Source organism: Triticum aestivum, chromosome 2D (genome assembly GCF_018294505.1).
Source record: "Triticum aestivum cultivar Chinese Spring chromosome 2D, IWGSC CS RefSeq v2.1, whole genome shotgun sequence".
NCBI classification, from domain to species: domain Eukaryota; kingdom Viridiplantae; phylum Streptophyta; class Magnoliopsida; order Poales; family Poaceae; genus Triticum; species Triticum aestivum.
In genome coordinates this window covers 335964552-336036640 of record NC_057799.1, presented here as the reverse complement: position 1 = coordinate 336036640, position 72089 = coordinate 335964552, and the positions used below count along the sequence as shown (strand labels likewise).

At 50.4% G+C, this 72089-nt stretch overlaps 1 protein-coding gene across 1 annotated transcript; it reads left to right on the top strand.

The window, feature by feature from the left end:
• Positions 1-46481: 46481 nt before the first annotated feature.
• LOC123049298 (transcription factor BHLH6) lies at positions 46482-51388 on the top strand. Its single transcript, XM_044472237.1, has 5 exons — positions 46482-46702; positions 46820-47024; positions 47132-47401; positions 47513-47683; positions 51113-51388. The coding sequence occupies exons 1-5, from the start codon at positions 46611-46613 to the stop codon at positions 51179-51181; spliced, it is 807 nt and encodes a 268-aa protein (XP_044328172.1). The 5' UTR covers positions 46482-46610; the 3' UTR covers positions 51182-51388.
• The last annotated feature ends 20701 nt before the right edge of the window (positions 51389-72089 follow it).

Sequence of the window (72089 nt, the reverse complement as noted above, 5' to 3'; positions counted from 1 at the left end):
CGCAGGCGTCCCCGACAAAGGGTCTTGCCGGGGATCTTGTGAGCGTCCCCGACAAGGATCTTGTCGGGGTTTCCGTCTTCTGGTTCTCATCTAGTATTGTATGTCCTTGGTCTTCACAAAGATCTGCATGCCACCATGCAGGCGCCTCCCGAGCCTTGGTTCCAATGTTGTCGATGGTGTCGGAACTCTTAGGCTCGAGGGTGGCGGCTCTGCTGGTGTTGGTCAAGTTGCCCCGCCAAAGGCCCTTGCCGGGGCTACGTAAGCTGCCCCGGCAAGGCTCCTGTCGGGGAGAGCCCACCTTGTCCCTTCGCTCCTCGCGCCTCTGTCTTGGCGTTGCTCTGGTAGTCTTGTGTCTTTGCTTCCTCTTTTGCCCCGCCAAGCGCGGCAGTAAGCGTGTGGGTGCGACTGCCCGCGCACAAGTAAAGGGGTACAAAAAGGACCCCCTACTTTTGTACACCAACAGGAGCCCCCGGGCCTGGGCCACATATAAGCGCGGAGCGTTATTGGGCAGGCCCAGAACGGTGCACGGGTACGCGTGGCAGAGTTCCACCGCAGTAACTCCCTCGCCAGTTGCACTTCCCCACGACCCATGTTGAATGTGTGACGTGGGGGTCGTGCGTGGGGCGGTTGCAGCACGCTTGCGTCACATCGTGGTAAATGGTAAAGAGGCGGCCCGCGCCTTCCCCATAAAAAAGGAGAAACCGCAGGCGCGCTGCTCATTTACCCCCTGTGCCTTCCCCAATCTCGGAACCGTCGCTCCCTTCTTCTTCATCAAGCTCTTGCCTTTGCTCACCGCCGCCGCGCCCTCACCGCCCTTAATCCTCCATCCCCTCTCAGTCGCCATGGTGCCCAAGACAGGCAAAGGCAAAAGGGGTGGCCAAGGACGTCGGGGAGAAAGAGGCGCCGGAGAGCCAGTTGGCGGTGCTGCGGACGCAGCACACCTACTTCCCCTCGACGGTCGATGCGGTCCATCTCAGGAACTACTTCAGGCCCCTGTGGGGGAGGGAGATGACGGGGCACCCCGCCATGCGCATCGTCCCTGCCGATTTTGCCAAGGCCGGCCCAAATCGGTACCCCTTCTTCATTGACTACTTCTCTTGCGGGCTCTGCCCCCCTTTCTCTGATTTCTTCAACGATGTCATGCACACCTACGACTTCCATCTTTTGGATCTTACGCCGAATGCCGTGGCGTGCATGGCCCTCTTCGCCCATCTCCGCGAGGGCTTCACCGGAGTGCGCCCCAGCACGCTCTTCCGCCACTACTTCTACCCTCGCATCCAGTCAGGGGGCGCCATCTCCAGCTACATCACCTGGATCCCGAGGTCTCAGGAGAAGGGCACGTATCCGGAGGGTGCCCAGTAGGAGAGGTGGGACGAGTGGCGAAGCCGGTGGTGCTGGATCGAGGAGAAGGATCCACGGGAGTTCTGCCGGGTTCGCCGGTCCGCCGCAAGGACTGGAGCGACCTCGATGCCAATGACAAGAAGCTCTCGGTTGCCACCACCAGGATCAACCACCTCACCGTGGCCGGGCTCACCCTCGAAATGATCGGGGCTGATTTCATCCGCCGCCGGATTACCCCACTGCACAACAAGGGGAGGCCGGCCTGGGACTACAAGAACGCGGCCGACGTCATGAGGCTCCGCCCTGGCTTGAAGCACAACTTCACGGTGATGGGGCATGCTCACTTCTGCCAGAGGTTCTTCCAGCTCATGGTGAGTGATGACGGCAGGGCTGAGAGGACCGGCAGAGCCGAGAAGGCCGGCAAGGCCGTCAAGGCGTCTATGTTTGGGTTGCCGGCGGGCGTGGTCCTGTTGAGCAACAACTCTCACCAGACCGCCATCATTGCCATGATGCCGGACTTCAACGCACACGGCCTCGATCCGCTCTGGGTTGAGCCGAAAGCGGAAGAGGCGCAGGCGTTCTTCGACAACTTGTCGGAGAATTATGTCCGTTATGAGCCGCTGCTCATCCGCGACACCACCAAGGAGGAGCTGGACTACAACGCCACTAGGGCGGCGGATGCGGCGCTCGCCAAGGAGGCTGGCAGCGCCAGCATCGTGGAGGATGAGGCCGACGCGGCCGCGGAGGAGAAAGAGCTCGCCGGATGGGCGGAGTCTGCTGGGGAGGCCAGCAGCGCCGGCACCGGGCCCCCTCGTTGAAGACGTAGTCGAGGAGTTGACTGAAGAAGAGGCCAAGTCTGTCGACCCCTCGGCCATAGAGAAGAGGCGCGTCCTGCAGCGGGCCAGCTCCGGTGAGCCGGTCCGGCCCGGCAGGACCGTGCAGCGGCAACTGGCCCAGGAGCAGTCAGTGCGCCAGACGAGAGCCGCGGTGACGAAGGCCACGACAGCGAAGAAGGCGGTGAAAACCGCGGTAGCGAAGAAGAAGGTGACCGCTTCCTCCTCATCCAAGCTGCGCCGGACCCCATCCCCTTCTCCTTCTCCTTCGGATGGCACCTCGGAGGTTAATTTTGACCTCGGGTCCTTCAATCCGAAGAGGAAGAGGAGGCTAGTGGAAGAGGAGGCGGAGGACGAGTAAGGACTTCACCCTCCATCATCTCCCGGCCCCACCCCTGTGCTATCCTTCTTTATCTTGATGTTATCCTCACAGGGACACGAAGACGTTGGCCCATAGGGTGGCGAAGAGGGCCAGGGCCTCGACGGGCGACAAGCCCCCGGCGAGTACTCCGTGCACGCAGGAGTTGGTGGTGATCATCCCGGACGACAGCCCCCGACGCAGCCCCCGCTTCAGCCCCGATCGTGAGTTCACTACTCACTTCCCGTTGGTGTGTGTTGGGGCACGATCCCTTGGTGCTGATCTTGCCGGGTTCGCAGGAGGAGAGCGGCAGCAGGAGGAGCCACTGAGGGCCACCCCAACACGCTGCCCCCGTCAACCACGCTACCCAGAGGGGCGTCCCCGACAAGGGCACCAAGCACCGAGCCCACGTGCACGGCGGAGGAGGAGGCAAACTTGGGCAGCAGTGGCTCCATCCCGACAACGAACGTGGCGGGGAGGGAAACACTTCTTCCTAGCTTGGCGCGGGTACGTGGCCTGCCTCATGTCCCTGTCTTTTCTTCTTCTTCTTGAACCTTGATTTTGGCCCCGTCTCGTTCTCCTTCTCGGTATCCAAACCCTCCCTCGGCGGACCAGGAGGATATTGATACCGTCATAGAGGAGGTCGCCAAGGACGCCGAGGCCGAGGCCGACAAGATTGCTGCCGAGGAGGCCGCCAAGACCGCTGCTGAGGATGCTACCAAGGGGCCTGCCGGGGAGGGGGTGGCTGACGACCAACCTTCCTCCCCTACAGCTCCTGGCCCGGGCAAGTACTTGAAGGTGGGCGACGACCTGTTCGTCTATCTCCCAGGGACGGCGAGCACCAGGGCGCCAACCGAGGGGGAGGTGTTCGACGACGAGGCGCTCGCCACCGCCGGGCTTCAGGTTGTTAATGAACCGAGCGCCAGCGGTGGCGGTTCCCAAGAGGAGCAGCTTCTCCGGGCCATGAGTGTCAACTTCCAGAAGCTCTAGGCGCTCCACCGTGCCCGCCTAGACAAGGCGAAGTCCAGGATGGCGGCAACGGACAAGGCGGAGGTAGATCTTGAGGAGAGCGTCGCTCAGACGGAGGCCTGGTTCCGCGAGGCTCAGGAAGAACTGAAGGCTGCCCAGGGTGAGATGGCTGAGCACAAACGGGAGCTCATCCTGAAGCAGGCTGACGTCGAGAAGGCCCAGGAGGTGGCGAAGGAACAGGCCGCCAAGGACGAGGCCGCTCGGCAACAGCACCAGGCTCTACTGAACTCCCAGGAGGAGGAGCTTCCCGCCTGTGAGGAGGCGCTCGCCGCCACACTCCGTGGCAAGGATGAGGAGGTCGAGAAGCTCGTCGCGCAGTGGACCCAGGAGCTGGGGCAGAGGCACAAGGAGGCACTCGATGCTCAGGCCCTAGTCCATGCCGGCAAGGTGAAGGAGCTGGAGCTGGAGCGGGAGGAGCTGAAGAAGAGAGTCTCGGCGCCGACGGAGGAGAGGGACGCGGCCACCCGCACTCTGGCGGATGCGCAGGCCGCCATCTCCAACAAGGCCAAGCTGCTCTCCGAGGCCAACGACTCCATCAATGATCTGAAGTTGAAGCTGGATTTCGTAGGCCGGGGCTTGTGAGGAGACCCTGAACAAGGCCCTATAGGATGAGAAGCGGCTGCGGAGGGATGGTGCCGCCGAGTACGAGGAGTACGCGAAGGGCGTAAACCTCTGGATCAGCCGCCTCGTCAACGTCGCCGGCAAGATCACCACGGAGCTGGCTGCCATGGGGATACCGAACATCAGGTACTCTCAGGAGCCGAACGTGAGCCCCAACGCCAGGCTGACCCTGTTCTTCGAGGGCGTCCTCGACGCCCTGGAGCAGTTCCGTTCCAACCGAGCGACCTCTCTGGCCATTGAGGTCCGGAAGCTCTGCCGGGGCGCCCTGACCAAGGTCCTCATCAAGGTGGCGTACTGGAACCCCAACGTCTTGCCGATGCGCTGGAGAGCTTGCCGGAGGATGTGGACCTCGCGGTGCTCGAGGAGCATATCGAGCCCATCATCAGCCGTGTTGATGGAGTCAGGAGGGTGGAGGGCCAGCGCCGAGACTAGGCACCCCGTTCCTCATTTGTCGCTGCGAGTTCATGCCAAGACGATTTTATCTTAAGTTAGAACCATAGCAACCATTGATGTAATATAACTTTGTAGTACTTTAAGATGAAACATGCTATCTTCTTGTATTGATCTTTCTTTGTACGTATGCACCCTACGCCCAGTAGGAAACGTGACAATGCAATTAATGCGCTGCCGACGTGCCCTCTTACTTTATCGGGGATGGCAAGGAAACTCGTCTCGTCCGTCGCCGCCTCGCCTCGCTCCAACGCGTGTCCAGGCTGACTAGGCGTGCAGCGCCATGCTGGCTGGCTGGCTGCTGAGTTGGCGCGGTGGCAGAGTCTTCACGAAGATCTGCATGGCACCACGTAGGTGCTTGCTGAGTTGGCCTGGAAGCTGCACGTCGCCACGCGGGTGCCTGCCATGTTGGCGGGTTGACTGCTGTATTGAAACGGCGGTGGAGCCTTGGCAGGTGGGGGCCTGGCTGCGGCCCCGCAGATTTCTCCGACAAGGGTCTTGCCGCGGGCCCCGGCAAGGGCCTTGCCGGGGTCTCACAGGCATCCCCGGCAAGGGTCTTGCCGGGGGTCTTGTGAGCGTCCTTGCTGGGGTTTCCGTGTTCTGGTTCTCATCTAGTATTCTATGTCCTTGGTCTTCACAAAGATCTGCATGCCACCATGCAGGCGCCTCCCGAGCCTTGGTTCCAATGTTGTCGATGGTGTCGGAACTCTTAGGCTCGAGGGTGGCGGCTCTGCTGGTGTTGGGCAAGTTGCCCCGGCAAAGGCCCTTGCCGGGGCTACGTAAGCTGCCCCGGCAAGGCTCCTGTCGGGGAGAGCCCACCTTGTCCCTTCGCTCCTCGCGCCTCTGTCTTGGCGTTGCTCTGGTAGTCTTGTGTCTTTGCTTCCTCTTCTGCCCTGCCAAGCGCGGCCTTAAGCATGTGACTGCGACTGCCCGCGAACAAGTAAAGGGGTAAAAAAGGACCCCTACTTTTGTACACCGACACCCCGTCGCCATCCGCCCCAATCTCCAGCCCCCCCTCCCTGCCTGCCTCCTCCGGCGCGGCAGGCCCTGCCTCTGCGGCCATCGCCATGTCGGGCCACCTTGCGCTCCGTCCGGCTGGCGCAGTCTGCTACATGCCACGCATCGTGCGTCTTGAGGAGGCCGAGCGCGCCCTCGGCCTGGCCCTCGTCGCCATGGTCGCTGGAAACTGACAAGGCGTCTCTGACACTGACATTGCGGATGAGCTCTCCGCGCGCTTCCGTCTTGGCCCGGACGCGTTTTCGGTCCATCGCTGTCGTGATGGTGAGTTCCTCCCACGGTTCACGGACGTTGCTACCCATGTGCGTGTGGTCGCGGCCCCCTTCCACGCCTCCCGGTTTTGCCTCATCCTTCACCCATGGAGCCGGTGCTGAGCCCATCACCCTGCGCATCTCCGTCGACATTGAGATCACTGGAATCACAAAGCATGGCTGGGACATTTCCTCCGCCATCCCGTTGCGGTCGCCGTTTTGCCTCATCGAGCGGCTCGCGCCGGAAACCCTAGACGGCAGCGACATGTCCGTTTTTCGACTCTCTGCCTAGACTGCCGACCCCGACGCGATCCCGTGGCCCTCCAAGCTTGTGCTGACTGAGCCTTACGCCTTCGCAGACGCCGACCCCAACCTCGTCGACCGTTTCGCTGTCGAGCTGTTGCGTTTCCTGTCTCCATCCACGTCCGACAATTTGCAGATTTCCGCCTTCCCGGCCGTTAACCACCACCGGCCCCTCCCGCCTCCGGCGACGGCGGCGCTGCTGAGCTCGGCTCCCCCCTGCCCGGATGCGTGGTCGCGCCGGCACGACTTCCCGCCCTCTGGAGGTTCTCGACCGGCCCGAGGCCATGGCCACAGCTCCTCTGGCCATCATCACCGGCGGCGTGCTGCGCCATCGTTCCGTGGGTGGCACGGTGTCCTCCGGTCATACCCCCCCCCCCCCCCCCCCCCCCCGCCCGTTGGTGGCTTTTCCCGTGGGCCCTGGGTCCACGAGCGGCTTTCCCCTGGCATGACTGTGGCTTCCGCTACAGTCCAAGCAACAGCTGTCGACCCGGTCGTGGCCGTTCAAACTGGGACGCTGACCAGCCCATCCACCTCCGATTGTAGCGGCCAGCCATTGGTCGAGACGGCCTTGGATCCCCCAGATGCTCCCTGTCCCCGCTGCTATTGTTGATGCCTCCCCCAGACAAAAACGCAGCAGCTGATTCATCTCTGCACCCCTCCAGCCCATCGCTGCTTGGCAGCATCCCCGACCTGCCTGCCAAAGATTTTGATGCTTGCCCTTTTAGTGATCCTGAGCCTTCTGATCTGGTCGTGGAGGACCCCCCTGCGGGTCCCTAGGTGATCTCCCCCACGCCCCAGTAGCTGGTCATCTAGCCAATGTCTAGCCAAGCGCTTCCCTCCCCGCCAGCCACTACAGATGACCCGGTGGGGCAGGCTGCGGGGGCCTCCTCGATAGCGGCTGGCCCACCCCCGATCCCTCGGCCCAGCTAGGCGGGATGGACGCCACCCCATGCACGCTGCATGTCGCCACCAGTGTTGCCAACCCCCCTTTGGCCATGCAACTTCCCGCGCCCACGTCTAATGAGCAAGCCTCCTACCCTATGCCCCAGCACGTCCTGGACTACATTGGTGACCTCCGGACCACAGTGAACCCCATCTTGCCGACGCCACCCGCCCGCCGCAAGCGCGTTGAGCTACCTCCCAACTTCACACCGAGGCGCAGTGGACATATCGCCATGCATGACAAAGGCCTCGACTCTGAGACCAAAGCAAAACGGGTCCTTCTCTGCCGCCTGGGTCTTCTCGAGGACGACGCGCCTGTTTCCGCGGCTGTGCTGGAGAAGTACACGCGCCTCTTCGACCACCCTCTCGCTGCTGAGTTAGTTCAGGCCTTCGCAGACTTTTATGGATGGCACGTCCCGCCCGGACTGTTTGACGGCACGGCTTCGGCCCAGCAGAGGCTGGTCGAGATCTGATCTTCTCTCCGCCTTGTCCCACCGTGTATCCCCCTTTCCTATGGATGAAAATCTTAAGATAATATTCTGGAACGTCCGTGGGCTAAATCCGGACCATCATCACTGATGCCTCTCCTTCCATCGTGTGTCTCTCGGAGACCAAGCTAGATCTTGTCACGCCCGCGGTCACCCTCAAGACGCTCGGCTCTCTCTTCAGTGACTTCTACTGCTTACCGGCCACGGGGACGAGGGGAGGCATTCTTCTTGCGTGGCGGATCGACCACGTCAATCTCTCTAGCCCCTCCATAGGCTCCTACCATGTCTCCGCCGTGGTATCCACCCCATCAGGCAAGCATCCCTGGTGGATTACCGGCGTGTATGGTCCTCAGTCCGACGATGACAAGATGGCTTTCCTTAACGAGCTCCATGAGCTTCGCGCCACCATGGCCGGGCCCTAGCTGCTCGGGGGCGATTTCAACATGGTCACCACATCCGCGGACACGAGCAACGGCTGTATCAACCAGCGTACGACCAATCGTTTCTGGTGCTTCATCGCTGACCACGCCTTGCGCGACATATACATGCATGGGCGACGCTACACATGGTCTAATGAGCAGCAGAACCCTACCCTCGTCCGCAACGACCGCGTCCTGTGCACTACCTCCTGGGTGACGGGCCAACCCCATCACTTCCTGCGCCGCCTTGCCTCCGCGGCCTCCAACCATTGCCCCTTGGTCGTCGATTGCTCTCTTCACACTTTGGGAAAACAACGTTTCCACTTCGAGCGCTTTTGGACTAAACTTGATGGTTTCATGTCAACGGTGGACGCGGCATGGCAGTCTGCCCCCCCCCCCCCCCCCCCCCCCCCCGACGCGAATCCGTTCCGGCGCATATTCTCACGTCTCAAGGCCACCGCGCGTCAACTGCAGAGCTGGGGCTCCTGATCCGTTGGCCACATCTCTTCCCAGCTCGCCACGGCTCGTGAGCTCATATACCGCCTTGACATGGCGCAAGATCATCGGCCTCTCTCCCCCGCTGAAGCATGGCTCCGGCGCGAGCTTAAACGGAAATACGTGGGCCTGGCCTCACTTGAGCGATCCCTCATGCGCGAACGCATTCGTTTCTGATGGCTGAAGGAGGAAGCCACCAACTCTGCATTCCATAAGATGCACGCCGCCCACAGAAGTCAAAAGAAGTGCATTCTCAGTCTTCGGGTGCGCGGCGAAGACATCACTGATGCGGCTGCCATGTCCCAGGCAGCGTACGAGCACTTCCCATCCATCCTAGGGGCCGCTACTGCGCGCACTCATTCCATCAGCCTCGACGCCATCAACCACAGAAGCTTCGACCTACTCGAGCTCGACAATCCATTCTCCGAGTAGGAGATTTGGGAGGCCATCAAGAAAATGCCAATGGGCAAGGCGCCCGGGCCAGACGGATTCACCTCCGACTTCCTCCGGGCATGTTGGCCCATCATCAAGGCCGACATCTATGAGGCCTTCGACAAGCTCTATTCCATGAACGGGTAGGGTTTTCACAAGCTAAACGAGGCCCTACTCATCCTACTGCCCAAGAAACCTGATGCCCACGCGATCACGAACTACTGGCCCATTAGTCTGATCCACATCATCGCCAAATTGTTCGCCAAGGTGCTCTCGTTGCGTCTCGCCCCAAGGATGGGGGAGATCATCTCCGCCAACCAAAGTGCATTCATCGCCAGCCGGTGCATGCACGATAACTTCCTGCTGGTTCAGCAGACGGCCCGATTCCTCCACAACTCCAAGGCACCGAGAGTTCTTCTCAAGCTCGACATTGCCAAGGCCTTCGATACGGTCTCCTGGCCCTTCCTCCTTGAAATCCTGGCACATCTTGGCTTTGGTCGATGTTGGTGCGAGTGGGTCTCCATCCTCACGTCCACTGCATCTACCCGAGTCCTGATCAATGGCAACCAAGGGCCTCCCGTGGATCACGCGTGTGGGCTGCACCAGGGCGATTCGGTCTCGCCCATGCTCTTCGCCCTCGTCATCGACACTCTGAACTCTCTCTTCCAGCATGCCGTGTCTGCCGGCGTACTGCGGCGCCTCACCGAGAGGCATGCGGCGTCTAGCATCTCGCTATCCGCTGACGATGTCGTCATCTTCTGCCACCCCGATCCCGTCGAGCTTGCCACCATCCGCGAGCTCCTGCCGGTATTTGGCGACGCCTCCGGCCTGCGCACCAACTTCGCCAAATGCTCCGCATCTACTATCCGATGCACGGTCGAGGTCAACACCGCGATTGCCATGGAGCTTTCCTGCGCTGTTGAAGGTTTCCCTATTCCTTACCTTGGTCTGCCACTCACTATCCGCAAGTGCCCTACTTCCGCGCTACTCCCTCTGGTTGACCGGCTAGCCAAGAAGCTTGTCACTTGGAAAGCTTCTCTCCTCTCGCACCCCGAGCGGCTCGCCCTGGTGCGTCATGTGATCATCGCCATGCCCGTGCACATCCTCCTCGCCATGGCTCTAAACCCCACGATCCTCAAGAAGATCACAACGGTGGTACGCGATTTCCTGTGGCATGGCCGCAAGGATGCCAAGCATGGGTGCTGCTTCGTCAGCCGGCCAAAGCTCTCCCGCCCACTCAAGTATGGTGGCCTCGTGGTGTGCGACCTCCACCGCACGGGCATCGCCCTGCGCTGCCGCTGGCTCTGGCTCCAAGCCATCGACCCCGAGCAGCCATGGAGCCACCTCCAGCTGCAGATCGACAAGGAGACAAGTCGGTTCTTTCGTGCATCAACCGCCTGCCGCTTCTGGATTGATCACTGGATCGATGGCTCCTCAGTTGCCGAGATCGCCCCGTCCCTGCTTTCCCTCCTCATGCGCCGTCGACACCGCCAGCGTCTTGTCTGCGACGCCCTGCAGAACTCCACCTGGATCGGGGATATCAGTGGAGCCTTGGGCCACGGCCGCCGTTGAGTATGTGGACCTCTGGCGGCGCATCTAGCGCACCGAGCTCTCCGCCGAGCCGGACAGGATCACCGGGAAGTGGACCGAGAATGGGAGGTATTCGGTGCACTCCGCTTACCAGGCTCTGTACCGCGGATCAACCACCGCACCACACTGGCGCCTTGTATGGCAATCATGGGCACCGACCGAAGCCAAATTCTTCCTCTGGCTTGCATCCCTGGACCGTTGTTGGATTGCTGAGCGCCGCGCACGTCACGGCCTGCCACATGATCCCCTCTGAAAACTTTGCTGCCAGGAACCGGAAACCCTAGACCACCTGCTTGCATGGTGCGTCTTCTCCAGGATAACTTGGCACGAGATCCTATCTTGGTGTCGACTACCAGTGCCCATCCCGAGCTCGACCGACGGCTTCTTCACCTGGTGGTCTACGATCAACAACTCGGCTCCGGCACACATCCGCAAGGGAACCAACTCCCTCACCGCCCTCACTGTCTAGTCCATCTGGAAACACCGAAACGCAGCCGTCTTCGACAATACCCAACCATCAAACAACGATCTCGCCCGCACAATCAAAGATGAGGCTCGTGCAGGGGCTAAAAGTCTTGAAACCATTATTCTTGTAACATGAAACTTGTATGAGAGGCTGAGCATCCTCCTCTCCGCTCTTCTAGCACTCTAGGGGACGCCATAGCGTGCACGCCCCCTAGAGCTACACCCTGTACTTTCACCCCACCCTATCAACGAAATGATACGCAACCATGCGCATTCATCAAAAAAGACATTCATTTGAGTGTCATAAGATGGAGGTAGTACATGTGTACTTCGTTTTTCATTGTATGTACGTGTAATTTTGTGTGTTAGTGTACACGCATTGCAGCAGTAAAGTTTTGAAGTATTGTGCATAGATAATTACACAGACATTACATTAAAAAAACATAGGCACGGGTAAATACATCCGTAGTGCACCGAGAAAGTAAAACTTATAGAAAGTGAAAATAAAACCATCTAAAAATACAAGTAAAAACAATACACTGTACACATGTAAACAAGACCGAAAAATAATTAAATCGTAAGGAAACCTTGCATGCGAGACGCTTTGTGTGTAACACATGTCAGCACGGGAGCATCCCATCGGGTGCATAACCTCCCAAAAGGCCAGCAATTTATACTAGTAAAAAAGCAGAAGAAGGCGGGCCTAAACATACATTGGTTCGGGTTCCAACTCATATCCGACGCCTTAAGCGCCCATTGAATTGAAAACCCTACACAACACACATTTATTCCCTTATTTAGATTTTCGAGCACCTCCAAAGCGGTTTTTTGTTCTTGGTTTTTTGACCCAATTTTGTCCGTTTCCCTTTTTCTTTTACTATTTTTAAATTCATGAATTTATTTTTTGAACCAATGAACATTTTTTAAGCTCTTCATTTTCTTCATAGTCATGAACATTTTAAAATTCCTAATTTTTTTTCAAATTGATGAACCTTTTTTTAGTCCATGAACATTTTTTAATTTTGTGCAGTTTTTCATATCTATGATTTTTTAAGTCCACAAACAGTTCTCAAATTCGTCAACACTTTTCAATTAGCGAGATTTTTCAAATTAATGATTTTTTTTCTCAATTCATGTTTTTTTAAAACTGGTTAACCTTTTTCAAATTTGTGAACTTTTTTAAGTCTCGGACATTTTTTTTCAATTCATGAACATTTTTCAAATCCGCGACCATTTTTTCAAATTGGTGAACTTTTGTAAAATCATGTACTTTTTCAAATTTGTTAACATTTCTCATATTCATAAACATTTTTCTAGTTGGTGAATTTTCAAATTTGTGAACTTTTTCTCGATCTATAAATATTTTCCAAATCGTTGAAACTTTTTCAAATTCGTGAAAGATTTGGAGTCTTGAACTTTTTTGAGAATTCATGAACATTTATCAGTTTTAGAAAAACCAACCCTAGTTTTCCAAAATGTCAATAGTCAATGGTCATACGGTCAAACATTGACGGCCGAGCACATAGGTGAAGGAAATATGCCCTAGAGGCAATAATAAAGTTATTATTTATTTCCTTATTTCATGATAAATGTTTATTATTCATGCTAGAATTGTATTAACAGGAAAGATAATACATGTGTGAATACATAGACAAACATAGTGTCACTAGTGTGCCTCTACTTGACTAGCTCGTTAATCAAAGATGGTTAAGTTTCCTAATCATAGACATGAGTTGTCATTTGATTAACGGGATCACATCATTAGAAGAATGATGTGATTGACTTGACCCATTCCGTTAGCTTAGCACACGATCGTTTAGTATTCTACTATTGCTTTCTTCATGACTTATACATGTTCCTATGACTATGAGATTATGCAACTCCCGTTTACCGGAGGAACACTTTGTGTGCTACCAAACGTCACAACGTAAATGGGTGATTATAAAGGTGCTCTACAGGTGTCTCCGAAGGTACTTGTTGGGTTGGCGTATTTCGAGATTAGTATTTGTCACTCCGATTGTCGAAGAGGTATCTCTGGGCCCACTCGGTAATGCACATCACTTAAGCCTTGCAAGTATTGCAACAAATGAGTTAGTTGTGGGATGATGTATTACGGAACGAGTAAAGAGACTTGTCGGTAACGAGATTGAACTAGGTATTGAGATACTGATGATCGAATCTCGGGCAAGTAACATACCGATGACAAAGGGAACAACGTATGTTGTTATGCGGTCTGACCGATAAAGATCTTCGTAGAATATGTGGGAGCCAATATGAGCATCTAGGTTCCGCTATTGGTTATTGACCGGAAACGTGTCTCGGTTATGTCTACATAGTTCTCGAACCCGTAGAGTCCGCACGCTTAAAGTTTCGATGACAGTTATATTATGAGTTTATATGTTTTGATGTACCAAAGGTTGTTCGGAATCCCGGATGTGATCACGGACATGACGAGGGGTCTCGAAATGGTTGAGACATGAAGATTTATATATTGGACGACTATATTCGGACACCGGAAATGGTTCCGGGGGTTATCGGTATATACCGGAGTACCGGGGGTTACCGGAACCCCCCCGGGGGATAAAATGGGCCTACATGGGCCTTAGTGGGAAGAGGGGGGCGGCCAGGGCAGGCCACGTGCCCCTCCCCCTCTAGTTCGAATTGGACAAGGGGGGGCAGCGCCCCCCCTTTTCCTTGTTCTCCTCCTCCTCTTCCCCCTTCTCCTAATCCAACAAGGAGGGAGGGAGTCCTACTCCCGGTGGGAGTAGGAACTCCTCCTGGGCGCCCCTCTCCTGGCCCGGGCTGCCTCTCCCCCCTTGCTCCTTTATATACAGGGGCAGGGGCACCCCAGAACACAACAACATGATCTACTTGAATCTTTAGCCATGTGCGGTGCCCCCCTCCACCATAGTCCACCTTGATAATACTGTAGCGGTGCTTAGGCGAAGCCCTGCGTCGGTAGAACATCATCATCGTCACCACGCCGTCATGCTGACGAAACTCTCCCTCAACACTCGGCTGTTTCGGAGTTCGAGGGACGTCATCGGGCTGAATGTGTGCTGAACTCGGAGGTGCCGTGCGTTCGGTACTTGATCGGTCAGATCGTGAAGACGTACGACTACATCAACCACGTTGTGCTAACGCTTTTGCTTTCGGTCTACGAGGGTACGTGGACAACACTCTCCCCTCTCATTGCTATGTATCACCATGATCTTGCGTGTGCGTAGGATTTTTTTTTGAAATTACTATGTTCCCCAACAGTGGCATCAGAGCCTGGTTTTATGGGTAGATGTCATATGCACTACTAGAACACAAGTGATTTGTGGGCGATATAAGTCATACTGCTTACCAGCATGTCATATTTTGGTTCGGCGGTATTGTTGGATGAAGCGGCCCGGACCGACATTACGCGTACGCTTACGCGAGACTGGTTCTACCGACGTGCTTTGCACCCAGGTGGCTGGCGGGTGTCAGTTTCTCCAACTTTAGTTGAGCCGAGTGTGGCTACGCCCGGTCCTTGCGAAGGTTAAAACAGCACCAACTTGACAAACTATCGTTGTGGTTTTGATGCATAGGTAAGAACGGTTCTTGCTAAGCCGGTAGCAGCCACGTAAAATTTGCAACAACAAAGTAGAGGACGTCTAACTTGTTTTTGCAGGGCATGTTGTGATGTGATATGGTCAAGGCATAATGCTAAATTTTATTGTATGAGATGATCATGTTTTGTAACCGAGTTATCACAACTGGCAGGAGACATATGGTTGTCGCTTTATTGTATGCAATGCAATTACCCTGTAATGCTTTACTTTATCACTAAGCGGTAGCGATAGTCGTAGAAGCATAAGATTGGCGAGACAAAAACGATGCTACGATGGAGATCAAGGTGTCGCGCCGGTGACGATGGTGATCATGACGGTGCTTCGGAGATGGAGATCACAAGCACAAGATGATGATGGCCATATCATATCACTTATATTGATTGCATGTGATGTTTATCTTTTATGCATCTTATCTTGCTTTGATTGACGGTAGCATTATAAGATGATCTCTCACTAAATTATCAAAGTATAAGTGTTCTCCCTGAGTATGCACCGTTGCGAAAGTTCTTCGTGCTGAGACACCACGTGATGATCGGGTGTGATAGGCTCTACGTTCAAATACAACAGGTGCAAAACAGTTGCACACGCGGAATACTCAGGTTAAGCTTGACGAGCCTAGCATATAACAGATATGGCCTCGGAACACTGAAACTACTCCATCTCACGTGATGATCGGACATGGTTTAGTTGATTTGGATCACGTGATCACTTAGAGGATTACAGGGATGTCTATCTAAGTGGGAGTTCTTAAGTAATATGATTAATTGAACTTTAATTTATCATAAACTTAGTCCTGGTAGTATTAGCATATCTATGTTGTAGATCAATAGCTCGCGTTTAGCTCCCCTGCTTTATTTTGATATGTTCCTAGAGAAAACTGAGTTGAAAGATGTTAGTAGCAATGATGCGGATTGGATCCGTGATCTGAGGATTATCCTCATTGCTGCACAGAAGAATTATGTCCTTGATGCACCGCTAGGTGATAGACCTATTGCAGGAGCAGATGCAGACGTTATGAACGTTTGGCTAGCTCAATATGATGACTATTTGATAGTTTAGTGCACCATGCTTAAACGGCTTAGAATCGGGACTTCAAAGACGTTTTGAACGTCATGGACCATATGAGATGTTCCAGGAGTTGAAGTTAATATTTCAAGCAAATACCCGAGTTGAGAGATATGAAGTCTCCAACAAGTTCTATAGCTAAAAGATGGAGGAGAATAGCTCAAGCAGTGAGCATGTGCTCAGATTGCCTGGGTACTACAATCGCTTGAATCAAGTGGGAGTTAATCTTCCAGATAAAATAGTGATTGACAAAATTCTCTAGTCACCATCACCAAGTTAGTAGAACTTTGTGATGAACTATAATATGCAAGGGATGACGAAAACAATTCCCAAGCTCTTCGCGATGCTAAAATCGGCGAAGGTAGAAATCATGAAAAAACATCAAGTGTTGATGGTTGACAAGACCACTAGTTTCAAGAGAAAAAGGACAAAGGGAAGAAGGGGAACTTCAAGAAGAACGGCAAGCAAGTTGCTGCTCAAGTGAAGAAGCCCAAGTCCGGACCTAAGCCTGAGACTAAGTGGTTCTACTGCAAAGGGACTGGTCACTAGAAGCAAAACCACCCCAAGTATTTGGCGGACAAGAAGGATGACAAAGTGAACAAGCTATATTTGATATACATTATTGATGTGTATTTTACTAGTGTTCGTAGCAACCCTCGGTATTTGATACTGGTTCAGTTGCTAAGGGTAGTAACTCGAAACGGGAATTGCAGAATGAACAGAAACTAGTTAAGGGCGAGGTGACGATGTGTGTTGGAAGTAGTTCCAAGATTGATATGATCATCATCGCACACTCCCTGTACTTTCGAGATTAGTGTTGAACCTAAATAAGTGTTATTTGGTGTTTGCGTTGAGCATGAATATGATTTGATCATGTTTATTGCAACATGGTTATTCATTTAAGTTAGAGAATAATTGTTGTTCTGTTTACATGAATAAAACCTTCTATGGTCATACACCCAATGAAAATGGTTTGTTGGATCTTTATCGTAGTGATACACATATTCATAATATTGAAGCCAAAAGATGCAAAGTTAATAATGATAGTGTAACTTATTTGTGGCACTGCCGTTTAAGTCATATTGGAGTAAAGCGCATGAAGAAACTCCATGCTGATGGGATTTTGGAATCACTTGATTATGAATCACTTGATGCTCGCGAACCATGCCTTATGGGCAAGATGACTAAGACTCCGTTCTCCGGAACAATGCAGCGAGCAACTGACCTATTGGAAATAATACATACTGATGTATGCGATCCGATGAGTGTTGAGGCTCGCGGCGGGTATCATTATTTTCTGACCTTCACAGATGATTTGAGCAGATATGGGTATATCTACTTGATGAAACATAAGTCTGAAACATTTGAAAAGTTCATATAATTTCAGAGTGAAGTAGAAAATCATCGTAACAGGAAAATAAAGTTTCTACGATCTGATCGTGGAGGAAAATATTTGAGTTACGAGTTTGGCCTTCAATTAAAACAATGTGGAATAGTTTCACAAACTCATGCCACCTGGAACACCACAGCATAATGGTGTGTCTGAACGTCATAACCGTACTTTATTGAATATAGTACAATCTATGATGTTTCTTACCGATTTACCACTATCGTTTTGGGGTTATGCATTAGAGACAGCTGCATTCATGTTAGTAGGGGCACCATCTAAATATGTTGAGACGACACCGTATGAACTGTGGTTTGGCAAGAAACCAAAGTTTTTGTTTCTTAAAATTTGGGGTTGCGATGCTTATGTGAAAAAGTTTCATCCTGATAAAGCTCAAACCCAAATCGGAGAAATGTGTCTTCATAGGATACCCAAAGGAGACAGTTGGGTACACCTTCTATCACAGATCCGAAGGCAATACATTCGTTGCTAAGAATAGATCCTTTCTAGAGAAGGAGTTTCTCTCGAAAGAAGTGAGTGGGAGGAAAGTAGAACTTGTTGAGGTAACTGTACCTGCTCCCTTATTGGAAAGTAGTTCATCACAGAAATTTGTTCCTGCGACTCCTACACCAATTAGTGAGGAAGCTAATGATAATGATCATGTAAGTTCAAATCAAGTTACTACCGAACCTCATAGGTCAACCAGAGTGAGTTCTGCACCAGAGTGGTACGGTAATCCTGTTCTGGAGGTCATGTTACTTGGCCATGACGAACCTACGAACTATGAGGAAGCGATGATGAGCCTAGATTCCGCAAAATGGCTTGAGGCCATGAAATCTGAGATGGGATCCATGTATGAGAACAAAGTATGGACTTTGATTGACTTGCCCAATGATCGGCGAGCCATTGAGATTAAATGGATCTTCAAGAGGAAGACGGACGCGGATAGTAGTGTTACTATCTACAAAGCTAGAATTGTCGCAAAAGGTTTTCGACAAGTTCAAGGTGTTGACTACGATGAGATTTTCTCACTCGTATCGATGCTTAAAGTCTGTCCGAATCATGTTAGCAATTGCCGCATTTTATGAAATCTGGCAAATGGATAACAAAACTGCAATCCTTAATGGATTTATTAAAGAAGAGTTGTATATGATGCAACCAGAAGGTTTTTGTCAATCCTAAAGGTGCTAACAAAATATGCAAGCTCCAGTGATCCTTTTATGGACTGGTGCAAGCATCTCGTAGTTGGAATATACGCTTTGATAAGATGATCAACGCATATAGTTTTATACGGACTTGCGGTGAAGCCTGTATTTACAAGAAAGTGAGTGGGAGTACTACAGCATTTCTGATAAGTATATGTGAATGACATATTGTTGATCGAAAATAATGTAGAATTATTCTGCAAAGCATAAAGGAGTGTTTGAAAGGAGTTTTTCAAAGAAAGACCTCGGAGAAGCTGCTTACATATTGAGCATCAAGATCTATAGAGATAGATCAAGACGCTTGATAAGTTTTTTCAATGAGTACATACCTTGACAAGATTTTGAAGTAGTTCAAAATGGAACAGTCAAAGAAAGAGTTATTGCCTGTGTTACAAGGTGTGAAATTGAGTAAGACTCAAAGCCCGACCACGGCAGAAGATAGAAAGAGAATGAAAGTCATTCCCTATGCCTTGGCCATAGGTTCTATAAAGTATGCCATGCAGTGTACCAGATCTATTGTATACCCTACACTGATTTTGGCAAGGGAGTACAATAGTGATCTAGGAGTAGATCACTGGACAGCGGTCAAAATTATCCTTAGTGGAATAAGGATATGTTTCTCAATTATGGAGGTGACAAAAAGGTTTGTCGTAAAGGGCTACGTCGATGCAAATTTTGACACTGATCCAGATGACTCTAAGTCTCAATCTGGATACATATTGAAAGTGGGAGCAATTAGCTAGAGTAGCTCCATGAAGAGCATTGTTGACATAGAAATTTGCAAAATACATACGGATCTGAATGTGGCAGACCCGTTGACTAAACTTCTCTCACAAGCAAAACATGATCACACCTTAGTACTCTTTGGGTGTTAATCACATAGCGATGTGAACTAGATTATTGACTCTAGTAAACCCTTTGGGTGTTGGTCACATGACGATGTGTACTATGAGTGTTAATCACATGGTGATGTGAACTATTGGTGTTAAATCACATGGCGATGTGAACTAGATTATTGACTCTAGTGCAAGTGGGAGACTGAAGGAAATATGCCCTAGAGGCAATAATAAAGTTATTATTTATTTCCTTATTTCATGATAAATGTTTATTATCCATGCTAGAATTGTACTAACCGGAAACATAATACATGTGTGAATACATAGACAAACATAGTGTCACTAGTGTGCCTCTACTTGACTAGCTTGTTAATCAAAGATGGTTAAGTTTCCTAACCATAGACATGAGTTGTCATTTGATTAACGGGATCACATCATTAGGAGAATGATGTGATTGACTTGGCCCATTCTGTTGAGGATATAACCATTGGGTCACCCGCCCAGGAGGGGCCGGGTTACGTCATAATGGTCATCACGTGAAGCCTAGTACCGAACTTGGAGACGGCGGATCAAAGATGGGCTTAAGACCCGGAGATGGCTTAAGGCCCGTAGTGATAAACCGCCGTTATGGCAAAACTTGTAGTGTAAGGCAAGAATAGTTAAGAGTCCGAGCCGGACACTGTTATGAGCTGGCCGGGACTCTGAGAACCGCTGGGCGTCAACCTCTCTATATAAAGGGACGACCCGGCGGCGGTTTAGGGACGAGTAGACCAAATCGATAACCACGCAGGACGTTTTAGCTCCTGGTCATCGAAACCTTAATCAATACCACCTCAACTGGACGTAGGCTTTTACCTTAACCGTAAGAGGCCGAACCAGCATAACCCTCGTGTTCCTTGTCCCGCTTAACCCCTTTAAGCTTCCTAGTTGCGATGGCTCCACGACTAAGTCCTTGCACGAGGACATCTGCCGTGACAATTCCACGACAGTTGGCGCCCACCGTGGGGCTGACGCACGGTGGACTTCAGTTCTTGAAGGGCAGCTTCGAAGGGCTCAAGGGATATGCTGTGGGCCGGATGACCAAGAGTCGTCGCGGCAAGCTCTACATCGACGATGCAAACTGGGGCCCCGACGCCGGCTCAATCGAGTACGGGTACCGGGTCCCCTTCGGCGGAATCCACGTCTTCATTGGCAAGATTGGTGAGACGAGCCCTGAGTCGGACCTCTGCACCGATCTCATCGAGACGGCTCAGCGTGCACGACCCGCCCGGGCTCTACCTGCCTTGAAGCATGCTTTCGTGGGATGTGTCCATGCAGGACTCTCTGAAGGATCCGGATCTGGTGATGAGACGGCCGCCGGCTCTGACAGCGAGTCATCTACGGATGAGTCAAACTCGTTGTATCAACTTCAAGATGGCCGGCTCAGGGGTTGTTCCGATGGCGACAGCATTCCGGACCCCTTTGAGCCGCCGAGCCGGGTTGGAATCTTCATGGCCGGCGCACAACCTGTTCAAAACCCCGCCGCCGGGTCAGGAAGCCCTGTGCCCTCGCCGGCTCAGGTGCTGATGGATCTCACAGACAAGATGACGGTCCTGTTGACCGCTACGGTTGCCCCGGCGGATCAAGTTCAGCATGACGCGGAGGTGGCACAGTTAAAGTTGGATCTAGCAAAAGCCAAGGAGGATCTGGCGGCGGAGGGGATCAGGATGGCTGCAGAGAGGGCGGCTCTCGACGCCCAGACTCAGCTGATTCAGGCACAGTCCTTCCGGCTCACGATGGATCAAAACGCGTCCAATGAGGTCATGAGAAGGAGGCATCAAAAGGCCCAATCTCGACTCCCTCCGGTTTACGATCCTCGAAACCTCTTCAACACGCCGGGTGCAGGGTCTAGTAACCCGCCAGAGATCATAGTGCCCGGGGCTGGGACGCCAATTCAGCCCCAAGTGATGGGACCTCCCCGGGTGAACCCTGCCCCACCTCGGTACGTACCAATACCACCGGGTCATTACGCCAACCCGTTGGAAAACATGGTTGCCGCGGCGGCGCGGCTGGCGGCTCTCCCAATTGATGGTGACTCTCCAACGGCGGTTGAAACCCGCCGGGTCAGAGAACTCCTTCAGACGGCTCTGGCGCAGCAAGAGGCATATTCTTATAGCCGGGACAGGATTCATTCAACCCCTCGTCCAGGCCGGAGCCCGAGTTATAGCAGACACATGGTCTCAGCGACCGGCTCAAGTAATGTCCGACGCCATGACTTGCCTCCTGGCCACGGCCCGGCTCATAACGGAGCCTTTCACGCGGTAGACCAAGACAGAGCACGGCAAGAGGCGGAGCAGGTGCCTCAGTTGACGGCTTACCAGCCACCCCCGGCTTATCCGACGGCTTCCATCGACGTGGGTATACCTACGAGGACTGGAGGTGTTCCTTGTCTGGTGCCGGCTCTCCGCAACGAACGTCTGCCCAAGGATTTCAAAGGGCCTAGGAAGGTGCCTAATTACACGGCTGATTTGCAACCCGGAGCCTGGATCGAGAGTTACGAGATGGCTATGGAGTTGCTGGAGGTCAGTGAAGCGGCAATGGCCAAGTACTTCACCATGATGTTAGATGGGACTGCCCGCACTTGGTTGAAAGGGCTGCCACCGAATTCTATCGGGTCTTGGGCTGAGCTGAAAGCCCGGTTCATCCAAAACTTCAAAGATACCTGTAGGCAGTCTATGTCAATTGTGGATTTGACTAACTGTAAACAGCAGGAGGGTGAGTCTACAACCCATTGGGTTCGTCGGGTCAAAGAGATAATACATTCATCTGATAAGATGGATGCCGGCTCTGCAGTCTTAATGTTGGAGCAGAATTGTCGTTTCCTGCCCCTGAAAATGAAACTCGGGCGGCTCAAGCGCGATTGCAATGATATGGGTACGCTGATGGCGGCTCTCGTCAAGTATGCCGACTCTGATAGTACCAAGGACCCCGCGTGAGATGATGAAAGGACAGGGAAGGGAAAGAAGAACGGTAATGGCAAGGGTCCTCAGCATAACCCGGCGAACCAAGGAGGTAGCAAGCGTAAGGCTGATGGCAGCATAGAGTTTGTGGCCAACGCCAGCTCATAGGGTAACAACCAGCGACGTAAAGGGAGGCCACCTCCCCGAGCCGGCGGGTCAGGCCCGACGCTTGAGCAGTTGTTGAATGAGCCTTGTCCAAGGCATGGCTCTAGGGAGAAGCCGGCTACTTATCTATGGATAGATTGCGCAATCATGAAGGCCTTTAAGAATTCCAATGCCTTTAATGGCAACAATGGCTCGGGCGGCGGCTCAGGCGCCGGCGGCTTTCATGGCCCGGGCGGCGGCTCAAATTCCAATCCTCAGAATGTTCAAGGGGGCTTTAATCAGCAGTCCGGCCAGGGTCATCAACAGCAGCAGGGGGATACCAGACCAATCCAAAGCAGCTCAATGGTGGACAGTATCATGTGTTTACCACCAGTCTGTGCAAGCGAGATCAGAAGCTTCATAAGAGGGCTGTGAATGCTGTTGAGCCGGCGGTTCCACGCTATTTAAGATGGTCTGAGCAGCCTATTGTGTGGAGTAGGGAAGATCACCCTCCCCGGGTTGATAATCCGGGTCACCTGGCCCTGGTGGTGGCTCCTCAGGTGGGGGGATATAAGTTCACTAAAGTGCTCATGGACGGAGGCAGCAGCATCAACATCCTCTATTATGAGACCTTCCGTCGTATGGGTTGATTGATAAGAACCTCAGCCAGTCCAATACTGTTTTCCATGGTGTGGTGCCTGGTAAGTCGGCATATCCAGTTGGTAAGATCGAGCTGGAAGTGGCTTTTGGAGATGAGTACAACTACAGGGCGGAAAAATTAACCTTTGAGGTGGTTAAGATAAGAAGTCCGTATCATGCTATATTTGGGCGGCTGGCTTACGCCAAGTTCATGGCACGGCCGTGTTACGTGTATTTGTAGCTCAAGATGCCGGGTCACAATGGGACCATTACGGTTCATGGCAGCCGAAAGATAGCCTTGGAGTATGAGGAAGGTGACGCGGCTTATGCAGAATCTGTTTGTGCAACAGAGGAGTTGAAGTTTTACAAGGACAATGTTGACCCGGCAGATATGACATCTTTGAAAAAGCCGACCACGGAGCATGAGCCGGCAACGAAGTTCAAGTCGGCGGACGAGACTAAACTTGTTGACTTCGTTCCAGGTGACTCATCTCAGCAGTTCATCATCAGTGCCAATCTGGATCCGAAATAGGAAGGCGCGCTTATCGAGTTCATCCGTGAGAACAAGGACATCTTTGCATGGAAACCTTCTGACATGCCGGGTGTACCTAGAGAACTCGCTGAGCACACTCTTAATATTGATCCGAAGTTTAAGCCGGTCAGGCAATTCCTCCGGCGGTTTAATGAGGAGAGGCGGAAAGCCATTGGTGAGGAGGTAGCCCGGCTCTTGGCGGCCGGGTTTATCGTTGAAGTTTTTCATCCAGAATGGTTAGCTAACCTGGTGCTCGTGCTTAAGAAGAACGGCACCTGGCGGATGTGTGTGGACTACACGGATTTAAACAAGGCCTGTCCGGCTGATCCTTTTGCTCTCCCCCGTATTGATCAGATTATTGATGCTACGGCGGGTTGTGAGCGCTTAAGTTTTTTGGATGCTTATTCTGGATATCATCAGATTAAAATGGCAGTTAAGGACCAGGAGAAGACAGCGTTCATCACTCCTTTTGGAGCCTTCTGTTATGTATCTATGCCTTTTGGGCCCAAGAGTGCACAGGCGACTTACCAGCGTTGCGTGCAGAATTGTCTTCATAACCAGATTGGGCGCAATGTTCATGCTTATGTGGATGATATCGTGGTTAAATCCAGGGAGAAGGAGACCTTGATAGATGATCTGAGAGAAACCTTTGATAATCTTCGGGTCTACAAGATGATGCTTAACCCGGCCAAGTGTGTTTTTTGTGTTCCTGCAGGCAAGCTCTTAGGTTTTCTGGTTTCTCACAGAGGCATTGAGGCTAACCTGGAAAAGATCAAGGCAATCACCTCTCTGGCTAAGCCGGCGTGTATAAACGACGTCCAGCGTCTGGCGGGTCGCATCGCTGCTCTAAGCCGGTTTATAAGCCGCTTGGGTGAAAAGGCCATGCCACTGTACCAACTGATGAAGAAAACAGATAACTTTGTCTGGAACGATGCTGCTAATGCTGCCTTTGAGGATTTGAAGAGACAGCTGGCTGAGCCCCCAGTCCTTGCTGCTCCGGTTGACAAGGAGCCCTTATTGTTGTATGTCGCTGCTAACACACGAGCCGTCAGTGTGACTGTGGTGGTGGAGCACAAGGAAGTGGGTAAGGAGTATCCGGTTCAGCGGCCAGTTTACTATGTCAGTGAAGTGCTCATTGAGTCCAAACAACGGTATCCACATTGGCAGAAGCTTGTTTACGGGGTGTTCATGGCAAGCCGGAAGCTTAAGCATTATTTCTAGGGTCACCCTATCACTGTGGTTAGTTATGCTCCTCTAGGAGATATCATCCAAAACAGAGAAGCTACAGGGAGAGTGGCTAAGTGGGCTATAGAGCTTGGGCCTCATGGTCTGAAATATGTGCCACGCACTACTGTCAAATCTCAAGCATTGGTGGACTTCATCAACGACTGGACAGAGCTGCAGGTGCCTGAAGAGAAACCGGATAATACATACTGGACTATACACTTCGACGGGTCTAGGCAATTGGAAGGCTCGGGGGCTGGAGTTGTATTAGCTTCCCCTCGAGGTGACAAGTTTTGCTATGTGCTACGGTTGATGTTTCCCTGTACTAACAATGCAGCTGAGTACGAGGCCTTGCTCCATGGTCTTCGGATGGCTAAGGAGATGAGTTTGAGCTGGGTGAGGTGCTTTGGCGACTCAGATTTAGTGGCCCAACAAGTGTCAGGCAAGTGGGATTCCAAGGACCCTCTCATGGCGGCTTATCGCCGTGAAGTTGATGCCATTGCTGGACACTTTCAGGGTTACCAAGTAGAGCACATCGATCGCAGGAAGAACGAGGCGGCTGATGCATTAAGCCGGCTGGGCTCTCAGCGAAAGCCGGTGCCGCCTAATACTTTCTTGGACATCTTGCATAACCCTTCTGTTAAGTTGCCTACAGAGGAGGACTTGGCTGTTCCTGACCCGGAGGCACAGTTGGTGGCGGCTCTCCACATCACCCCAGACTGGACAGTACCATACTTGGCTTACATGACCCGGGGAGATTTGCCTGAGGATGAAACTTTGGCCAGACAAATAACCCGGCGGTCTAAGTCAATGGTCATTATCAATGGCGAGCTGCATCGTCGCAGTGTTACTGGAACTTTCCAGCGTTGTGTTTCCCCTGAGGAGGGTCAAGAAATTTTACGAGAGATTCATGAAGGGGATTGTGGCCATCATGCCGGCTCAAAATCCCTTGTGGCCAAAGCCTTTCGTCATGGTTTTTATTGGCTGACGGCTCATGCTGATGCGGAAGACTTGGTCAGTAAATGTGATGGTTGTCAGAGGTTCTCGCGACGGGCTCATGTGCCGGCTCAGGAGCTGAGGATGATTCCAATTACTTGGCCATTTGCGGTCTGGGGGCTTGATATGGTTGGGCCTTTTAAAAGGTCCAAGGATAAGAAGACCCACCTCTTGGTGGCAGTTGACAAGTTCACAAGTGGGTTGAGGCAGAGCCAGTTAGCAAGTGTGACGCGGCCACAGCAGTTCAGTTCATGAAAAGGGTGATATTTCGCTTTGGTTTTCCACACAGCATTATAACTGACAATGGTACCAATCTGTCTAAGGGCGCCATGGAGGAGTTTTGTCAGCGAGAGCATATTCGACTTGATGTTTCATCAGTGGCTCACCCTCAATCCAATGGTCAAGCTGAGAGAGCTAATCAGGAGATTTTGAAGGGCATCAAGCCCCGGCTTTTGGTCCCTTTGCAACGGACGCCGGGTTGTTGGGTGGAGGAGTTACCCTCCGTGTTATGGAGCATCAATACTACTCCTAACAGATCTACGGGTTACACGCCTTTCTTCATGGTTTATGGAGCGGAAGCAGTCCTCCCTAGCGACATCCGTCATGACTCGCCTCGAGTGGCGGCTTATGTTGAGGCGGATAATGAGCGGGCGCGCCAAGATGCTCTTGACTTGTTGGACGAACAGCGTGATGTGGCAGCAGCTCGCTCAGCGATTTACCAACAAGACCTGCGCCGTTATCACAGCCGCCGGGTTAAGTCCCGGGTCTTCCAGGAAGGTGATCTGGTCCTCCGGCTTATCCAAGATCAAACAGATTCACACAAGTTATCCCCGCCTTGGGAAGGGCCCTTTGTGGTCAGCAAGGACTTGCACAACGGTTCATACTACCTTATCGATGTTCGGGAGCACAAGGAGTCACGTAAGTCGGAGGAAGAGACCCGTCGCCCATGGAATATAGCTCAGCTTCGACCTTATTACACTTGAGCCACCGGCTCTCATAATGTACATATTTCTATAGCCATGTATCTATTATGATAAATAATAAAGCAGGACCTCTGTCCTTTTCTCCTCCAAGGGTAAAAGTGTTATTTCCATTACAACATTACATGGAGGTGGATCCGGCTTATGATCATATTCGAATCTAGCCGTTAAACAATATGATCACGTGGGGGCTTCCTGTTCAAACATAGGTCGTATTCGAACCAAAGAGAACATAGCTGTCGATACCCACTTGATTGGCAAACTGCCAAGCTCATTGGGGAGTTTTTCTTGATCATATTTGAATCATAGCTCAACCCCCTTTGGGAACCGACGTGGATCGTATTCGAATCAGCGTCGTTAAACAACTCTTAAGATCATTTGGGGGCTTCCTGTTCAAACATAGGTCGTATTCGAACCGAAGAGAACATAGCTGTCGGTACCCTCTTGATTGGCAACGCCAAACCCACTGGGGGCTATATGATCGCATTCGAATCTTAGCTTAACCCCTTTGGGACGGTTCTCTGGTCGTATTCGAACCGGAAGCCCCTAAGTTTTGATCTTTTTGTTTTTGCAATAAGTTCTTTTGATCATATCAACAGTGTGCAAGGGCGGTTCTTACTCTGCCGGCTTAAACTAGGTTAACAATGTTGAGCCGGGGCTTGAGTTCTCAACCTCGTTATTTGGGTTACATAAACCGGAAGTGTACTTGACGGCTTGCAGGTAGGCTATTGTGGTTATCCTGAAGATATGGTTGAGAGCCGGTCTTTTATGACCTTGGTTATGTTCCGGTTTAAGGGTAAGATATGTGACTCTCCATGTGGTAAGCCGCCTAGAGATTTGTGATTTATTTTTCTATGCAGAGCAATTAAAGACAGTTCTTCAAGCATAAGGAAAATAAATGATCAATTGTAACCCGGAGGAATATAAAGAAGCAGCTTCAATGGAGTTAAGCATTCAACACGTGCACGATGGCACGACAAAGTTAAGTGTTTGTCCTATTCTATTACAAGACTCCCAGAGTCCAAAAGATGAGGCATTGTTTTTAAGGCATGTCTGTAAGCCGCCTAACAGATCAAGGAGCTTGTTGGGTCGAAGCTTCCGGCTCATCCCTCTCCGCTTCTCCGGCTGTTCCCATGACCTGGAAGGTTGATGATTTCCAGTCAATGCCGCTCAAAGCTTCAAATTGAGCCTCATCATCAATTAACCCGGCTGGGTCAACTTCTGGGGCAAAGGTGTGTTTACGAGTCGGCGGAATCAGGCTGATTGCTTCATAGCGTGGAGTTGGGATCCTCTGATTCTCCGTGTCATAACCCGGCTGATACTTGGTAAGATTTGTGTCGTTCCCGGTCATGGTAGCCACTGGGCGCACGCTTTTCACACAGACGGCGAAGTCTTTCTGGTCGAAGGGGGTCCCGTCTTCCTTCAGGCTGGGGTATCCAAGAGCGATGTCGGCTGGGTCTAGCTCCGGGAGAAAAGCCTTGGCCCGGCTCAGTGTAGCTATAGCTCTGGCTCTTGCAGAGGCCCATCTTAGCTCTTGGAAGCGCTGAGGAAGAACAGCAAGCCGCCTGAGTACATCCGCCAGGTGAGTCGGAACCTCGTTGGACAGAGCCACAACGGCTAACGCACGCTGTGACCCGGTATAGAGTTGCTCCACCAAGGTGTACACGGCCTTCAGCTTGGTCAGAACATTCTGATTAAGGTTGGAGCTTCTGGGACCTGTTTAACAAAGTCAGGTAAGCCGATTGCGATAGTGTGACTTATGAGACATAAAGAATGAAAACTTGTTAAAAGCTTGCAGAATGACTTACCGAAGATTGCGGAGACCATCTGCGACACATGGCGTTTTAAGCCGGAGAGTTCGGCGGTTCTCTCAGTTAGAGCAGCCTCTGCTTTTTCGGCCCGGCTCAGCAAGGCAGTTCTCTCCTCAGCCCAAGTCTTTCTTTCTGTTTCAAATTTCTTCTTCAGCTTTTCCTGTGCAGCAACACTGAACTCGAATTTGGCATTGGCCTTCCGGGTCTCAGTTTCCTGAGTCTTCAGGCGATTCTTCAGCTCAGAGATTTCAGATTCAAATTTCTTGCAGACAGCCTGTACAAATTCCGGGTTACAGTGTGAATAATTATCATGCAACATTGAAGTCCCAAGCACTTTGCAAAGCAAAGACAGTTGGCACTTGGGGGCTAATGTGTGCCGAACGATTTTATTTATAATTGCCGGTTCATGAAGGTAAGCCGGAAGTTAAGTCTACAACCTATTCTATCATAAGTAATAGACTTGGGGGCTAGCATGGTAAGGATAACTATGGAGTAAGCAAGAGAGTTGTACCTCAAATTTTTGCTGTATCTGCTTCACCATGTCAATCTCCAGGTCCCGGTTGTTGTGCACTTGACCAATGTAACCCGAAACAATGTCTCCAATGCTCAAATTCGCATAGTCGGTAATCTCCAGTCTGGCCCTGCGGCGCTCCAGCAGTTCTTCTTTGGCAGAGCATTTGGCCAGCACAGTGGGTCTCCCCGGCTCGACAAATTCTGTCCGGGTGATTACAATGTCCGGGTCATCGGCCGGCTGAGCTGGGCTGGGGATCTCCGGGTTAGTAGAAGCCTCTATGACTGGCTCGTCAGTTGGAGCAGTGGCTTCAGGAGCTGAGGCAGATGGCGGCTCTTGAGCAGAAGCCTCCGGTTCAGTCAGGACCGGTTCTTCGACCGGTTTATTCTTCTTCGCCCTCTTGCTGAGCTTTGCTTGAGCACTGAAAGGACAAAAGGTTAGTACAAAAGCATGAGTAAAGATAAGCACAACATAAGATGATCATCATTACCCGGGTGCGGTCTTGAAAGCCGGCAGGTTAGATTGCATAGAGTCACCAGAGGAAGGTGAAGTTTCCTGATAATTTGAATCAGACGAATTGAGCGGTTGACGAGTGACGCCCGCTAAAGGATGAAAAGGGTATAAGTTGGAGATAACCTCGGTCCGGCGTTTCCTTGATGCTTCAGGTAAGCCGGAGGAGAGGTCTGCATCCTTGTTGGCCCGGGTTTGTCTCCGGCTCTCATGAATCTGTTGCTTCAAAAGAAATTGAGGATCTTGATAAGCTAAAGGATGTGAAAATCTTACTTTCCGGGTTACTCTTCGGACTTTCGGCCTTGGCAAGGGCTCCGAGTCGGAGGAAAGTATAGTTACCTCTTCAGTCACCGGGTTACTCGCTCCGGTGTCATCCTGCTGATAATCAGTGTCGATAAGGCGGTTAAGAACAAACAAGAAACAAAGGAAGAGCCTAAAGAATCAAGGGTTACCTCTGACTCGGAGCTATCATCTAGCTGAAGCAGCTCTGAGGCGCTAGGCTTACTCCCCTTCTTGCGGGGAGCGGCTCTCCTGGCGGCTTTCTTAGCCTTCCTGGCCTTTTTAGCCGCCTCATGGTCATACTTGACCTTCCAGAACTTATCATTAGCCTGAAAAATACAACAAAGATTTCTTAAACTTCAGATGAAAACTATTAAAAGGGAAAGCAAGATGCTCAGGTCAGTGGCTTACCGCCGGAGCCGGGTTAGCTTGGCAGAAGGGGCTTAAGCCGGTCCTCCCGCAGTCTGCTAAGCTCTCGTTCAAGAGGGACTTGGTCATGTCGTCAACAACGTCCTCAGGTAGGTCGTTGGGGCTGTGCCGCAGAGGATCATCCTTCCGGCCCGTGTAATCACACATTAAGCCGGGGCGGCGGCTTAAGGGAATCACCCGCCAAGAAATCCAGACCCGGACCAGATCAATGCCGTTGAGGCCATTTCCCAGGAGAGCCTTAATCTTGTTGATGGTGGGGATCAGAGGTTGACGCTCAGCTTGAGATAGTTTGTCTGGCAGGGGGTGATTTGGCTCCAGACGCAGGGCACGAAAGCCGGGCAGAGGGTTCTCATCAGCCGGAGAAGTATCCTGGCAGTAGAACCATGTCTGGTTCCAGTCCTTTGGGTGGCTTGGCGGCTCAGCATAAGGAAAGAGGCAGTCTCTCCGTTGTTGAATGGAGATTCCGCCAAGTTCCAAGCTAGGCCCGTTGGCACACTCGTTCTGGCGGTTCAGATAAAACAGCTCCCTAAAGAGCAGTAGGCTGGGCTCCTCTCCAAGATATACTTCGCAGAATACTTGAAAGTTACAAATATTTGACACGGAATTGGGTCCTATGTCTTGTGGCCGCAGATCGAAGAAGTTCAGAACGTCTCTGAAGAATTTTGAGCCGGGAGGAGCAAAGCCCCGGCTCATGTGATCAGCAAATATCACAACCTCTCCGTCTCTTGGTTGAGGTCTTTCTTCGGATGGGTCAGGGGCATGATAGGACATAACCTCCTTTTTTGGTAGATAACCCGTCTTCACGAAATCAGCTAAGGTCTCATCAGTAACATTGGATCTCATCCAGTTGCACGTGATGGGTGCCTTGGGAGCCTTGGGCGGCATTGTGAAAGATGAAGCCTATGACAAAAGGAAATGTCCGGTTCAACTATAAGCCGGAAGAAGTTTACAGTTCAGCACTCAAGATGGCGGCTTATGAAGGGGCCTAATGACATATGGCTAATTGTGTCGGGTTATCTAAGCCGTTGTGGGCATCGTCAGTAATTCAAGTTGTTTAAAGCTCTATCATAAATGAGCCGGAAATTTCACAGCGCGTGGCCTCTTTTAAGCCGGAGATGTGAGCCGTCATAGCTAACAGATGCAATTTTTGACTAAGTGTGGCACAAACAAGTTTCGCAGATCGCAGTAATTATTTTGGATCAGACGATCGTACAGAAAAGGAAAAATTTCTAGACCTAGAACTGACACAGATGAAGTTCATAGGCTCGAACGGGGCCTCTGTGCAATGGAAAGGGATCTATGTGCATTCGAAAACGGGTGCGGAACGATTACCGCAGCAGTTTTACACTGTCTAAGGATCAGGGAAAGGTGTTAAAGGTGGAATCTATCAAGTGTTCGTGACGAACGGCGACGAACACCGACGAACTCGAAGATCACTAATGCGGATCTAAGGAACAGGGAGGAAAAAAACTTACAGATGCGGAGTTACTGCAGAGATCCGTCGCGTTTTTCTGGTCAAGTCAGGTTGATGCAGCGGCCTGAGTTGGTGAAGACGAGGAGATCCGCGGCGGCGGCGGTGGAGCTCGAGCAGCAGTACAATAGCGAGAGGAGGAAGATGACGAAGACATAAGGGTCGGGCCTATTTATAAGGCACGGCTGATGAGTGGGCGCGAGAAACGAGGAGGCCACGACGTGATTATCGTGCCACGAAAACGCCTCGATTTTCGGGATAACCATTAAAGATAAGATCCGTTGGGATATGACAAAATAAAAAATGAATTTAATGGAAGATGACGTCATGCCGGGTTACCAGGAATCCAGAAGATGACGTCACGGCGGGTTATAGCCTTCGCACAAATATAAGCCGGAAGATTTTCTATCAAAAGGATTGAAGATTGACATGAACCGGGTCAAATCAATCTGGGGCCTAATGTTGAGGATATAACCATTGGGTCACCTGCCCAGGAGGGGCCGGGTTACGTCATAATGGTCATCACGTGAAGCCCAGTACCGAACTTGGAGACGGCGGATCAAAGATGGGCTTAAGACCCAGAGATGGCTTAAGGCCCGTAGTGATAAACCGCCGTTATGGCAAAACTTGTAGTGTAAGGCAAGAATAGTTAAGAGTCCGAGCCGGACACTGTTATGAGCCGGCCGGGACTCTGAGAACCGCTGGGCGTCTACCTCTCTATATAAAGGGACGACCCGGCGGCGGTTTAGGGACGAGTAGACCAAATCGATAACCAGGCAGGACGTTTTAGCTCCTGGTCATCGAAACCTTAATCAATACCACCTCAACTGGACGTAGGCTTTCACCTTCACCGTAAGGGGCCGAACCAGTATAACCCTCGTGTTCCTTGTCCCGCTTAACCCCTTTAAGCTTCCTAGTTGCGATGGCTCCACGACTAAGTCCTTGCACAAGGACATCTGCCGTGACAATTCCACGACACATTCCGTTAGCTTAGCACACGATCGTTTAGTATTCTGCTATTGCTTTCTTCATGACTTATACATGTTCCTATGACTATGAGATTATGCAACTCCCGTTTACCGGAGGAACACTTTGTGTGCTACCAAACGTCACAACGTAACTGGGTGATTATAAAGGTGCTCTGCAGGTGTCTCCGAAGGTACTTGTTGGGTTGGCGTATTTCGAGATTAGGATTTGTCACTCCGATTGTCGGAGAGGTATCTCTGGGCCCACTCGGTAATGCACATCACTTAAGCCTTGCAAGCATTGCAACTAATGAGTTAGTTGCGGGATGATGTATTACGGAACGAGTAAAGAGACTTGCTGGTAACAAGATTGAACTAGGTATTAAGATACTGACAATCGAATCTCGGGCAAGTAACATACCGATGACAAAGGGAACAACGTATGTTGTTATGCGGTCTGACCGATAAAGATCTTCGTATAATATGTGGGAGCTATTGGTTATTGACCGGAAACGTGTCTCGGTCATGTCTACATAGTTCTCGAACCCGTAGGGTCCGCACGCTTAAAGTTTCGATGATAGTTATATTATGAGTTTATATGTTTTGATGTATCAAAGGTTGTTCGGAATCCCGGATGTGATCACGGACATGACGAGGAGTCTCGAAATGGTCGAGACATGAAGATTGATATATTGGATGACTATATTCGGACACCGGAATGGTTCCGGGGGTTATCGGATATATACCGGAGTATCGAGGGTTACCGGAACCCCCCAGGGAATTAATGGGCCTACATGGGCCTTAGTGTAGAAGAGGAGGGGCGGCCAGGGCAGGCCGCGCGCCCCCTCCCCCTCTAGTCCGAATTGGACAAGGATGGGGAGGGGGGCGCCGCCCCCCTTTTCCTTCTTCTCCTCGTCCTCTTTCCCCCTTCTCCTAATCCAACAAGGAAGGGAGGGAGTCCTACTCCCGGTGGTAGTAGGACTCCTCCTGGCGCGCCCCTCTCCTGGTCGGCCGCCTCCCCCCCCCCCCTTGCTCCTTTATATACGGGGGCAGGGGCACCCAAAGACACAACAATTGATCTCTTGATCTTTTAGCCGTGTGCGGTGCCCCCTCCACCATAGTCCACCTCGATAATACTGTAGCGGTGCTTAGGCGAAGCCCTGCGTCGGTAGAACATCATCATCGTCACCACGCCGTCGTGCTGACGAAACTCTCCCTCAACACTCGGCTGGATCGGAGTTCGAGGGACAATCATCGGGCTGAACGTGTGCTGAACTCGGAGGTGCCGTGCGTTCGGTACTTGATCGGTCGGATCGTGAAGACGTACGACTACATCAACCGCATTGTGCTAACGCTTCCGCTTTCGGTCTACGAGGGTACGTGGACAACACTCTCCCCTCTCGTTGCTATGCATCACCATGATCTTGCGTATGCGTAGGATTTTTTTTCTGAAATTACTATGTACCCCAACAGTAGGACCGATTTGGGCGCGCCTTTTTTGACGACTGGGCTGCTTACTCACAAAGTGGTCCAGCCCACGCAAGAGGCGCGCGGGCGTTGCCTTGCTACCTGGCACAGAGAGCGCAACGTCTATTTCTCATATTAAGCGAGAGGAGAGTTCGCTCTTGCGTCGACAGCTACAGTAACAGCCTGGCCCGTTACTAGCATGCAGTAAAAAAATGTTGGATCCTGGATTCAGTCTCACGCCTACAGCGTGTTGCGCAGAGCACCTAACCACTAGGCTCACGCCAAGTTGGTGTTCAAGTACCTAGGCGCGCCCTACTTGAGGCATAAAGAGCCAATTTTCATTGGTTTTCTGGGTTTTTCTGTTTTACTTTTTTTCCTTTTCTTTTTCTTTCATCATGTTCCTCTATGTTATTCGGGTTTTCTTCCTTTTTTCGCTTCTTTTGTTCTTTTTCTTTTTTCTTCTCCGTTTTTTCCCATTCTTTTTGGACAAGCTAACGCCCACACGTGTGGTGGGAGTCAAACCCGCTCACACGCCCTATAATACATAGAATACGCCATGTCACCGCATGCATGCATGTGAAAATCTTTTTTGATTTTCAATTTTTAAAATGTTTTATCTCTTAAATGAAAAATCGGATTGAAGATCCGTTTTCACCATTAAATCCCTTGCGACGAAATCTTCGAAACTAGATCTCATATCGATATATTTCGGCGAAATTTTTTTGGGTTAAAAGTTGCCATGCCTATTGCACATGAATTGCCATGATATTTACACTGAAGTTGCCATGATATGTTTTAGCTATTTTCTTTTACATTCAAAAGTAAATTTTAACATATTATAAAACAGGGAATTAAGAAACTAGACTTGCCGTGCACCATAAACTAAAATTGCCATGATACATGCATTTAAAATTGCCATGGTTCATACAAAAAAAAATTTTCATGGTTAAAGTACTGGAATTGCCATCATAAAAAAAAAAAATTGCCATGATCTACAAACTAAAATTGCCACATGGCAACTTTAGTTTAAGCACTATGGCAACTACAATGTAAACATCATGGCAACTTCTGGGCAAAAAAAAAATTCGTCGAAACATATCAACATGGGGTCTAGTTTTGAAGATCTCGTCGAGATGGATTTAATGGTGAAAACGGATTTTTAATTCGTTTTTTTTAATTAGGAGATATTTTTAAGCCGAAAACCAAAAAGATTTCTACTGATGTCATCTATTCATACGTGGCAAAATGAGTGATGATGGAGGCGTGTGGGCGATGTGTAAACACCCACATGTGTGGGCGTTAGTTTTTGCATTCTTTTTTCATTCGTTTCTTCGGTTTTCAATGCTTTTCTCATTTTCTTTTCTTTTTCGTACATGCCAAAAACATTTCTTGTAACAAGTGATCAACACTTTTTGTACACACGTTCAACATTGTACGAATGCTATTTTAACATTTTCTAAATACTTATTCAACATTTTAACAATTATTCAATATTTTTTCAAATACTTGTTCAACAATTTTAATTCTTATTCAACATTTTTTATGTACTCGTTCAACATTTTTTTAATACCTATTCAACATTTTTCAAATACTAGTTCAGTATTTTTAATACTTATTCAATATTTTCAAGTTCTTCTTCAACATTTTCCATATGCTCGTTCAACATTTTTTAATATCTATTCAACATCTTTTAAATACTTGTTCAACATTTTTAATATTAATTCAACATTTTCAAACACTTATTGAACATTTTAAAAATTAAATGTGTTTTTGAAGAGTGTTTTTTGTAATATATATATATATGTGTGTGTGTGTGTGTGTGTGTGTGTGTGTGTGTAGAGTATATTAAAGTATAAAGAAAAATACCAAAAAAACAAAATGGGAGAACAGAAAACAGAAAAAAAAAACAAAAAAAACAGGTTGTATCTTCCGCGCGGCTGGGCCGGCCCGTCTTGGGCTCACCAAGACGCGAGCGCACCCCCTGTCTCGCTTAAAGCGAGACGTAGGGGCGCCCCGCACAGAGCGATAACTAGGGACTCCTCGTTCGGATGATACAAGCAAGTGTGGCTTCAACACACGCTTTACAAGGGTCAGCCTAGTAGTTGGTTGTGTGTTGGTTGCTTATGTATGTGTTAAATCACTCGTCCTTCTCCTTATATATATTTTTACATTTGTTTATACAAGCAGATATGCTCATGCGTTGCAACTAGAGAGTAAGCATTTTTTCACCAAAGACGTTATTTTGATTTTGATTCAGACTTATCATATGTGTGCACCTACGCAACACTCAGACAACATCTAAGCGGTGCCATTAAACACTGAGGAGGCTGCGTCTATGGATTAATAGTCAGTTTGGTTGGTGTCCTCAACACTATGCCTGAGAAATTTTGATGCCTGGCACGGGCCTGAGAAACTGGAAAATATTGCCTGGTCAGGCAAGTATAGCTAAACCCTATTTGGTTCACGACCTGGCCTGCTGAGTCCTTAAAAGTCAATTTAATGTCTGAAACAGAGATTTGATTCCTTCCCTACTGCCTCATTCCTTGAGCCCTATAATTATTAAGCCCAGGCTGCTACTCCAGGCAAGCCCAGGCGTCCAAATTCACATGCCTGGCGAGGCTAACCAACTTCCATCATTTTGGGGCCAGGCTAATTGCGTTGTCAGATTTTCTGGCCAGGCTGGCTCTCTTGTCACCAGGATCTCAACCAAACAGGAGCTAGGAAACTCTCAGGGAGGCCCCAGGCCAGGCATCAAACATCCAGGACATGAACCAAACTGACCCTAAGTCCTATATGTTTCATCGTCACATGCAGCGAATGGAACACAAATTAAGATCCTACATATTGGTTTCAATACTAATGTTCATGACTATCACAAGAACGGATTCAATATGCTTCATGACTTTCACAAGAATTGTTTGGATATTTTCAAAATAAATATTCATCTACTTTTGATGTTTATGAATTTTATAATTGTATGTACATCCCATGAAAATTGTTTGTGTATTTACTAAAAAAAAGGAATTGTGTAGCCCGTTGGTAAGTACGTGTGTGGATTTGGCCAAGAAAAGGTACGTACGTAGGGTCTTAGGTGTGGAACATGTACAAGAAAAGAACCTGATGCAAGTACAACATGCCGAAGGATTAGAATGGCGTCATTATAATCATTTTACTCGCTCATTGCCAACCAGCACACAAGCATACAACATGTTCGCTTGAAATACGAATCAGGGCCGGTAGAAAGGAAGCCGGATCGTGCACCACTGATTAAGCTTGCAACTGAAATAGCACTTTAAAAATAGTTAACAGGTAAACTAATATCATATTCAGCTTCTATATATTTTCTTAATTAAATTTCATATCTAACATGTCAAAATTGGATATAGGGTTTAAAATATATGGTTATTTTAATAAAACATTTATTTTAGATGGACCGCGGGTTGATTAATGCAAATATCAAGGGGTTTTATGAGTGCGGGTTAATTGGCATAAAAGGTAAGGAGTTTATGTAAAATGCGAAAAACGATTCACTATAATGTTGAACCACGAGTTGATTTCTAGAAACTGCAGGGTGTTTTTTGCAAAATGGTTTGACGGACAAAGAGGAGCACTATTTGCTTTATCAATAAGTATACAATTTTAAAATGTTCAAATACCAGCACACATAAATTAATAAATTAGAAAATGTTCACCGCACATTTGAAAAATATGAATGCAAAGTATTTTTTGTTAGCATAATTTTAAAGAAATGTTGATACCTTTCAAGAAAATTTTGACCTGAAAAAAAGTTCATGCGTTCCATAAAATTGTACCTCACATTAAGAAAAGTTCATACAATAAAAAAAATGTGTAACCCATAAAATAATATTTATACCATTAAAAATATGTTACAACCTGCATTTGAAAAATGTTTAACGCACATTTTAAAATTCTTCAAACACATATATTAGAAACAATGTTAGTCTTGTATTTAAAAAATATTAACTGTATTTAAAAAGTATTAATTATATATAAAAAAATTCCTAGTGTATATGAAAAATATACAATGAAAATGACAAAAAAATTAGAAACCAAAACATATATTTACAAAATGTCAATCTTGTGTTTAAAAGAATATGAAACATGTATAAAAATAATGTTTCAGATGAATACGAGAAATGTACAACGTGTACGTGGAAAAATAGACATCAAAAAATTATTTCAAGAAAAGTATATCATGTACTTGAAAATGTTAAACATGTATAATTTTTTTTGAATGTATAGGAAAAATATACATCGTGAGTAAAAGAAAGTAGACGTGTGTTAAAAGGGCAGGAAAATAACTGGAAAAGGATAAAAATGGGAAAGAAACAAAGAAAACAAACAAAATAGAAAAGTGAAACAAAATGAACAAAAACTGAAGAAACGATGCAAAACAGTACACCACAGTGAAATCAATGAAGTTTAATGAAAATGTAGAAAATAAAAACAATACCGAACAAAATCTAGGCGAAAAAGGCAAGAAATGAATGGAAAAGGAAAAAAATCAATAAAGAATGAATAAAAACCGATTTTATTTTGATGAACCCGAAATAAAAAAAAAGATTTTTTTCCAGGGGTAACAGAAAAACAAATGCAACACACTGCAACATTGTGTAAAAAAGTGCTACAGTTACTGGCCCGCTAAGTTTCAAAAGAAAAGTTGTTGGCCCGCCAAGTAATATAGTGATCTGAAATAGCTTTAGGCGAGATCCGGCTCGGCATAAGGGAGATATAGCACTGGCGGGTTTGCTATATAACAATTACTGAGTCTTGTAGGGGGGGAGGGGTGACGACGCCCGCGCGAGCGTGGAGTGGTCTGCCCACCTGAGTTTCCCTTTCATTATTTTCTTGTTAGTTTTTTTGTTATATACTAGCAAAAGAGCATGTGCATTGCAACGGGAAAAAAATAAACGATGCCCTAACCAATAACCGTGACTCAAGACCCTATTAGGTCAATGTTATTTATTCGAACACGACATTCCATCTGTGTTGCCACTTATCCTCCTCCCACCCTCATCGACGGTGGCCTCGGTGCTAACACAATCATAATGCGTTTGAATGTGGTCAATCCTAAGGCGTCTCTCTCTCAATAAGATGAGAAATCTGCTTTCCTTTTCCCCGTGCAAGGTTTGGCCGACGCGTCCATGCGTTGTTACAGATGATTTCATTCATATCCAATCTAATTTTACTAATGCCGATAAACGCTTTAACAATATAATTTTGCTGGCCAAATCAGAAGAGAAGGACATAGATCTGGCCTTACATGGTACAGGGGAGGAGGCGGCGACGAGTCCCTCTCCTTCTACTACGGCCGGATGCGCTGGCGGAGTAGAAGAGGAGAGCAGAGGATGCCAGCGGAGTAGAAGAGGAGAGGAGGCGAGGCGTCAGGGGGAGTGCTTCCCCAGAGAGCAGAGGGGTAGACGGAACGAGGGAGAGGAGTTTACGTAGATATGATTCAGACTGATCCGAGCCTTTCACATTGGAGAAACACGTTATATTTAAATAATTCTTGTGGCATGCTCGACACTCGGCACGTCGTTGGCATCTTTTTTCTATAAAAGCCGAGGATATGCACGATGCCTCTCTCTGTTTTCTTAGTTGGATGAGTGCCCTGCTTGGGTCTATCGGATTATGGGCTATGTATGGTACAATGTATTTGTAAATTTTTAGTTCAAAAAGTGTGTTTGCCCCTTTAATTAAAGGTGATAGCTACGCACTGGCCGACCGGCCCAATTTTTGGCCGGTCGGCCGCAACTGCTTGATTCGGTACGATCAAATCACGTACAAACCGCACGATCTTTTTCCTTCCTTCCTCCCTCTGACGCCTTCTTCTTTAAGTAATAACTCCAACCTCACCGCCATGGACGATCGACATGCCCCGCCTCGAAGCACCGCCCCGACGCGTCTCGCATGTTGCCCTCATCGACGGTCGCCGCCTGTCGCCGTCTTCGTCTGCCGCGTTTCTCTCCAGCTACGCGAGTCCAGCAACACGCGTCAGTGATCTCCCTGTGGCGACATGGGCAACTCCGGTGCGACACCACAACTCCAGTGGAGACGGTCCCTGGTGGCGGCACCTCTAACCACGTGCTCGTGAAATGTACTCTTCTCAGGTTGCTGGTAGCAGCAAAAAAATCCGCCTAGCAAAAAATGTGCCGGTTCTAACAAAAAACTCGCTGGTGCCGCCGCACCCATCGCCATCGTGGCAAAAAACGCTTGCCCGTTAGTAGTTTGTGGTTGCCGGTTGAAGCAAAAGTAGCAGAAAGGCAACACGGTTGTAACAAGAAAATTGACTTCGGTGGTGGGTTGTAGCAAAACAAGAGGCTGGTTGTAGCACAAAAGCACACAGTTGTAGCAAAAACTGGACGCGGGTGGTTGCTTGTAGCAAAAACAGACGCCGGTGGTTTATAGCAGGCTGCTATGCTAGTTGTACCATCGCGTAAAGATGGTTGTAGCAAAAATCTCCATGCCATCCTCCTCCCCTCCTTGCAGCACCAGGTTGGGAGAGCCCCTCCTCCCTAGTAGCTACTGGGAAGAGATGAGCAGGGAAAGGTTGAGAACGGCGTGGAAGATGATGGGATCGAGGCGTGGTGCTCCACAGCGACGCAAGGAAGAAGAACATGATGTGCGGGGAAGGAGTGGACGAGCTACTGAGCGGGGAAGTGATAAGGTGAATAAGTGGCATGATAGGGAGCGATGAATCGATCCAGATCCAATGCAGCTCTCGCGTCTGTGCAACGCTTCGGCCGGCTAGCAATGTTTTCCTTAATTAAATGTGATTTGTGAACTGTGTGATAACACATTAAATTATTTAATCTAAATATCCCGATATATGCATTTCATCAGTTTTCTAAAATATGTATGTCGAGGATGTAAGTGCTTCTTATCACCGGCGATTCAGATATAATGCATTCTCAAGGAGTATAACATACTCTGTCCATTCCGGTTTGTTGAGCCTATCTCATTTTTTTGTAAGTTCTACTTTTATTTCTTTCCCTCATATGTGTAGATTATGAGATGAATTAAATTCTTACAAATACTAAAAGTAAACTACCATGTAATATTCCTACTCATTCAGTGGTCATGATATGCATCCGTCGCAGTTAATGAAGATTAAACCATGATATGCATTTCTTCTACACGTGAGCATGCGCCTTCTAGCCTCCGAGGATATTGTCATGGCACACTGATGGGCGTTTGGTTGGACACATCCATTTTTTCCGTTGCAACGCACGGGCATATGAGCCAGTATAGCTAAACTGGATATTTTTTTCTTCCGTTGCAAGCATGTTTGCCAGTCCTTTGAAAAAAGAAAAGAAAAGAAAAACACTCTCAAGCTGGTTACACCGTTAAAATATTGATGGCAGATTGGTTTCTGCAGCGACATTTCAAGATCAGCACGACTTGAATAAAATACGGGACATTTGCAACTACTCCCTCCGTCCCATAATATAAAATGTTTTTTGACATTAATATAGTGTCAAAAAACATCTTACACTATGGGACGGAGGGAGTACAATATTGAGACGTGGAAAGCAACTGGTATGAACCTTGACAGAGTAGAGGTTATATGGTTGTCAGATGAATTGGATCGCCACGCGGTTAATTACTGGCCACTTGCGGTTGATGTCTCCAGAAAATACAGCATGGAAAAAATGGCAAGGTATCTCTTATTTTAACTTGTTCAATTGCAAATCATTTGTTGTTCTTATAACAATCAAGTTTGTTTACTGTTTGCCGAGCAGTTATTGTCGGAACAGGACATATGGGCCACAAGGACTACCTGCTGCTGAGATTTTCTACCCTCAGCATGCAGGTTGCTGCTATATTATGCCAGAAGGTTGGTCTATCTAATACAGGACTGAAAAGAACATTATAATTTTTATTTTGTTTGTGCTCCTAGCAATATGAATTCATGGCTTGTACAACCACACCAGATTTTGACCAAATCAGTCAGCGCAGGGTACATCTTAGACATGTGAAAGAGAAGTCTTCATGGATTTCTCTATTACTATGCAGCTCTTAAGAGAAGTCTTAGTGAACTTTTCTTTTTTTTTAAAAAAGGGAGGATGACCCCCGGCCTCTGCATCTGGGCGATCCATGCGGCCACTTTATTAATTATTATCACAAGACCTTATAAAGTCATACAACAGTAAGACTGAAGCCACCGTCTAAGCAACAACTGTCGCTACACCTATCCAATTGATGAAGGGGCGCTGATAGCCTGAGCCTAATGCCAAACAGACATCGCAGCCAAACCTAAACATATAAGACCTGAGGTCCCAACCAGGACGCCTGCCTGGTATGGGGCACCTACCAGTCCGGCGCACTCCTCAATCAGGACGCCTGCCGGGTATGAGGCCGCCGCAGCCACCTGCCATGAGTCCATTTTCAGAGCTGTACTGTTGCATCTACCGTGCCAGTTCTCACTGCCATCGATGCCACCAGGACGCCAGACAGCGTCGTCCTCCTGCGCGAGTCCATCCTCCCACATCGAACTCCGAATCTGCACTGCGCCACGCCGTCAAGATCCGTCGCCATCAATGTATGGATGAAGCACCGCTCCACCAAAGAGTCGTCCGCTGGTCCCGCGAAGCCGAGTGCACCTCCAAGAATGCCGCACCCAAGGGGGTTACGACACATGATTGCCGCCAACATCCGATCAGCTGATCTAGAGTTTCCCCCGGAGGTATTGAGTGGAGTTGGGAGCTTCACCTTGATGATGCCTTCATGAAGGAAACGATGATAAGGGCATCGTCATCACCGGCTCCGGCCATCGACCGAAGACCAGGTTTTCACCCAGATCCGTCCCAAGAAATCCACCTAACAACCTGTGCACCGTTTCGACCGCCTTCAAAGCCCCAGATCCAGCCGCCTAGATCCGGCGACCAACCGCAGCAACAGTGCCACCGTGGGATCCCTGGCGCACCGGCCACTGCCTGAGTGTGCCACCACTCGAGCCTAGGAGGAGGGCTCCCACCCCGCCTCGCCAAGCCGCGAGAGCTGCCGAGAAGGATCCCGCGCGCTCGTCACCGTCTCTGATCCGAACCAATCCATAGCAGATCGCCGTCACAGATCCGCCTTGGACAGGGACTGCACCACGCCATGCCGCCGCGGGAAGCCCTAGCTTCACCGGCCACCACCCTCCAGGGCCGCCGCCCCGGGATCCAGACAGAACATTGCCGCTGCCACCGTCCAAGTTCCGCCGCCGCCGACCGGCCAAGCCGCCGGTCACTGGATGACCATGCGAGCACAGCCAGCCGGTCGACCAACTCCGACGAAGAAGAAGGCCACCACCACCAAGCCTAGGGCCGGTGCCCCAGACATCCTCGTGTTGCAGATCAAGTCCAGGAGCAGTGCACCGCCGACGGCGATTGAGATCGGTAGCACAACGAATTAGCCCGACAAGAGTCAAGGCCAGATCCGCCGTTGCTGGTGCCGTCCACCCCCGCCGTCGCCGCACCACTTCCATGCCGCCGCCGATCTGGCTGGAAATGAGCGCCGCCTCCCAACTAGATCGGGATCCGAGGAGAAAACCGCCGCCGCCGCCACGCCACAAGGGCTTTGCCCTGTGACGCCCCGGGCGACGGCGGCGGAGGGGAGCGGAGGTGGGGCGAGGCTGTAGGAGGAGGGCGGGGGCTCCCCGATGCGGGGCGGCACCGCCGCACGAGGGAGGGACGGGGGAGGGAGGGAGGGGACGGGGAGGGAGAGAAGTCTCAGTAAACTAAACGCTTTTATATTTCTTTTACAGAGCGAGTACTTATGTGTCTACTTCAGCAAGTAGGGACTAGAGATGTTGAGCGTAGATCAGTAGGCTTGTCTGTTTCTTTAAATAGTGAGCACTGCATAAACACCATCATTCGAGGGAAAATGCTCTGCAGCTCTTAGGAGCCACACTCGTGCATATCTGTACCGCTGGTTGGACGGGGATCTGCGAAGGGGAAAGTAATCGTTCGGGCATAATTGAAGCATGCCATCTTCAGGTTCGGTGTATAGAGACTGTATTGACCATGCTGTTCGGATCGCAGAAGCAATCTAACGAAGGCCTGTATCAGTCCGTGACATGATCCGGATGCGTTTTCTCCCGCAAATCGAAGATAAACATGGTGGAGGTTTCACCCTGGCTCACCCAAAACCAACCCCCCTCTCACGCGCGCTTCCCGTCTAGCATCAGCTGCCCGCATTCATGCCACTGTAGAGCGCGCAGCTCCATGTTGAATGTGGCTTAGGGCGGACGCAACCTCTCAGTGCCTTCGCCATTGAAGCGGCGTGCCGGCCGAGGGCGCCACCCACTGCACGCCCGGCATAACACGCCTCCTCGCCGCATTCAAATGCCTCCATTAAACCGGCGTGGAAGCTGAGACACCTATTCCGGCCACACGTCTGTTCACGAGCGGGCTGATATTAAACACAACGCCGGGCAGACTCCTCCTGCCCGTCCTCTATATAAATCATGCCAGACGCCGGGCAAGGATTGCACCACTTCGTCACTCCCCATCTCCTTCATCCACAAGTTTCTTCAACCTTTCGATGGCAGCCGACGAGCCGGAAGAGCAGTTCTCCGGCATAAAAACCGGCTGGGTGGCCCGCCGAGCCCGGCGGGTACGAGCGAGCCACCTCACTGTTCCACCTCCTTCTTCTAGCCCGATGGAGCAAGTTGCCGCCCCAAGCCGGTGCGTGGTTCAACAACTCGCCGCTTCAAGCCAGCTCACGGAGGAGTGGCGAGTTGCTCCACGTCGGCACGACGGGGAGCATGGCGGCACGGGCATCGTCGCCTCAGTGCCTGTGACCGTGCCATCCGCCGTCGACGCGTGTGTAGCCGCAACATGCAGGCAGAGAGAGAAGCCAGCTACGCGGATGTCTACGACGTGGCGGCCAGCACGCCCACGCCCGCCTCCATCATCGAGGAGAAGTAGAACACGGGAGGCAGCCGCCGCTTGGGTCCCAGGAAGACCACCGTCGGTGACCTTGCCGGTTCTTCTTTATCTCAGACCATCCCGGGAACCCGCCTGAGCTCCACAGAAGCACCCTTCCCTCAGGCTGAAGCACCCTCTTTGCCGCTTCGATGAGTGGCGCAGACGGACATAGGGGAGATACGGGGGAAGAATATGCCTCCGGGGCTCCCGGTAGTTCGGTTAGCGGGCTGCCGGATATGGGGAAGACAAGCCGTGGTCGGCCGTAGACTAGTGTAGTGTATCTGTGTCGTGGGAGTGGAGCTCCGCGCGACCGTACGTGCACATAGTTTTAGCTTTTTAGTTGAATTTTTGTCCAGAATATAACCGTTTTCGTCTAGTTTGTATGAAATCCGTCATGTTTATATGCAATCCGGCCTTGTTTGCACGAATTTCATCCGGTTAGTTTTAAGCGTCCTTCCGCATCCATGTCCACAGACTGCCCCCCCCCCCCTCCCGGTCCACGCATAGATGCGGGAGAAAATTTACGGGTTGCCGTTGGAGATGCCCTTGGATAGATCACAAGACATATTTTCATAATGTATAAATTTAATATTGTAGTTGCAATTAGTTTTCTCCGACTCCCTCCATCCATATATACGGGGCTTGATACAATTTTTGAGGATGTGTTTGACCATTGCCAATATTAACAATATATAAGATGTATGATACACCAATTATATCACTAGAAACTCCTTTCACGTATGAATCTAACAATATGCTTTGTGTAACACGCATGCCATATATTACAACTTTTTTCGAAAAACTTCCAATCTATTCATTTTCAATCATGGCAATACAACGAACATCAGAAATAAAAAAAATTACATTTAGGTCCATAGACCACCTAGCGACGGCTACAAGCACTGAAGCGAGCCGAAAGCGCGCCATCGTCATCGCCTCTCCCTCACCGGAGCTGGGCAAAACTTGTTGTAGTAGACAGTATTACTACTTTAACCCATGATCAAAAGGAATCTCGAAAATGTATTAGGCCCTACATATATATGGTTGGAGAAAGTATATGCACTACATTATGAACGAAGGAAGTATATAGTAGGCACACCAAGATTATGAGCAAGATGCAGCTGCCCGCTGCCAAGCATACATCATACATAGCCTGGACGGAGCACACGCGAGGCGCCATAGTTGATGGACCCATACGTTGACATGAAGGGGACAGCAGCGCACAGGCACAGATTCGATCTCGAATGGGACGCGAATCGAGAATGGTAAACCAGCCAATGGCTGTACGGCACGCACGTTGTCTAGGCCGAGAAGGCGCCAGGTGCCATCAGGTAGGGTGGTCTCGCTCGCACGTCGGCCCCCGCCACCCAGCGACGCAGATCTACCATCGTCCCTACGCTGCCACTTGTGCTAACGAATTCACGCTATCCACACGCAGTCACATCCTCATCGCATCCTGCTACTATTCCATGCTTCTGTATAAAGCCTCTGGGTGCTGACTAGCGAGTAGCAAGTGAAGCATCAAGTACCCCTGGCAGAACAAAACCCCTCGCTAAAAACAAGCGCGAATACAGCACGGGGGGAGGGAGAGCGAGAGAGAGAGAGAGGCCAACAACCATCTGTGCGGGCAGATCGACTCGTTGTCTCGTTGCAATGGAGGCCGACATGGACATGAGCTTCGATTTCTCTTGGGAGACGCCTAACTTCTTCGAGGCCCAGGTGCTGGAGCTCGGCGTCGTCGACAGGTGAGCCTGCACAGTCAAGTGCGCCGCTCTGCTTGTTCATGGAGCAATCCATCGCCGGTGATTGTTCCTTCCTTTGGTGCCTACTAACCGTTGGATTACCCTTGTTGATTGTTCTAGTATGTACTTGCCGGCTGAGGACTCGCTGTCCGGTCTGTACTCGTGCTACGACGACTCGAGCTCGCCGGACGGCGCCAGCTCGTGGTCGTCGGCCATGACGAGGGCAACCCGCGCGAGCAAGAACATAATCATGGAGAGGGACCGTCGCAGGAGGCTCAACGAGAAGCTTTACAACCTCCGCGGCGTCGTTCCAAACATCACCAAGGTGAGCGCGCCCGTGCCCGCCTGCGCTTCATCAATTTACAGATCACTACAAGAAGAGGACTTATATATGTTTATACAGTTAATTTGATTGGGTTTGTGCGGCGTTAGATGGACAAGGCGTCCATCATCCAGGACGCTATCGCGTACATCGAGGCGCTGCAGGAGCAGGAGCGGCAGCTTCTAGCCGAGATATCCGACCTCGAACCAGACAACTGCACCGCCGCGGTCAAGGCGGAAGACGTCGCCTCCGTCGGGAGCCAGGCAGAGGAAGACGGCGTGGGCTTGCCACGGCAGAAGAAGATGAGGAGGACTAGCTCCGCCTCCTCCATCAACGACGCCATCACTTCCCCTGCCACGTATCCGGTCGAAATCCTCGAGGTAAATATCAACCTTCGGGCTCGGGGCAACATATGAAACGACACCATGCAATTGCAATTGCAAAGACGTAGTGCAATCGATGGAATGACTCTGCGGTTACGGTTTGTGCAGCTGGAGGTGACGAATGTAGCGGAGAAGCTGTCGGTGGTGAGCCTGAGGCACGGCAAGGCGCGGGACGCCATGGCCAAGGTGTGCGGGGCGCTGCAGTCGCTCTGTCTCAAGGTCATCACGGCAAGCGTCACCACCGTGGCCGGCGGCATGGTCCACACCATGTTCGTCGAGGTAACCATCCATCGATTCGCTGTCTTTCCCACCCAATCAATTGCTCCTCTCGCTCTATCCTGATTTCTCCAACGAAAAGGATTTGCTTCCGTCCCTTTTGCTCGGTTGCTCCCGAATTTCTTTGATGACATCACCTTTGATGACGTCACAAAAATGACATCATATGTGACATGGCTCGTTCATAAAAAGCATACGCTGGGTTTCTTTCCTCCATCAACTCGGTAGATTATTACGAACTTCATGATGTAGTGCATCTGTGCTTTTCGAGATTTAAGTTCGATAATAAATTAAATCAACATGGAAAACTACGGCGGAGCAAAATTTAAATCACTGAAAACTTCTTTCGAATAAGAATTCAATGATATAATTTTTGCTCCCGCCGTAGTCGCCCACATTGATTAAATTTATAATCAAACTTAAATCTTAAAACACAGACACACTAAATTATGAAATGAAAGAAGTACTCCCCGTAAGGAAAGTAAAAGGGGCGACGTCCTATCATGTAGTCCTACCTCATAAAATATGACCAATGAAAATCCTCCGCAATAATCCTCTGAAGCTGCACCACCACTTGATCCTCCGACATAGAGAAAAACACTACTCCTCGAACCTTGGTATGTATCTCTGTCCTTGCGTTTTCAATGCGTGGCGGCTCGAGTTGACACACTGTCTCAAAAAACATGAGTCTCAAACTGCAAGGCATGTGCATACTACTCCTCGAACCTTGGTATGTATTGCTCATCGTCGCGAATGTAAGCCTGGTTGCCACGGTGATTCTGTCGCTATTATTCGCCGCCGTCGAACGACGAAGACCCTCTGTAACAATTATTCCCGTATGCACCATCTCCATCATAGTCAAACTTTCACATCTATGCATTCCTTCGAGCATGGTTAATAATACAGCCAACGATCGGTTATAAAGAGTTATCATGTCATCTAGAGTCAAACTCATAGATGGCATGTACAATACTACTAGTAAGCTTGAAAATGTGTACTGTTTTATTAATAGTTGGCCCACATTACACCTCACAAAGTGTCTTGGGTCTCGTGTTGCAGCTGGCTACTAACCAAGAGCCTGTTTCTCTTCTCTCTCCTCCAACTTAGTACGTAAGATATTATATTATATTATATTCCTTACAGCATGCTTATGTCACCTTATTTACTTGCTCTTCTGCCAGCGCTGTTATCAAACCAACAATGGTCAGCTCCAAAACCACTGCGCGCCCGGTGTGTCTTCTTTGTATGTTTGTGCCACCTTGATGATCAATTGTTTTTCTGATAAAGGGTGAAATTTATTTTCTTAAAATGGAGCATCAGGATGATACAAACACAAAGAACACACATCCGATCTTTGCATGATTAGGATGTACACAACCAACGCCCATGCACGCACACATAAATACATCAGCAAATAGTAAAGTCATATAAGACCAACATTATGCGTAGGCGAGGAAAAAATAAAAACTCAAAGCGATACGATTCACTATCGATAAACTACATCAATGACCATAGCCGCAACAACCATTTCATGACACCACACGAATGACAAGGTTCTTCAACAACAGTGCCTTCAGAAAGGGATCGGCGCTCATACGCCGCCGTCACCAGACCCAACCACCCAAGTCTAGAATATACATTTTCACCCTAAAGAACCAGTATAATCATTTTCGAGCAACGCCTTTAGCAAGGTAAGGACACAAAAATATCGGAGTATAACCAAGACGGGTCAGGCCTAGGTTTGCACCTCAGAACTCAAGCCAACGTCACGTATGTGTTGTAGCCATCACTTTTTCGTGATCCCGGCAGCTGCATGCGATGTGGACCATTGCCGCTACGCCAAGGTATCGCCCATAGTTTGCATCTTCCCGCCAAAGCCAACCACCGAGTCTGGAGAGAGGAACCCTCACAAAGACCTTTCGGTGGGCACCACATTCCGTCATGAGTCCACCGTTGCACGCCGGTGTGGTTACCATAAGGACCAACTACAATGGCGAAGCACAACACCGTCGACTACCACCTCACTGGAGAGAGCCCTTCACAGGCTTGTCATCCTAGGGGCCGATATGGCTGGAGCCGTAGCATGAAAGGCACATCAATATCGCCCGCGTGGAGCGTAGCCGCCACTAGATCAGGAGCGGATAGCCGCTAGATCGACGTTGCCTTCCGATCCAGGTCGACAAGAACCAAGGCCGCATTGCCAAATAGGGAAGCCGACACGTGCACTGGGACTGCTGTCACCGCCATAAAACGAGGCTTCTATACAGGAGCTGCCCGCCCAGCACCACCTGGAAGCTGTTGCATCCACACAACAAAAGCCATAGGGACGACGCGCCCCGTCGCCAACTTCCTCGAGTCGTCTGGCGCTTCGCATGTGAGCCCTCTAGTGGCGGCGATGTGTTGGGAAGAGAAAGGAGCACCCTAGTGGTGGCTGCGATGAGTGTTTCCCCCATGTCGCAGGAGGCGACACGGGGGATGCGGGTGTTCGCTTCAGTTCTAGGCGTCTTTGTCGGATCAATAGCTTTTGGTGAGTAAGAGTAGAACTATATCCCGCAAAAAAAGAGTATAATCCCAGTGTACGAGCGCACTAGGTAGTAACGCCGCATATTGGGCTTGCAGTGTGACATTCCTCCTATCTCTCATGCATGCATGCATACAAAAGCATGATATCAATAAACCATTTCCCTAAATTGAATTAAAAAAATCTTTACCTCTTAAATCATTGACCCGATTAATGATTTGCTTTCACTAGCATTCTGGTGACGAAATCTTCGAAACTAGATCCCATACCAACATGTTTCGACAATTTTTTTGCCGGTACATGCCATATTAGTGTCACTTAGTTATCTTTATTAGCTACCTTGTTGTCAAATTGAAATTAACTTAGTTTTTAGATTTCTGGAAGTCGATATACACTGCTAAAAGCTTGCTTCATGATGCTTATGTTAGTTGGTGCCTCTTCCTACTTATTGTTAATCGTTGAATACTCATTCTTTAGCTATGCATAACATTGCAGTGTCCAAAAACGTATGAAAGTATTGCTCGGTAACTATATACAATCATCATGGAAATTGTTCACGGTTAAAGATGGCAACTAGGGTGACATAATCTCACAACTGATGGCAATGAAAAAAAATCATTGAAGAATGTCAACATCAGATCTTGTTTCGAAGCCTTGTGGAGACAAACCCAGCGGTGTAGAAGGATCGCTAATCGGATTAGCGATTTCTGAGATAAATCATTATAAAAGTTCAATGCAATTAATGTGATGACATCAACTTTAGATGAAAGATTCCTGTATGCATGCATGTGCCTTTTCTAGAAGTGAAAAATGCCGTTGAAAGGTGTGGTAGCATCAAAAGACACATATGCACACATTGCTACATATTTTTTTCCTTAATTTTATTGATAAAACTTAGTTCTATTTTTCAGACAGAAGGGATGGATGGTGCTCAGACAATCAAGGAGATGATACAGGTTGCACTCCACCATCTCAAATGAGAAGAAGCCCGTCAAATTCCATGAGTTACTGATGATGTTAAAGTGTTGCAAACGATGCACTACTGACTTCTACCTATAGTGTATCATGTTCACTAAATCATGACAAGAGAGGCCTATGAGTCCACCTTAGTATGTCATCATCTAATAACACCACAACAATTGTAGTTATTAATCACTAGCAAAAGAGCCCGTGCGTTGCAACGGGAGAAAAAACACAACACACACTCTTAACCGAACAACCATCACTCAAGACCATAATAGGTCCATCTCCTTTATTTTAGCGACGCATCATATTTGTGTTGCCGCTTATCCTTCTTTTCACCCTCGCCGGCGATGGCCTTAGTGTTCACACAAACCAAAACGTGTTTGAATGTGGTTAATCCTAAGACGTCTCTCTCTCCTCCCTCTCCCCCCCCTCTCTCTCACACTCGCGATGAGAAATCTGTTGTTTCCCCCTGCGATGTATTCAGAGGTATGCATGTGTAGTTCTCGATGTTTTCTTTTCCCTATATGACTATAATGGGTGTTTATTTGCAACCTGGATCGCCGCCTGTACGAAAGAAAAATGGATCGTGCGCTATAGTTATAAGTTTGCTTCCAAAACAATATCTAAAAAATATTTAACAGGTAAAATTAACATCATATTTAGATTTCACACATTTTTATAATCAAATGTCATATATAACATGTTAAAATTGGAGTTACGGTTTAAAAGATACGTATAATTTAGAAAACCATTTGTTTGACTTAAATATCTTCCAAAATAATATTTATAAATACTTAACAGGTTAAAATAATCTTATATTCATATTCTACATATTTTTCTAATCAAATTTCATATATAACATGTTTAAATCGGAGTTACGGTTTAAAAGATATGGATCGTTTAGAAAAGCATTTATTTGACTTAAATATGATCCGTGGATGGAATACCTAAAAAGTCAGGGGGGTTTTGAAAAACTGTAAAATAACGGTTCGGTGTGACTTAAGTCCGGACTGCGGGTTGATTTCATGAAAATGCAGGGGCTTTTTTGCAAAACGGTGCGACGGACGGGCAGAAACCCTACGTGCTTTATTATTAGGTAGAGATAATCACTAGTAAAATGGTACCACATGGGTTAGAGCATCTCCAGCCGCGCCCCCAACAGCCCCAGGCGATTTTTTAGTGCCGGCGGGCGAAAATCGGCCCAATCGCGCCCCCAGGAGTCCGTTTTTCGCCAGGTTGGGCTGAAATAACAGCCGGCGCACCCGAGCTGAACCCGACGCGCTGGGGGGCGCCGGCACAAGCGAAAAGGGGCGTGGGGCCGCTCTGTCGGCGAGAGGAGGGCCTTTCCCGCCGTTTCTTTCCGCTTTTTCCCCCGGCTTCCCTCTCATTCTCTCCATTCCTCCCGCCAATCTCCTCCTCCTTCCCTCCCGGCCGGCCGCGATGCCGCCGAAGAAGTACGTGGTCCCCCGTACCGCAACGGGTGTGACCGCCGCCGTCGCCCAGCCGAAGCAGAGTAAGCCGAGGGCGCCACCGTCCAAGCCCCTGGCCATGTCCAACGCCGACTTGAGGGCGAAAGTTCAGCACCGGGAGGCTGTCACCACCGACCGTCAGAACAGGGCCAACGCCAAGAAGGCTCGGGACAGCGCGGCGCTCGCGGCTGTGGCGGCGGCGGATCAGGCGGAGCGCTCGGCCGAACAAGCCGAGGCGGCTCGCGCGGGGATGATGAATCCACCCGACGCCCACGGCCAGTACGTGCCCTGGAGCCAGCAAAGCGTTGGTTCTCCGGCCGGCTTCTCGTCGTCGCCGCAACCCTGGGGCTGCACGCAGTCGCCGGCCTACGCCGACGGGGACGCGCACGGTGGGTTCAACCCCAACATCACCTTCCCCCATGGTCACCCGGCCCAGCGCACGCCCTCGCCCACCATCGCCGGCGTGCAGTACCCTCCGTACACCTACTCGCCGCTGGCCTACACCTCCTCCCCGACGCCCCTCTATGCCGTGGCACCTTGCCCTTCTCGCAAGCCTCCGCGTCGTATCTCGGCGACACCGACACGACCGAAGCCGACATGGAAGACATCATCACGGCAGGTTCGGCCGCCGCCGCCGCGTCCCCCGAGTTCACTACCCAGGACGACACGATGGACCTCAACGGCGACATGGACGGCGAGATCGACTACGGCGAGGAGGAGCCGGATGAGGAGGAGGAGGAGCCAGCAGCGGCGGCGGCGAGGAAACGGAAGAAGAAGAAGGGGGCGGCCAGGACCGGCGAGCCGCGCATCAAGTGGGTGTCCAAGGAGCAGGAGTGTCTCGCCGAAGGGTTGAAAGTTGTCTGCCTCGACCCGATCACCGGCATGAACCAGAGCATCGAGACGTATTGGGAGCGCATCAAGGCTGAGTTCGACGAGCGCAAGCTCGTCGACCCCTACTTCAAAGGCGTCTACATGCAGCGTAGGTCGAAGGCAATGGCGAACCATTGGGGGCTCATCCAGGGCGCGTGCAACAAATGGCATGGGATCGTCGAGGAGATCGCGGCTCGCCCGGTGAGCGGCGGTAACATTGACGATCAGGTATGGCACGCCGGTCTCCAACTTCTTTTCGCCGTGCGCGCCCGCCAACTGTTTGTTCCTCGGTGCAGCTGCTGCGGATGTTCGCCATGTTTCGCCAGGATAGCAGCGACCAAGACTTCAAGTACCTCCACGTCTTCAAGCGGATCGAGAAGTGCCAGAAGTGGGCGGATATCCGACGCACCCTCGCCAAGGCCAAGGAGACCTACAAGCCAGACGCGCCAACGCCGGGCGCGGGCGATGGGCGCCCCGAAGGCAACAAAGGGGCCAAGAAGGGGAAACACGCCGACTCGGCTACCGCGCGAGTGCAAGAGTCCATCGAGCATTGCCTCGCCGACGCACAGGCGGGCCGCCCTGCGCGAAGAGAAGACCGAGGTGCGGTGGTCGGCGTTGATGACGAACAGCGCCGTCAAGCTCGACCTACTTCGGACCAACGTCACCGTGAAGAAGAGGAACACCGACCTGGCTTTCCTGATGGGCGGGGCGGACATGCTCTAGAGCAACGACGAGCAGCTCAAGGCGTGGTACCTGGAGGAGCGCGGCCTCATCCTGAACCAGCTGCCGTTGACGGCGCCGCCAACTCCCGCGCCCACGCCGACGCCGCCGCCAAGCCCGAGCAATGATGCCTCCGCGACGCCCAGCAGCACAGAAGCCGCGCCGACGCCGGCCAGCACAGAAGCCGCTCCGACACCGACTCCGCCAAGCCCGCGCACGCCGACTCCGCCGACGCCGGAGGACGACCCCGCCGTTTGATGCATTGCCCGAGCTTCCTTTCTTTTTTATACGCCGAACTTTTCATCCAATCGCCGAACTTTTCATCCAATCGCCGAACTGATCACCTGACTGGGCTTTTTTTCTAAGCGGGAATGACGAAGTTTGAATTTGCCGCGACTTGGGGGGCTGCGCATGGGGGCGTGGCTGGGAGCTAGATCGCCCCCAGGGGCCAATCTAGTGCCGGCTCGCCCCCAGGCGGCTCTTTTTTGGCGCCCTGGGGGGGGGGGCAACGGCTGGAGATGCTCTTAGCCCGGCATGGCGCCATAGGCTGATTTAGTGGGATTTCTGCCACGGTCGGCATGCGTGGGCTGTTTGTACGGAGTACGTGCAGATTCCTTTTCAATATTAAAAATCCAAACTAAATATATCGAGGGTCCAAATTACCAATTTGTTTCATCGTAATGTTTCTCGTGTCGATATATTTAAAATTAGGTACCATGTAAATAGGTTTTGATGAAGTATTTTGCATGAGGTATACCTATTACGGTGGTAAAGGACTACTCATGTTAGTTAGTTAGCCAGTATGTGTACATTGTTAGATATTATGGGTCTCGGCCCACTAAGTCTTTTTATACATCAGCACAACAAAATTCTGAAATGACAAATGCCCATTTAAGTTGCATGGCAAGTGTGTAAGTTTAGTCTTGTACTACTACTTGAGAAACATTAGCACCGATATATAAGGTTAGGAGATATACTACTCCCTGTAGCATGATAAAAGAGTGCAACTACGTGCATGCTCATTCTCACCCACTTCCCCACTTTATGCCATGCAATGCACACGGGTCACATCATATCTCATCACGTCATGTGAATCGAGCTTGAGTTCGAGACACTGTTGTATGCCATGTTGGAAGAATTAGTTTTTTGCTATGTAGTTGATGTCTACTATGCAACTTTATTCTTGTAGACACATGTTGGGCCTCCAAATGCAGGGTTTTGTTGGACAGTAGAAATTTTCCCTCAAGTGGATGAACTAAGTATTATTAATCTGTGGGAGGCGTAGGATGAAGATAGTCTCTCTCAAACAACCCTGCAACCAAATAATAAAAAGTCTCTTGTGTCCCCAACACACCAAATACAATGGTAATTTGTATAGGTGCACAAGTTCGGCGAAGAGATGGTGATACACGTGTAATATGGATAGTAGATATTGATTTTTGTAATAAGATCAATAAAAACAGCAAGGTAGCAATTGATAAAACATAGCACAAATGGTAATGCAATGCTTGAAAATGAGGCATAGGGTCCGTACTTTCGCTAGTGCAATCTCTCAACAATGCTAATATAATTGGATCATATAATCGTCCCTCAACGTGCGATGAAGAATCACTCCAAAGTTCCTATCTAGCGGAGAACATAAGAATAAATTGTTTGTAGGGTACGAAACCACCTTAAAGCTATTCTTTCCGATCGATCTATCCAAGAGTTCGTACTAAAATAACACCAAAGCAAGTTCAGATTCATAATACTCAATCCAACGCAAAGAACCTCAAAGAGTGCCCCAAGATTTCTACCAGAGAAACAAAGACAAGAACGTGCATCAACCCCTATGCGTAAAATGTCACCTCAGGAATCCGCGAGTTGAGTGCCAAAACACATATCAAGTAAATCAATATGATACCCCATTGTCACCACGAGTATTCATACGCAAGACGTATATCAAGTGCTCTCAAATCCAAAAAGTATTCAATCTGATAAAACGAAATCTCAAAGGGAAAACTCAATTCATCACAACAATATAGAGAGGGGAAAACACCATATGATCCGACTATATTAACAAAGCTCGTGATACATCAAGATCGTGACATCTCAAGAACACGAGAGAAAGAGAGATTAAACACATAGCTAATGGTACAAACCCTCAGCCCTGAGGGTGGACTACTCCCTCCTCATCGTGGTGGCCGCTGGGATGATGAAAATGGCCACCGGTGATGATTCCCCCCTCTGACAGGGTGCCGGAACGGGGTCTAGATTGGTTTCTCGTGGATACAGAGCCTCGCGGTGGCGGAACTTCTTATCTAGGTTAACCCCGAGGGTTTTTGGAATATTTGGGAATTTATAGGGTAAAGAGGGGGTGCGGGAGGCCATCGAGGTGGGAACAACCCACCTGGGCGCGCCTGGGCCCCAAGGCCAACCCTGGTGGGTTGTGCCCTCCTCAGGGCACCCCCAGGTGCTTCTTCGGCCCACTGGATGTCTTCTGGTCCATCAAAAATCCACAAAAAGTTTCGCGGTGTTTGGACTCCATTTGATATTGATTTCCTGCGATGTAAAAAACAAGTAGAAAACAACAACTGACACTGGGCACTGGGTCGATAGTTAGTCCCAAAAAATGATATAAAGTTGCTATAAAATGATTGTGAAACATCCAAGAATGATAATATAATATCATGAATACTTCATAAATTATAGACACGTTGGAGACGTATCAGCATCCCCAAGCTTAATTCCTACTCGTACTCGAGTAGGTAAATGATAAAAGAAATAATTTATGAAGTGTGAATGCTAGCAAAGTGCACAAGTTTGATCAATAACAATTTCAATCGCTTTTCCTAGCATCATGACTTCAATTCTTTCCTATAAAACTTCTCATGTTAAAGTAGCAACCAATTCACATCTTACGGTTCAAACAACGAATTCTCTTGAAACTCAACAACCTATGTTCTCAGTCACCAAGCAATTGCAATTCAACTTATTCAACAGAGTCTAAGTAAGAGCTCCACATACTCAACCATCATATAGTATTCTTATGATTGCTAATACTCACCGCATACACATGAGAAAAACGTTTCAACCGGACACATAGAAAGATAGGGGCTTATAGTTTCGCCTCCCAACGTATTCACCTCAAGGGTGATGTCAACAATAATAACTCATGCTACCCATATTCAACTGGACATATGTGCCTAGATCTTTCCTCACCACATGATGCTTACCAAAAGAGAAAAATAAAAGGGAATAGAGAGAAAAACTTTGACTCTTGCATGAAAGTAAATACATAAAATTAAAAGGTAGGCCCTTCACAGAGGGAAGCAGAGGTTGCCATGCACTTTTTGTTTGTATGCTGAATCCCTTAGTGCAAAAGAACATCACGTTATATTGCCCCTTATGATAGCGACCTTTATTATGCAGTCTGTCGCTTTTATTCTTTGCCATCACAAGTTCGTACAACGCTCAATTTTCTCTTACACTAAATGATCTAACACTTTTAGAAGCAATTTTTATTGCCTTATTGCACTGATGACAACTTATTTGAATGATCTCACTCAATCCTTAGGTAGGTATGGTGGACTCCTGAAAATAAGATTTGGGTTTAAGGGTTTTTGGATGCACAAGTAGTATCTCTACTTGGTGCGGAATTTTTGGCTAGCAAAGATGGGGGGCAAGCACCAAATGTTTAAGGATCTATGAAAATATAACTTCTATGTGAATATGAACAAACATAAACGATTACGTTGTCTTCCTTGTCCAACGTCAACAATTTTGGCATATAATATTTTGATGGGGGCTCTGAGGAAGTCCTGGATTAAGGGGTCCTCGGGTGTCCGGGTTGTGTGCTATGGGCCGGACTGATGGGCCATGAAGATATAAAGTAGAGGGCCTTCCCCCATGTCCGGATAGGATTCTCCTATGCGTGGATGGCAAGATTGGTGTCCGGATATGTAATTTCCTTCTTCTGCAAGCTGACTCTGTACAACCCTAGGCCCCTCCGGTGTCTATATAAACAAGAGGGTTTAGTCCGTAGAGGCTATCAGAATTCACATAGGCTAGACATCTAGGGTTTAGTCATTACGATCTTGAGGTAGATCAACTCTTGTAACCCCTATGCTCATCAAAGTCAATCAAGCAGGAAGTAGGGTTTTACCTCCATTAAGAGGGCCCGAACCTAAGTAAACATCGTGTCCCTTTTGTCTCCTGTTACCTTCGATCCTCAGACGCACAGTTCGGGAACCCCTACCTGAGATCGGCCGGTTTTGACACCGACATTGGTGCTTTCATTGAGAGTTCCACTGTGTCGTCAGCAGAAGGTTCGATGGCTCGTTCGATCATCAACAACGATAATGTTTCCGGGGAAACTTTCCTCCCCGGTCAGCTTTTTGTGTTTGGCGGCTTCCTCTGCGTGGCAATTCAATCGGTCACCTTGAACAGATCGACAGCTACGCCCCTGGTCATCAGATCAGATTCAGGAGCCTGAATTACGTCGCTCATATTCGAGGAGATTTGATCTTCGAAGGGTTCACGACCTCGACCACTGTTCCTCATCTCCAAGAAGGAAACCCATCGGATCCATCATCAGGCACCACTCAAAGACCAACTATCACTCCTGCCCTGGCCGTAGATCCAGAGCAGACCACCTCATCCGAAGATGGGAGTTCAAAACCCACCGGACTCTCACCGACCACGGAGCTCTTTGCCGAACCCCCAGAGGCAACTATGTCTTCGGCGAGCCTGGAATCAAGCAGGACTCTCCTTGTCATCGGAGAGCCGAACTCGCCTCTGGATGCCAACTCCAAACTCTCAAGGTCTGCGTCTAGTGAGCATAGCCTGGTAGAATCTGCCATGCCCAGCCCCACAGGTCCTCGGTTCCCCGTCCGGCCTCCGCTCCTAAGTGAGGCCTTGGACTTAATGCGCTCCCTCACCATTACGGAAGTATCGCTTCTGAACCACGCCCAGCCGAACTAGGGGCTGAGCGCAGGGAATTTTGCGTCCCACCCACCACCCACTTGGTAGCCACTGTCGAAGACTTAACCGACATGCTCGACTAATCCTCTGAAGACATCGACGGCATGGACGACGATGCCGGAGACAAACCAGGCCAAGACCCGCCCTTTACCTGGCGTTGGATGGCCACCTCCACATATGATGTGTATATGGTGGATACACCTAAAAAGGATGATGACGACAACAGGAAGGATCCGGGCGAGGATAAGCCCGTCGAGGCAGCACCAAAACATCGACGTCAGCGGCGCCGCTCAAAATCGCGTCGTGAAAAGGAAAGCAATATCAGCACCGGAGACAAGAACACTCCGGACGACGCCGAAGATCCCGAAGACCCTGTCGAGCCTGCGTCCAAGCAGGATGAATGGGAGGAGGGACAACTTAACCCCGATGAGCCGGTCGGGAATGAGGATTCGGAGGACAGTAACTATCTACCAATCTTCGAGGAGGAGGTCAGCCTCGGCAACGAAGACTTCATCATGCCAGAGGAACCCCTCGAGCAAGAACGCTTTAAGTGACAGCTCATCGCAACTGCGAGGATCCTAAAAAAGAAACAACAACCGCTTCAGGCCGAACAGGATACGCTCAACGACAGATGGACCCAGGTCCTGGCTGCCGAGGAATATGGCCTCGAGCGCCCAACAGAGAGTTATCCGAAGCGTCGGCTACTGCCACAATTCGACGACGAGGCCCTTGAGCTAATACCATCAAGATATAATCATGTTGATGAACCAGACCAACCACCACGTGGACGAGACAAAGCGGCTACTTATGTCGAACATCAGCCCGCACCACCTCGCCGTCGAGGCAAAGAGGCAGCAGCTCCGGGCTACACCTACGACTTACGCCAGGACCTGGACAATAGATCCGGTCAGGCCAGATCAATCTATGGATCAAGGGGGCGTGCTCCAATGCGAGACGACGGCCACCAAGCCTGGCGCGATAAGCACAACCTCACCTGGGCTGAAAACCGAACACGGATGTCATCCGAACTCCGTCGCGACGTTGCCCGATACAGAGGCGCCGCACATCCCTTATGCTTTACTGCTGCTGCCTACTGTTCTTGGCTTGATAATCTTGTGTTGTAATCGTAATAGCTAGTTTTTTTCCCTGTTTTCCTTTTTTCTTTTTTTTGTTCTTTTGGCTTATCTCAAGCCTTTTGTATAGTGGAACTCTTTGTTTTTTGTCCGTTTTTATAATATAAAAATTGCAGTGGGGTTTTGCCCTACTGTGTACAGTCAAAAAAATGCAGCACCTGTTCCTAGAAGGGTTTATACCCGTTAACATTGAATCATATGATGGAACGACAGATCCCGAAGTATGGATTGAAGACTTTCTACTCCATATTCACATGGCTCGCGGTGACGATCTCCACGCCATCAAATACCTCCCCTTAAAGCTAAAAGGGCCAGCACGACACTGGTTAAACAGCCTCCCAGAGAACTCCATTGGTAGCTGGGAAGATTTGGAGGATGCCTTTCGAGACAATTTCCAAGGTACCTATGTCCGGCCTCCAGATGCCGATGACCTTAGTCATATAGTCCAGCAACCCGGAGAGTCAGCCCGCAAACTCTGGACTAGATTCTTAATTAAAAAGAACCAAATCATCGACTGTCCGGACGCCGAAGCCCTCGCGGCCTTTAAACATAGCGTCCGTGACGAGTGGCTCGCCCGACACCTCGGTTAGGAAAAGCCGAAGTCTATGGCAGCTCTTACCGCACTCATGACCCGCTTCTGCGCGGGAGAAGATAGCTGGTTGGCTCGTAGAAGCAACAGTACCAGCGACCCTGGCACCTCCGGAGCACGAGATGGCAATGGCAGGCCACGACGCAACAAACATAAGTGTCGAAACAACAATGAAGAAACTGAAGACACAACGGTTAACGCCGGATTCAACGGCTCTAAATCCGGTCAGCGGAAAAAGGCATTAAAAGGAAATAAATATGGTCCATCTAATTTCGACAAAATACTCGATCGGCCTTGCCAGATTCATGGCACCCCTGACAAGCCTGCCAATCATTCCAACAGAAACTGTTGGGTCTTCAAACAGCCGGTAAGTTAAATACCGAACATAAGGGGAAAGGGCCGCCAAGAGAGGACGACGATGAGCCCCGCCCACCGAACACAGGGGGACAAAAGAAATTCCCCCCTGAGGTGAAAATAGTGAATATGATATATGTCACGCATATCCCCAAGAGGGAGCGCAAGCGCACACTAAGGGACGTCTACGCCGTAGAGCATGTCGCCCCTAAATTCAACCCATGGTCGGCTTGTCCGATCACCCTCGATCGCAGGGACCACCCGACCAGTATCCGTCATGGAGGTTCAGCAGATCTGGTCCTGGATCCAATCATTGATGGATTCCATCTCACTCGAGTCCTTATGGATGGTGGCATCAGTCTTAACTTGATTTATCAAGACACTGTACGTAAAATGGGTATTGACCCATCAAGAATCAAGACGAGTAACGCCACCTTTAAAGGAGTGATACCCAGCGTCGAAGCCCGCTGCACGGGTTCATTAACATTGGAAGTAGTCTTCAGTTCACCTGACAACTTCCGAAGCGAAGACTTGATCTTCGACATCGTCCCCTTCCACAGTGGTTATCACGCACTGCTCGGACGAACCGTCTTCGCCCGCTTCATTGCAGTCCCACACTATGCTTACTTAAAGCTCAAGATGCCGAGACCGCGTGGCGTTACACAGTCAATGGAAACATGGAGCGCTCCCTCCGTACTGAGAAGCATACCGCGGCCCTTGCGGCTGAAGTGCAGAGCGGCCTCATCAAGCCGAACACCTCATCAGCCATCAAGCCCCCGGACACTGTTAAACGAATCTGACCTACTCTGCATAATGACAGCTCGGTGAATCCAGAGCAGGACTAGCAGTTCCACTTCCGTCAATCGCCCCGTCTAACCACGGCATATGTACCGCATGTGCATAACTACGCACTCAAAATACCTTGGGCGACGACGGAGGCACACTGCAGACGAGGTTCATAATGCGGCTCGACCCTATTCGGACCTTAACCCTTTTCCCCTTCCTTTTTTCTCATATTACAGGTTCCTTAAAACCTAATCACTTCACAGTTGTACAAGGGCCCTTTCCCAGGCCCCTTTTATATACACGGTTGTCGATTGCTCCTCTCAAAGGATCTTGCACCAAGGCGAAAGCAGCGCATACATGCGGTAGGGTGTCCAAGGGATCTTCAAGACTACCTTTTCTTTTTTAGGACCTGTATACAGCTTTACCTTGTTTACAAATTCTCGGCATGTAAAATAGCCTTCATGTTTATGGCATTATCTGTAAGAGAACATTTCGACGTATCAATCAGATTATAATGGAAAAAGTTTTTTACCAACTCTTGTTCGGTATTTGTCGGGGATATACCCCGCGGTATGACCCGGCCGGAGATATGACCCGACTGGGACTTGGTGTTTCATTGGTGACCCAGCAGATGTTTAAGCCGGCAGATGTTAAGCCAGATGTTTAAGCCGGCAGATGTTAAGCTAGATGGTTAAGCCGGCAGATGTTAAGCCAGATGTTTAAGCCGGCAGATGTTAAGCCAGATGTTTAAGCCAGTAGATGTTAAGCCAGATGTTTAAGCCGGCAGATGTTATGCCAGATGTTTAAGCCGCCAGATGTTAAGTCAGATGGTAAGTCAGATTGTAACAGAGTCGCCTAGGGTTAATAAGCCCAAAACGTTAAGAAGCCCAAGACGTTAAGAAGCCCATGGAGAGAAGCCCGTGATGAGAAGTCAGAATAGTTTAAGTCTTAATCCGAGGTGGACTCTACATGTAACCCGCCCCTTTAACTTATATAAGGAGGGGCAGGGTGCCCCAAGAGGGACAAGTTGAATAATCGTTAAGATTAGACATAACTAGGAGATCCGGAGATACGGTGACTCCCTCGTGATGATAATAAGACCTAGCCACAAACATCATGTAGGGTTGTTACCGGATGATGTTTCCCGCGGCCCGAAGCTGTCTAAACCCTTGTCTTGTGTTGCGTCTCTCGATTCCAATCAACCCCTCTCAAACTACCACATAGATGCGTTGGCCTCACGACTAAGTCCTCACACTAGGACATCTGCCATGACAATTTCATGACAGTATTGGTTTATTTCATAATCTGTATTCCCTCTTCGCGTCAGATTGCCATATACACTTTGGAACGGCTTAAAATGCCAGGGTCTCTATTCGGCCACATATATTTTCAAAAAAAAGTCCGAACACTTCTAGAGTATACTTCAGCGTCCCGAACATTGCATTATATGCATCAGCTCCGAATCATGTCTTTGGTCAATAGTTGGGTTGCGTGGCTCCTGTGACTACTACCTTATGTTCCGCTTGTTCGGATAGGGTGGTAAAGGGAGAACTACTGCGATTGTGTTTCTAGTTCGCCTGGTCAAACACCTCTGTAGAGAAAGCCGAAAACTGACTGTCATGATAAGGCAAGAGCTAGTTAGCTATTCGGCGACTTGCTATAAATCTCTTGTGATTTTTTTTCGTATTATACGAAGGACTAGGCTTCGTCCAGGCATGCGCCTAAGGCATCCCAGTTTGGATAACAACATACGCACCAGGGGCTAGTACTTAGTCCCACTGTCAAACTCCTATGGCTAAGTGAAAGTGATAAAGCCGCATAGTCTGATTGCCTGGTTCGCTACACAGACACCTCCTTTACGGACCAAGACATTGGGTCAAGTGAGATCATGCGTTATCCCAAACACCCCTGTAGCATCTATGTGGGGGCTGAAGCCGACGACTGGCAAACTTTCAGAATAACAAAAAACGGCCGCACAGGAGGAAAGTAATTCTAGATAAAAGCATACATATATTACAGGCCCTGGTTCAGAACACAAAGTCTGGATAAATATATTACATTCACTCAAAGATGATATCCTTTGAGCATTGGCCCTCTACTATACGGGCACCCTCCAGGACGTCATCAAAATACCGCTCCGGCTTGCGGTGGTCCTTGCCTTCGGGTAGGCCCTCGGTCGCCACGACGGTGGCCTTCATCTTCGCCCAGTGCATCTTGACACGGGCAAAGGCCATCCGCGCACCCTCTATGCACGCCGAGCGCTTCACAGCTTCAACCCGGGGCAGCGCGTCGACGAGTCGCTTCACCAGACCGAAGTAGCTTCTAGGAATGGGTTCGGTTGGCCATAGCCAGACTATGACGTCCTTCATGGCCAAGCCGGACATCCTGTGCAGCTCCGCAAGTTGCTTCATCTGGTTGTTCAACAGCACCGGGTGTTCCCGTGCCAATAACTGCAACCAGAAGAGCTTCTCCGTTGAGCTCCCCTCCTGGGCTCTGAAGAATTGTGCGGCATCAGTGGCACTCCTCGGAAGATCCGCAAAGGCATCTGGAGAACTCCATAGGCGAGTGAGCAAGGCATATCTCTGACCCCTAAATATACTCTGCAAGAGAAAGGGCTTACCAGCTGCTATCTGTTCGGCCTGCCGAATCTCCTCCCAAGCACCCCGGGCCTCGGTCCGTGCTTCTTTGGCCTCCTGAAGGGCCTTCGCGAGATCGACCGCTTGGGCCGTATTCTTCTCCTCCAAGGCCTCATAGTTTCCGGTGGCGTACTTCAGCTCTTGTTCCACCTCGGCCACCCTCTCCTTGTACTGGCGGCGGACGACTGTTCGGTTTTTAAATCCGCAGCCGCTTTGTCAGCGGCCGCTTTGCTCGCCTTCGCTTGCTCCTTGGCTTGCGCAAGGGAGCTCTCGAGGGTCTCGACCTCGGCCGCGCTACCTGCAATCATATTCATAGCAGCGCATGAGCTTAACTCTGAATTTGCATATCACTTCAGGCATACAAGAGCTCTTTTAAACATACCTTGCGCTTCATCGAACCGCTTGTTAATGCGGTCGATATCATCATCCGCTAGCTTTAGCTTCCAATTGAGTTCGGAAACTTCAGCTGCCTGGGCGGTTGCTGCCAACAGGGAAGCCTGTTATAAAAATAGAAAAGTCCGTCACCTCTTCCGAATACTATGTGATCCTCTGTTCGGCTTTTTTCAAAACCGAACACAGTCTCAGGGGCTACTATCTATATACAGGCATATTTTTCTTCATATGAAAAGCGTCTAAGAATATTACGTTGCATACCTCGAAGCCTGTTAGCAGGCTGGTGAAGGCTTCGTTCAGCCCGCTCTTGGCGACTAAACCTTCTCAACCACCACACCCATCAGGGTGCGATGTTCCTCCACGATGGAATCACGTCGCAGTGCCTCCACCAGAGCGTTTGGCGTCTCCGGATTAGTGGAGGTCACCGGAAGAGTTGGTTCTCCCCCTGAGGGAGTCCTGGACTAAGGGGTTCTCGGGCGTCCGGCCTGTTAGCCATGGGTCGGACTGATGGGCTGTGGAGATACAAAGACTGAAGACTCTACCCGTGTCCGGATGGGACTCTCCTTGGTGTGGAAGGCAAGCTTGGCGACCAAATATGAAGATTCCTTTCTCTGTAACCGGCTTTATGTAACCCTAGATCCCTCCGGTGCTTATATAAACCGGAGGGCTAGGTCTGTAGAAGACAACAATCATAATCGTAGTCATACAAGCTAGACTTCTAGGGTTTTAGCCATTACGATCTCGTGGTAGATCAACTCTTGTAATACTCATATTCATCAAGATCAATCAAGCAGGAAGTAGGGTATTACCTCCATAGATAGGGCCCGAACCAGGGTAAACATTGTGTCCCTTGTCTCCTGTTACCATCGACCTTAGATGCACAGTTCAGGACCCCCTACCCGAGATCCGCCGGTTTTGACACCGACATTGGTGCTTTCATTGAGAGTTCCACTGTGCCGTCCTCAAAAGGTTTGATGGCCCCTTCAATCATCTACAAGAATGCTGTCCAAGGAGAAGTCTTCCTCCCCAGACAGATCTTCGTGTTCGGCGGCTTCGCCCTGCGGGCCAACTCGCTTGGCCATCTGGAGCAGATCGACAGCTACGCCCCTGGCCGTCAGGTAAGATTCGGGAGCTTGAACTACGTCGCGGATATCCGCGGAGACTTGATCTTCGACGGATTTGAGACCTCGGCAGTCGCTCCCCGTCACCTTGATGAACATGACTTAAATCTGTCATCGGACCATACCCAGGAGATAGCACCTGTAACTGCTCGGGCCCTAGACCCGGAGCAGATTGCGCCATCCGAAGACGGGAAGTTCGACCCCGCCACGGATGCCGCAGTCCCAGCGGCGTCAGAGCCGCACACAGACCCAACCTCGAGTGGAATCTGTGTCACTGGAGCCTCGGACTCGTTTCCGGCTACAGGTTCTGAACCATGTGCGTCCACGGGCGTCGAGCTCGATCATTCATCGATCATTGAATTCAGCTCCGCAGACATTTTTCGGCACTCGCCTTTGGGCGACGTGTTAAACTTGTTAAAAGCACTATCCTAGCGGAGGGCTCACAGCCGAATTATATCCGGTTCGAACTGGAGGCTAATGACGGAGAATGTCGTTTCCCACCCACCGCCCACTTTATAGCCACTGTCGAAGACTTAACCGACATGCTCGATTACGGCTCCGAAGACATCGACGGTATAGACGACAATGCCGACGAGGAGCAGGGCCAAAACCTGCCGTTTACCGGATGATGGACGGCCACCTCTTTATTACGACGTGTACATGGTGGATACACCTAAAAGAACTAACGACGATGACAAAGAAGATCCGGTCGAGGATAAACCTCCTGAGACACAGCCAAAGCGCCGACGTCAGCGGCGCCGCTCTAAGTCCCGTCGTGGAAAAGACAACAATACCGGCACGGGAGAAAACAATACTTCGGAAGATGCCGAAGATAATGAAGACCCCGTTGAGATAACTTCCGAATAGGAGGAACGGGAAAACGGGCAAGTTATCCCTGATGAACAGGCCATACACGACGACTCGGAGGACAGTAATTATCTTCCACTCTCCGAGGATGAGGTGAGCCTCAGCAACGAGGATTTTATCATGCCTGAGGAACCTCTCGAGCAAGAGCGCTTTAAGCGCTGGCTAATAGCCACTGCAAGGAGCCTAAAAAAGAAGCAGCAGCAGCTTCAAGCTGATCAAGATCTGCTCAACGATAGATGGACTGATGTCCTGGCAGCCGAAGAATACGGCCTAAAGCGCCCATCCAAAAGTTACCCGAAGCGCAAATTGCTACCTCAGTTCGATGATGAGGCGCCGGAGCCCGTACCATCATCGCGCAATGCGGCTGACCGACAACCACGTGGTCGGGACAAAGCGGCAACTCAAGCCGAACACCAGCCCGCCCCACCTCACCGTAAAAGCAGAGATAAAACAGCTCGGGGTTATACATATGACCGTCGGCAGGACCTGGGCAGTAGAGCAGGACATACCAGATCGATCTACGGATCGCGAGGACGTGCCCCGACACGCGACGACGTCTATCTATTTGGACGTGACAAGCCTAGTCACGCCCGGGCCAAAAACCTCAGACGGACTCCATCGGAGCTACGTCGCGATGTGGCCTGATATAGAGGCGCCGCACACCCTCTTTGCTTCACTGACGAAGTAATGGAGCATGAATTCCCAAAAGGGTTTAAACCCGTGAATATTGAATCATACGATGGAACAACTGATCCCGCGGTGTGGATCGAAGATTTTCTTCTCCATATCCATATGGCCCGTGGAGATGAGCTCCACGCCATCAAATACCTCCCGTTAAAACTCAAAGGGCCAGCTCAGCACTGGTTAAACAGTCTGCCTAAAAACTCTATTGGCAGCTGGGAGGATTTGGAAGACGCCTTCCGCGACAACTTCCAAGGTACATATGTCCGGCCACCAGATGCCGATGACTTAAGCCACATAGTTCAACAACCCGGAGAGTCAGCCAGGAAATTCTGGACTAGGTTCCTAACTAAAAAGAACCAGATCGTCGACTGTCCGGATGCCGAAGCCCTAGCGTCCATTAAACACCGCATCCGCGATGAATGGCTCGACCGCCACCTCGGCCAAGAAAAGCCGAAGTCCATGGCAGCCCTCACGGCACTCATGACCCGCTTTTGTGCGGGTGAGGATAGTTGGCTGGCCCATAGCAAAAACACGACAAGCGAAGCGGGCACCTCCGAGGTCAAAAACAGCAACGGCAAGCTCCGATGCAGCAGGCACAAACGTCGAAGCAATGGTGATAACACCGATGACACTACAATCAACGCCGGATTCAGTGGCTCCAAGTCTAGTCAGCGGAAAAAGGCATATAAAAGAAACAACTCGGGACCATCCAATTTGGACCGCATACTTGATCGTCCATGCCAGATCCATGGTACCCCAGAAAAACCAGCCAACCATACCAATAGGGATTGTTGGGTTTTTAAACAGGTCGGCAAGTTAAATGCCGAAAACAAGGAGAAGGGATCGCAAAGCAAGGACGATGACGAGGAGCCCCGGCCACCGAACACAAGGGGACAGAAGAAGTTTCCCCCTCAGGTCAAAACGGTGAACATGATATGCGCTACCCACATCCCCAAGAGGGAGCGCAAGCGCGCGCTCAGGGTCGTCTATGCGATAGAGCCAGTCGCCCCAAAATTTAATCTGTGGTCGTCATGCCCGATTACCTGAACACCCACAACACCAGCGACTGTCAAGAGCTCAGAGCCATACGAGAAGGATGCTTTGGTCGACGCCCCGAGTGCAGCGACCGGGGCTACGGTCGCGGAGGAGGACGTGGAGGCGGACGCTGGGACGACTGTGGCCCGCGCCAGGAATGGCGCGACAGGCCTCGCGAGGACCGCTGGCAGGACCAACCTCGCGAGGATCGCCCCCAAGGCAACGCCGGTCTTCCCCCGCTGCCGCCCCCAAGAAGGAGCGACGATCACCATCAGGACGAGGGGGCTGGGGGCTTCCAGGTGCCGCGCGCAATCGCCTGCATCTTGGGCGGTGCCCAGGCCCCAGCCTCTCAGCGCATCTTCAAATAGTTCGCTCGCGAGGTGAACGCGGTGCTCCCCAAGCTCGAGGCCACGTGCCTGCTCAAGTGGTCCCAATGCGCCATCACTTTCAACTCGGCAGATCAGCTCAAGTGCACGGCCACCGCCGGTGCCCTCCCGATGTTGTGTTCCCCAGTCATCAGCAATGTGCAGGTTACCAAGACCCTCATTGACGGTGGCGCAGGGCTCAACGTCCTGTCCGTCGACACGTTCGACAACCTCCAAGTGCCATATGAACAGCTCCAGCCCGCCAAGCCCTTCTCAGGAGTGAGCGACTGTTCCACCACACCGATAGGGCAGGTCCGCCTGCCTGTCACCTTCGGGGAGCGCAAGAACTACCGCACCAAGCTCATCGACTTTGACGTCGCACACATCCGCCTGCCGTACAATGCCACCTCGGGTATCCAGCCCTGGCCAAGTTCATGGCAGTCACCCATCACGGCTACAACGTCCTTAAGATGCCAGGAAGCGGAGGAATCATCACGGTCCCATGTGAAGAGAGGGATGCAGAGTGCTCCCTCGAGTGCGCCTTCCAAGCTGCAGCAATCGATGACCCCGACAGCAGAAGTGAAGGCCCTCCGGAGGCCATCCCCAAGAAGAAGAAGCCGCGCCGCGCAGGACCTCGGGAGGATGGCGTCGCGGCAGGAGCCTCATCAGGACCAGCGTCCGTCCCAGGGGCGCCTCCCTCCATCGCATAGGAAGGCGCGCCCAGCGCCCTCCTTAGGCAGGGCTCGGGGGCTCCCTTCTGGAGGGCCTCAGACCTTGCCAACCTCACGAGGGAGGCGCTTGGGTACCACTTGGAAGCATGCTTCGCGGCACATGTTCCTCAGGATAGCGCGGGGCAAGGAGTGCCCACCACTCAGGAGTTCATCACCAAGACCACCCAGGAACTGCAAGACGCAAGAGCCATGCGCGGCGACCGCCGTCCACGAGGCGCAGCTCCCCATCCTGGCGAGGATGCTGGGCTGCGTGTCTGCATCGACGTCCCAGGGCTCAATAGGGCCGCATCTCAGGAGCGCTTCTGACCTTCACGTGTGGGCCGCTGCGAGGGCCCGCCACACAGCTACGCTCGCATGCCCTTCGGCTTGCCGAGCGTGGTGTCAGCCTATCAGTGCAACCTGCGGTGTGTCCTGGCGGCTCAGGAGGCCAGGTACCATGCCATCCTGCAGGAGATGGAGACGGTCTCCAGGGAACCTCCTGAGCCCCCAGAGCCTCCCGAGGCTCAGGGCTCCGGTGGCTCATGAGGAGTCATTTCTTCAACGCACGCCTTCAGCTGCACCAACTCTACTTCGTCTACAGAACCAGGTGACATCTTCCATGCTCGTTTAGCTGGGAGCGCCCCTCGGGCTGCATTATTCCTAGGCTCCGTGGGTCTGTCCCTGTGGCATGTATCCCTTTGTTTATGTCTTTAGCTTACCATGCTGGGGGCGCCCCACGGGCTGCATCATCCCCAACCGCTCGGGCCGGACCCGATGGCATGTATCTTCCTGCATTTTATCCAAGTTGATCTGCTCTCCATGCTTAACCTGCCAACTGCTATCACCTGCTCGATCATCGCCTCCCCCGGGGCCCCCACACAGGCACGGCGCTGGTGCATGGGTCCATCCCTGTCACGTCGACAAACCTGAGCGGTTGAGCTCTGGCTCGCGGCACACCCCGTGCATGTCACCTCACTAGGCCCTCAGTGCCTTCACCTCATCTAGAGCAACCAGCGGCAGGCTGACAGCTGTAATGGCAAACCGTGTTTATTCTTGTGACGGTTCACAGGGATCCCGTGGGAAGGATAGCAGGCGGCACCGCGAGTCTCCTTTTCTCTCGTGCAATTCACTTGCGCGTTAAATTGGGGGCTCCTGAGCATCGCGACTCAGGAGCTCTTACTGGCTCTCCAGCCCTCACCCCTTGGCCTTGACCACGGCATCGCGACCTGGCATACCAGCAGCGGCTGAGCTCACTCGAGGGCCGGGACCTGAGGACGTAGAGCTCTAAGGAGAGCATGAGGGGAGGGAAACTTGTATGGGCCGGCCTAGCTATGCCGCACGAGGTGGCTCGCAACCCTAGCGCAACGTCAGGAGTCGCCATGAAGTCAACAAGATAAGTCCCGCCCTCGGATCGGCTAAATGTTTGGGCTTAATGGTCCCTCATGCCTTGCCGCAACCACGTTGCAGCCACGTTAACTCCCTTTCTCGCCTTACCATGGCTGCTTGAGCGCTAAGGGGGACCTCCTGAGCATCGCGCCTCAGGGGCTCTTACTGGACCTCGGGCCGCACACCTCCTGGCCTTGACCACGGCACGCGACCTGGCATACCAGCGACGGCTGTAGCCTGCCTGGGGACAGGGACCTCTCAGCGTAGAGCAACAAGCTATCGCCAGGAAAGAAAGGGGGGCCGAGCCTTAACGGGACATGCGCTCACCAAGTTTTCATAACAAGGAAGATAAGTACAAAAGACATTGCAGATCCTTACATGCCCCCACGGGGTGATTCATGATTCTTCGCAGGAAACAAAAACTAATATTAAGGGGAATCCTATCTACACCCTTCCGTGGCGGACGCCATCATCAACAGTGGGCCACAGGAGGCCGGCGCCAACCCCATCCAGATCAGCGGCGGCGACGGCCAGACGCCGGAACCCTGCTCCGAGCGCGGCGAGAGCTCGGGGGCACGTAGCTGTCATCGCTCGTCTCTGGAGTCTCGTAAAGCTCAGGAGAGCTGCTGGACTCCCAAGGGCTGCTGCTGCTGGAGTGGCCGCGAGCGGAGCGCGCGTCAGCTTGGCGCTCCTCTCTAGAGCAGCACTATAGGCGGCGGCCCTCGGCGTCAAAGACCTTGAAGAAGAGCGTGGAGGCGCTGTCGTACTCGAAGTGGATTGTGAGGGCGCCCCTGGCACGGCAGACCCGTGCGATCTCGCCCCGGCCGCAAGTCATGAAGATC

Bases quoted from the DNA above. Each gene is read 5' to 3' on its own strand.
- LOC123049298 (XM_044472237.1), top strand. From the start codon at position 46,611: ATGGAGGCCGACATGGACATGAGCTTCGATTTCTCTTGGGAGACGCCT. The intron at 47,025-47,131 runs GTGAGCGCGCCC...GTGCGGCGTTAG, and splicing joins TCGTTCCAAACATCACCAAG to ATGGACAAGGCGTCCATCAT. The intron at 47,684-51,112 runs GTAACCATCCAT...TCTATTTTTCAG, and splicing joins TCCACACCATGTTCGTCGAG to ACAGAAGGGATGGATGGTGC.